This window comes from Sminthopsis crassicaudata, chromosome X (genome assembly GCF_048593235.1).
Source record: "Sminthopsis crassicaudata isolate SCR6 chromosome X, ASM4859323v1, whole genome shotgun sequence".
Classification (NCBI taxonomy): domain Eukaryota; kingdom Metazoa; phylum Chordata; class Mammalia; order Dasyuromorphia; family Dasyuridae; genus Sminthopsis; species Sminthopsis crassicaudata.
In genome coordinates this window covers 2,907,122-2,963,064 of record NC_133623.1, presented here as the reverse complement: position 1 = coordinate 2,963,064, position 55,943 = coordinate 2,907,122, and the positions used below count along the sequence as shown (strand labels likewise).

At 45.1% G+C, this 55,943-nt stretch overlaps 2 protein-coding genes across 2 annotated transcripts in view; both read right to left on the bottom strand.

The window, feature by feature from the left end:
• The window catches only part of DGAT2L6 (diacylglycerol O-acyltransferase 2 like 6), a 17,052-nt gene extending 3,341 nt beyond the window's left edge, over positions 1-13,711 (bottom strand). Inside the window, exons 1-5 of the mRNA XM_074277751.1 lie at positions 13,627-13,711; positions 5,337-5,444; positions 4,825-4,895; positions 2,599-2,803; positions 1,518-1,692 (exon numbers count right to left, since the gene is read on the bottom strand). Of these exons, the coding sequence (XP_074133852.1) occupies positions 1,518-1,692; positions 2,599-2,803; positions 4,825-4,895; positions 5,337-5,444; positions 13,627-13,711 (644 nt within the window). The remainder of the gene's footprint in view (positions 1-1,517; positions 1,693-2,598; positions 2,804-4,824; positions 4,896-5,336; positions 5,445-13,626) is intronic.
• A 29,760-nt stretch (positions 13,712-43,471) lies between these two features.
• IGBP1 (immunoglobulin binding protein 1) lies at positions 43,472-54,967 on the bottom strand. Its single transcript, XM_074277468.1, has 6 exons — positions 54,653-54,967; positions 54,094-54,390; positions 46,588-46,783; positions 45,500-45,579; positions 44,623-44,717; positions 43,472-43,774 (listed from the first exon to the last, which is right to left on the bottom strand). The coding sequence occupies exons 1-6, from the start codon at positions 54,862-54,864 to the stop codon at positions 43,626-43,628; spliced, it is 1,029 nt and encodes a 342-aa protein (XP_074133569.1). The 5' UTR covers positions 54,865-54,967; the 3' UTR covers positions 43,472-43,625.
• Positions 54,968-55,943: the final 976 nt, after the last annotated feature.

The window sequence follows — 55,943 nt, the reverse complement described above, 5'->3', positions numbered from 1 at the left end:
TCCTTTCCCCTCAGGAACAAGTGATTTACCAATCGCTTTGTCATTCCACAAGAGGGCAGGCTCTGTCTCTCCCAACCCCATCTCTGAGGATGGGGCCAACATGTTCTCATTCTTTTTTATCCCTGAAGCAAGGAGCCCCAAATTCTGTACCTACTAGGTACCAAATCAACACTTAACAAAAAACCTTTTGAGAAACAACAATGTATTCATGTAAGTGTGTGTGTGAGCATCTGAATGTGGATGTGGTTGTGATTTAGCAGATGTTGGAACTGAAGCTGCCAGTTCTACCACTTACTAGCTATGTGACCTCCCTGTCCCTCAGTTTCCTCATCTGTAAAAAAGAGTACAACAACGGTCCCGTCTACCTTTAAAGCATCCATATACACTACATAGATAGACATACAAAACAAATATGCACATTAAAATACACATACAGATTGGTATCTTGGCGGTAGGGCACACAGGATTACACAGCCAGTAAGTACTGGGGAAGACGGGCCCGATCCTGGGCCTTCCTGGCTCACGGCTTGGCTCTCCTGCCACGAAACGTGCCGCCGCCCCCCTCCCCCCCCACATACGTTTGTTGTCATCTGTACGTCTAGAAAGTGGGCTTTTGTCTACTTCTGTATATACTCACATCCATGACTTTATGTGATTGGGTCAAGGTTATGACCCATCTGCCCACTGAGGTCCACGCCACTGTCCCATGGGAACAGGAGAGAAGGTGGTTACCTTTGCCTCCTCATCAAGCAATATGGCAGGAGAGCCCGGAGTACTAATCAGCATTTGATATGTGTCTGTGATTCACAAGTTAGAGATATGGGGCAACAGGTCGATTTGGTGAAATTCAGAAATGCCTACTATGTGCAAGGGTTACCCGGTCACTGCTCTCCTCTCACCCCATATGCCTGAGGAAGGGGCCCCCAGATCATTTGGGCCAGAGGAGCAGATCTTGCCCGTAGGACCCAACGTCAGAAAAAAGACTTCAGGGAAAACCTTGGTGTGTGTTGAGCTGGTGATATTTTTCTTGGCAAAGGGGAAAGGCTTGGCAAGGGCCCTGACCTCTCTGGCTTCCAGTTTCTCTTCATTCACTCTGCTTTTCAGGTCCCCTGCCTTTCATTTGTCTGTAAACTTCAACGATACTCCTTCTGTTGGAGAGCCCCAAACCCAAAGGGAGCAGCTGGCCACTGGCTAGAGAAGGGCAGCCCTCGGGGAGCCTTGGGCTTGGCCAGCAGAGTGGTCTCCCCCATCATCCCCTTCCTACAGTGGCTTGCATGGGTCCTGTCCCATGTGGTGTGACCTTGGTTAATTCTATCACCTTCCTCATTAATGAGATGGTCCCAAGAGTCCCTTTCCAATCTCTACCTATGTCTACTCAGCACGTTTGCCTGGAAACCTGCCTACCACAGTTTCCTCATGGCCAACAGCCGACGCCCCTTGACACTGACTACAATCCGAATGATCCATCTAATGAAAGGTGATTTTAGGGGATTGGTGGTCTGGGGCCAAGGACCTACCCTGTCTGGAAAGCCAGTCGCACGAAGCCTTTGCGATTGGTCAGAATGACGTTGCTGCTTCCGGGATTGCTCAGGAGGGCTTCGGCGGCCCCTCCCACCACCACGATCACAGCATTGCCAGAGCCCATCTGTGTTAGCAAATACTTCATGGCCGTTTGACTCACTGGGCATATGCCTATGGAATCAAGAGCACACAGCAGAACTCAGAAGCCTGGTGCCTGGAGAAGGCCACACTCCCTGACTCTCTCCCCCTCCCTCTCCTTCCCTTCCTTCTTCATCTCCTCTTCCTTGCCCTCTTGTCTTCCTCTTCCTCCCCTTCCCTCTCCATTCTCCACCCCTCCTCCCTTTTACTTCTTTTCCCACCTAGCTACCTCCATAAGCTAGACCAGTTCCCATTCAGTAGGTGGGTTACGGGAGGGGGGGTGGGAGGGGGAGGGGGAGGTAGAGGGAAAGGGTCCAGCACAGCCTGGCCCTGCTGGGTGATGCTGTGGGGTAGGCCGCTCTTGAACAGTAAGTGCCAAGTGTTTGTCCAAAGGGGCCATCATTCAGGCCCCTATCATCCTGTCTTTCAAGGGCAATTCAGAACCAGAGGCCAGAGAACCGAGAAGAAAGGCAATGTGAGCAAGGGGAGCCGTGCACTGGCAGCAGCCACTGAGCCTGGCCGTGGGCTGGACGGTAGGTGACACCCAACAGAAAGTTCATACATAGTCTTTTCCTCTTGCCCCACTGCCACCTCCCAATCTTACCTGTGGCCAGAGAGCACAGAGACCTACCTCAAGGTCCTGGGCATTCCTGGGGATCCCTGTACCTGAGCCAAGTGGCCTCCAAGGAGGAAGAGCAGAGAAGCCACTACAGCCAGCTAGCCCAGCCCCAAGGATCTAGACTTTCTACCCTGGGCTGACTGACGCTACCAGTACAGAGGGAGTAGGGCCTTTGGCCTCCCCCTCCGGCACAAGGCCCTTGCTTTCTCTTTCATAGGAAAGTCTGTCATCTTTGCTTCTCAGACAAGGGCTGGGATATGCACCAGACATAGAAGCAGGGCCAGACTGCTGGAGTCACTGTGCTGGGCAGACTCACTCACCCTTTGCCATCACATACTCCCGGACAAGTGGGATCCAGAAGATTCCTTCCAAGGTGGCAAGAGAGGGGGTGATCCCAGGAAAAAGCTGAGAAAAGCCAGTGGACTCAGTGCCGAAGTTGCAAAACATGCCATAGGAGAGGATCCCGTGGGGGTGGGCAGCAATGACATAGTTGTGACTTGGGGAGAGCTCACAAGTCTTCACCAGCTGTTAAGAGGAGAGGGCAGAGAAACTGGAAGTTGAATGGATGTCCATCCATTGGAGAATGGTTGGGTAAATTGTGGTATATGAAGGTTATGGAATATTATGGTTCTGTAAGAAATGACCAACAGGAGGAATACAGAAAGGCCTGGAGAGACTGACATGAACTGATGATGAGGGAAATGAGCAGAACCAGGACATCATTATATACTGCAACAATACTATTTGATGATCAATTCTGATGCACGTGGCCCTTTTCAACAATGAGATGAACCAGATCAGTTCCAAGAGAGCAGTAAGGAACCAGCTCCACCCAGCGAAAGAACTCTGGGAGATGACTATGAACCTCCACGTAGAATTCCCAATCCCTTTGTCCGCCTGCACTTTTGATTTCCTTCACAGGCTAATTGTCCACTGTTTCAAAGTCCGATTCTTTTTGAACACCAAAATAACTGTTTGGACATGGATACGTATTTAACTTATACTTTAACATATTTAACATGTATTGGTCAACCTGCCATCTGGGGGCCAGGGGGAAGGAGGAGGAAAATTGGAACAAAAGGTTTTGGAATTGTCAATGCTGGAAAATTACCTATGCATAAAATTTTTGTATTTAAAAAAAAAGCAAAAACAAAAAACAGGAGAGGGCATGAGGGCTGGGAGAGAAAAAAGGCAAGAAGCCAAGGATGGGGGCTGCCTGGGAATCAGGGAGAGGACAAGGCCTTGTCTTTCCCGTGGGGAGTCTCGGGCCTCAGTCTCAGTGTCACCTGCAACTCCACATTCTCACTCGCTCCATGGAGTTAATCAGTTGCCAAATCTTAGCATTTCCTTTAAGACATCTCTCACATTTGTCCACTTCTCTGCATTCACCCAGCTGTCAGGTCCACAGTCCCCTTTAGTCTTCTAATTGGTCTCCCTAACTGTGCCTCGAGTCCCTGCCCACTCAATCCATCCCACACTCAGTTGCCAAAGTGATTCTCCTACAGTGTACGTCTGAGCACGCCATCTCCCTCCTAAATAACTCCAGCGGATTCAACAGAAAATTCCCACTTGGACATTTAATGCTCTTTCCAACCTGGAACCTGCCAGCACTTTCCGGGCTATTTGCCTGCCCTCTACAGGCCCTATGGCTATATGGCCATGTTTCCTGTGCCTCCATTTCCCCTCTCCATGCTCTTGTCCTGGTATCCCCCCATACTGGCTATGTGGTCCCTCCTCACTTCTATCTATTGGAATCCTTGGCTTTCGTCAAAACGGAGCCCCTACAGAAAGGCCTTGAGGGTAGCTGCCTGTGCTGCCCTCTCTTCAGGTAACCTTCCATCTATGGATCCTGCGCTGACCTATTTATGGAAATGTTAGGACCCCAACCCCCATTAGAATAGAACTTTCTTGAGGACAGGGAATTTCACTTTGTTTCTGTATGCTTAGTACTTATCACCATGCTTGGTATACAGTAAGTGCTTAATAAATGCTTACTGATTGATGGATACCATTGAATATGAGATCCTTTCCCTTATTCTACATTTTCTCTGTAAAATGAGGGAGCTAAACTGGATGAGCTCTGAGATCCCTTCCAGCTCAAAATCTTATATAGTCATATGAGGATGTGACCAGAGAAATGGTACCCATCCCCTAAACATGCCTTCTCTGCTGCTGCCTATCTATCTATCCATGCATCCATCCATCCATCCATCCATCCATCCATCCATCCATCTATCTATCCATCTACCCAGCCATCCCTCTATCTATGCACCCATCCATCTGCCTGTTCATCCCTCCATCAATCTACAAGCTTCTTTGGGATTCTACTCAAAGTACTTGGCTTCTGAACCTGTAAACCGTGGGCTGGCAAACTGAAGTTAAAAACCATGGCCCGGTAGCAGGAATTGAAGGGAACTAACTTAAGGAAGCATCTCTCTCTCTCTCTCTCTCTCTCTCTCTCTCTCTCTCTCTCTCTCTCTCTCTCTCTCTCTCTCTCTCTCTCTCTCTCTCTCTCTCTCTGTCTCTCCTGTGAAATGGGTGCTCACCTTTATAGGAAAGTAGTCCCGGAAATTCTTCCAAAGGGTCCAGTTCCTCACCCAGTTCGAGCGCCTGCCACCTATAGAGAAAGGGAAGGAAGGGAGGGAACTGGCCCTCTGCTCTCTCTGGAGGGAGAAACATATCCCAGCAGAAAAGTGGCCACTTTAGGGGGTTTGAGGCACAGCATACCATCTCCCCTCCCTCCCTTCTCAACATATCCCCCTTTAGGGCTTCAGGAGAGGGAGTGGGAAAGAGTCCTAGACCCTGAAATCACACCTCTCAGCTCCTCTCCGAACCTCAGTTCCCCCTTTGTCAAATAGGACAACCAATTTTTGCTTTGCCTCCCTCACCTGGAGACATGGAGAATATCATTCCCTATCCTTTGGCTCTCCCTGGGAGCTGGAGCTTTCCTGAATGTCCCATATCCCAGCAGGCCTAGAGTCGCATCCCTGTCAGCTGCAGCAGCAGTGCACATTTTAATTCTTGGTGTTTCTTGGATCTTCTTCCCCTTTTCACTTACCTTGACTATGAGTTTTCCAGTCATATATGAGCCAGCCTAAGGTGAGCACAGACAGCATCCAGTACTTAGTGAATAGCAGGATAGGACCAAAACAGATGGGGATTATTCCTGAGGAAGCACCAAGGATTGGTCCATCACCCACAGGCAAGTCGTGAATTGAACCCTCTCTCCAACTACATGGTGCAATATCAGTTTCCTTCTCTGTCAGGAATTAGACTAGATGACTTTAGAGGTCATCTTGCCTAAGATTCTCACTTAAGTCCCCTTCCTTGTGCTTCTGCAAAATGAGGGGTTCGGATTAGATCTGGAGGTGAAGCTGGATAAAATACGACAGGAAGAAAAAGAAGAAAAGATTCCATTCACAATAACTGCAGAGAAGATAAAACACTTGGAGTCCACTTGCCAGCACACAAACAAGAACTATATAACTGCTATTACCCTAACTATATGACTGCTAAGACCCTTCACACAAATAAAGACAGATCTAAATAATGAGAGAAATATCAATTGCTCATGGGTAGGCAGAACCAATATAATAAAAATGACAATAATGCCAAAATTAATTTCCTTATTTAATGCCATCCCAATCAAACTATCAAATACCAAATACCAGCGCCTGGGTGACACTGTAGATAGAGTGCTGCAGTCAGGAAGACATAGTTCAAATTCGGCCTCAGATATTGATTTGCTGTGTGATTGGGCAAGTCACTTAACCTGTTTTCTTCGATTTCTTCATCTGTAAAATGGGGATAATAGTAGCACTTACCTGCCTGTGTTGTTGTGAGGAGTAAATAAGATAATAATTTTAAAGCACTTATATGCCTGGAACAGAGTAAGTGCTATATAAATGCTAGCTCTGGAGTACTTAAAAGAACTAAAAGAATTTGTTCCTCCATGACTCTCTTCAACAATGAGATGATTCAAATCAGTTCCAATAGTCCTCTCACCCAGAGAGAGGACTGTGGGAACTGAGGGTGGACCATAACATAGCATTTTCACTCTTTTGGTTATATTGTTTGCTTGCATTTTGTTTTGCTTCTCATTTTTTTCCCTTTTTGATTTGATTTTTTTCTTATGCACCAAGATATTTGTATAAATATGTATGCATATATTGGATTTATCATATTCTACCACATGTATTAGCTTATTTGCCATTTAGGGGAAGGGGTGAAGGAAGGGGGAGGGAATTGGAACACAAGGTTTTGCAAGGGCTAATGCTGAAGAATTGTCCATGTTTTGAAAAATAAAAAGCTTTAATAAAGAAAAAAACTAATTTCTTCCTCATCCAGAGGAACAAAATGTCAAACCTATCAATGGAAAAATGTGAAGGAAGGTCCTAGAAGTAGCACTTAAGAAGCAATGGGATAGATTAGATAGGCAATATATAAAACCAAATGAGCACTAAGGCCCCAGTGTATGATAAACCCAAAGTGGGGACAAGAAATCACTATTTGACCAAAAAACTTCTAGGAAAATTAGAAAGCATCCTGGAAGAAAGGAGGCACAGATCAGCACCTCACATTGTTTACCAAAATGTGTTCCAATAAGTACGTGATATAGACATCTTCTAAGCAAAGTGGTAAAGTATGGAGGAAACTACCTGTCAGATCTATGAATAGGATAAGAGTTCATGACCAAGAAACAGAGAATTTGCTGAAGGGAAAATGGAGAATTTTGATTACAACAAATGACAAAGATTTTGTCCAACCAAAACCAGCTAAAAGTAGAAGAAAACAGGAAACGGGGGGGGGGGGGGGGACTGGAACCAAGTTTCTCTGATAATGATCCTAAAATGTAAATTCAAATTTACAAGAAAAAAAGTCATTCCCCAGTTAATGAATAGCCAAAGGATACAAATAGCCAGTTTTCAGCGGAAAAAAAAAATCAAGGCTATCCACGTCATATAAAAATGCTTTAAATCACTAATAATTAGAGAAATGCAAATTAAAACAACTTTGAGGGATCACCTCCCACCCATCAGATTGGCTAAGGTGACATAAAATGAAAATGACAAATGCTGGAGGGAATGTGGCAATATAGGCACACTAATGCACCGCTGGTGAAGCTGTGAATCAGTCCCACCATTGGAAAACAATGTGGAACTAGGCTCCAAAAGCTATTAAACTGTATGTATCCTTTGATCTAGCAATAGTGTTGCTAGCTTTATATCCTAAAGATAACTAAGAAAGAGAAAAGTGACCCATGTGTACAAACTTATTTATAGCAGCTTTTTTGTGTATAGGATGGTGGTGGTAAAGAATTGGAAACTGAGGGGCACAGTTACTTGGTGCAGTAGATAGAGCACCAGCCCTGAAGTCAGGAGGACCAGAGTTCAAATCTGGCCTTAGACACCTAATACCTAGTTGTGGGACCCTGGGCAAGTCACTTAACCCCAATTGCCTCAGCAAAAAACAAATAAATAAATAAATAAACAAACAAACAAACAAACAAACAGATAGATAGATAGATAGATAGATAGATAAATAAATAAATAAAATAAAATATAAAATAAAATAAAAAAAATTAATTAAAAAAATGGAAACTGAAGTGATATATCATCAATTGGGAAATGGCTGAACTTATGGTATACGAATGTGATGGAATATTACTGCACTGGAAGAAATGATGAAAGGGAAGGCGTCAGAAAAACTGGAAGACTTCAGGAACTGATGTAAAGTATAGAGAGCAGAACCAGGAGAAGAATTTGGACGATAGCAGTAATATCGTCAAGATAATCAAGACTTAGGAACTCTAGTCAACACAATGACCAACCACAATTCCAAAGGAATCGACTATAATGAAACTTGCCATTCACCTCCGGAAAGAGAACTGGTGGACTCAGAGTGATGTTGAAGTGTATTTTTTCCCCTTTGCTTTTCTTTTGGGAATGGAGTGGGAAACGTATCTAATGCCAAAATTTGTTTCATGCGATTTCAAATCTACAGTGAGTTTTGTACTCTTTGCCATCTGAAGGGGTGGGAGAGGGAGACGATTTGGAACTGAAAATAAAATAAAGTTGAATTTTTAAAAGAGGGGCAGCTAGGGGGCGCAGTGGATAGAGCACCAGCCCTTTAGTCAGGAGGACCCGAGTTCAAATGTGATCTCAGACACTTAACAAGTCCTAGCTGTGTGACCCTGGGCAAGTCACTTAACCCCAGCCTCAAGAAAAAAAAAAAAAAAAAAAGAAAAAAAAAAGAATTTTAAAAAGAGAAGGGAAAACATCCTTGGGATCTGAACTTGGTTTTGAGAAATGTGGAGGGCATGGGAGAGGGATGGATAAATATGGAGTCAGGGAGCTGAGTCTGGGTACGAGGCTAAGTCAGCCTGGAAGATCTGGAACTTTGTGGTGAAATGCAAAGGCTTGGGGAAGGGGCTCCAAAGTAGATGGATATGTCCCAGGGTCACCCCGAGAGTTTAAAAATAAACGGTTGCTGTTGAGTTTCCAGCCCCTAGCTCCAAGTAGCTTCCCTAGTTCAATTAGGGTCAAATGGGTGGAAGTCTCTCAGAGACTCCAGGACACAAGAACTAAGATTTCCTGCTTTGTGAAATGAGGCAAATCATCTGGACATGAGCAGGGGTTTCTTGGGAAGAAAGTGCTTTTGCAGAACATAAAACCCCATGTATCTATGAGTTATTAGGAGTTGGATTAGGGTTGTGGGTAGCTTTCTAGAGGCAGCTTGGGGGACAAAAGGGACAGAGATCCCAACCTCTGGGTTCAAGTCAATAAAGTATCACTGCGATCCTAGGACTAAGTAAATCCCTTAAGTTCTCAGTGCCCCAAATAGTCATTTATCTAAACATCCACAGTAAAGTGGAGGTGCCGAGCGGCGCGGCGTTCAAACAGCAATCTCAAGTGGAATTGCTTTCCTGGAGCAAGGCAAGGCAAGGCTCTCTCTGAAGCCAGACTCTTTGCAAGGGATGGGACCCCAAAGAAGGAAGGCGTGCATCATACCATCTTCCTCTAGGGAGAAGAAAATAAAGGAACTGAATTCCCTCCTTGGGGCCCTGGAAGGGCCCACAGGGGGCATCTGTCTACCTACAACCGCCCCGTGTGCCTTTCTGCCTGAAGATGGCGCTCTTTCCATAAGGAAACGCCTCCACCCCCTGCATGTCAGAGGCAGCTTGATCCTGATAGTAAGCCTCAATCTGCTCCTTTGCTACAGCCACATCTGCTTCCAGCGCCTTCCTCTTATACGTGAAGATGACTCTTGTGTCCCTCCCCACCTGGATAAATCCAGTTTTTTCAACAGGGCCCTCTATGGCCTGCTCTCCTCCCACCCCCCAACTCAAAGAAGCTGATTCTCAGAAAGTTTGGTCTCAGGAAGTGGAGGGCATCTCCATCAGAAGGCCAGGGCAGACCCAGCTTAATCTCTGAAAATAAGGTAGCCTTCCAAAGGCGAGGCCCCATGGCCTAGGCAAAGAGGGAGGCTGGGCTGTTACGTTCTGGCTGCTCAGGGGTCGGGCAGTCCCTTGGGAATGCCACGGATGATACTCGTTGGCCAGTCTTCGTTTTTAAAGAGGACCCATGACATTGTGGGACTAGTGGGTGCAGCACAGTTTCATGAAGACTCAGTCTCCCTCTTCCAAAGTCATCCAAGTTCGACAGCCAGACAAGATCCAGACGCCTGGGGACGGCTGGGGATGCGGGACACCAAGGTTGTGTCCGATGTCTGACCCAGCTCTGAGGGCTCCACGACGCCATTTTGGAGCCACGGGGGTAAGTTGGGGGACACCTGTGACAGCTGGGCAGTTAGCCCATAAAAGAGTGGCCTGAGGCTTTTGAGACATGACAGAGAATGGGGAAGGGTGGGGCTGGCCAAGGCACCATCACAACCTCCTGAGACCATCTTTTGAGAGACTTCTCACGAAGGAGGGAATCGGGAGCAGGAATTCTGGGCTGGAAGTCAGGACAACTCACCATCTATCAAGTGACTACCATGTACCGGGTACTGTGCAAGGGGCTGGGCTGGCTGTGTACTGGTCCTTAGACCAAGAAAAGTTGAAGGCTTGGGAAGACTCCTATGACCAAGGTAGGGCTTTTCCTGATTGCATCACTTTAGAAACCCCAAACCCCTCCAACTCAAACTCTGTTAATGGGCTCTGTGTCCTTTAGGGAGGAAGGCCAAGATTGCAGGAAGAACTCTGGGGGAATGGAGAGTGAAGGAGAAATAAAAATAACCTTCACTTGAGTGGGGACTTCACACAGTCCTACAAAGCCAACCAGGGGGCAGCATGGGAAGGTGCAGAGGGAACTGGATTCAGACTTCAAGAATTGGGTTCAATGTATTAGTCTACCTGCCATCTGGGGGAGGGGATGGAGGGAAGGAGGGGAAAAGTTGAAACAGAAGGTTTTGCAAGGGTCACTGTTGAAAAATTACCCATTTACATGGATGTCCATTAATTGGAGAATGGTTGGGTAAATTGTGGTATATGAAGGTTATGGAATATTATTGCTCTGTAAGAAATGAGCAGCAGGAATACAGAGAGGCCTGGAGAGATTTACATCAACTGATGCTGAGTGAAAGGAGCAGAACCAGAAGATCACTGTACACTTCAACAACAATACTGTATGAGGATGTATGCTGATGGAAGTGGAAATCTTCACCATAGAGAAGATCCAACTCACTTCCAATTGATCAATGATGGACAGAAATAACTACACCCAGAGAAGGAACACTGGGAAGTGAATGTAAATTGTTAGCACTACTGTCTATCTATCCAGGTTACTTATACCTTCGGAAGCTAATAATTAATGTGCAACAAGAAAATGGTATTTACACACATATATTGTATCTAGGTTATATTGTAACACATGTAAAATGTATGGGATTACCTGCCATCGGGGGGAAGGAGTGGAGGGAGGGAGGGGATAATTTGGAAAAATGAATAATAAAAAAAAAAAAAAAAAGAAAGAAAAATTACCCATTTACATCTGGTAAATAAAAAGCTATAAAAAATTAATCAGGTTCAAATCTCTCCTTGTAACTTACTGGCTGTGACCTTGGTCATCCTTTCCCCTTTAAGGCCCATTTCCTTCTCTGTGAAACAAGGACCTGGCATGGATGCCCCACGAGGGCCTTTTTCAGCTCTAACTCTGGGATGCACTGAGATAGAAGCAGAGCAACAGGTACATGAACAGCACAGCACCAAGCACATAGTTGGCACTTAATAAATGCCTGTCAAGCGACTGACCAACAGTAACTGAATCCCTAGTTCAGCTTCTCTCTCTGTGACAATATTCTCCAGAACCTTTGCATGAAGCCCTCCAGTGATGGCAGACTCACTACTTTCTGAGGCAGTTCACTTTCCATGGCCTGATTTCCTTCCTCTGAACAAAGGCTAGCTGTAAACTTGACCTTCTGGTCCTAGTTCTGTCTTCTGGGGCCCAGCCATCCAATTCAATAAATGCTTCAGTTATGTCTCATGTGTAACTCTGAGGATACAGAGACTGATCTGGTCAAGTCCCCACTCTCCAAGAGCTTGTCCTGCTATGGGATGTGGAGAATGTGTGTGTGTGTGTGTGTGTGTGTGTGTGTGTGTGTGTGTGTGTGTGTGTGTGTAGCGTATACTTGTGTGATGTCTGTGTGTGGTGGTGGTGGGGGGAATGTGTATAAAGCCACACGTACAAAGCTGAGTGTTTGGGACACAGATCCAAAAAAGAAGCCCCTTATACCAACTGGGCCTGAAAAGGGTGAGGGAGACATGATGGGGAAGTTCAAAGGCTGGGGATGGGAGCTGAGAGGAGACTCCATTAAATGGAAGCCTTGGGAGGAGCCCTTCCAATGCTCTCTCTGGGCCTTCTCCTTTCCAAGTCCCTTGTCTGGTCCCCAGTTCCTTCCCCTAGTTTGCTATGACTTAACAAGGAGGCCCTTCACATCCGGGGCACTTTCCTCTGGATGCTCCCCAGCTTCTCCACATTCTCACTAAAACGGGGGGCCTGGCACCAATGGTGCCCCCTAATGCACAGGATGCTGCCAGAGCTGCCAATTGTACAGAGGGGTTTGGACCTCATTGAAAGAAGACAAATGAACCCAAGCCCTGTGGATGAAATACTGACCAAGCTTCCAGGGGGACATTCTAGGCTAACGACCACCCACCCTCAGAGAAGGTCAGAGGGGTTGCATACCACTGGTGCCTTCTCAGTGGGGGACCTAGCAAGGCCTGGGGGGAGGGAGGGCGTCTATGGGGCCTTCTGGGAGCAGAGAGAAGAGAGGTCTGATTAGGTAGGAGTGGCCTTCTGGGGCACATCTGACCCTGGCAAATTGCCCTCCAAGTCCCTCGGACAGCTCTGTGCAGACATTCAAGTTGTACCCCAAGACCTTGAGGCCTTCTTCACTTTGGAGAGCTGAGCTCTCTTGGGGGTGCTGTCTCCCAGATGCTCTAATTCAAGTGCTATAGAGGGCTGGGAATCCTCCTCCATTTTTTCTGGGCATCAGTTTCCCCAACTGTAAAACTAAGGGAGGGTAGTTTCCAAGGGTGTTTGTATTTATTTTTGGCCCACTGTTCTTTGAAACTACTGAGCATGTGTCTTGCCTGCCCTTTGTGCTGAGCAGAGAAGCCTGTGGGTGGCACATTACCTTCTTAGGAATACGGGGTTCTCAACTCATCTAGGCCAATCTATCATCCAAGGGGTCATTTGACTTTTGCTTCCAGGTCTGCTTCTGCACAGCTCATGTAAATGAGTGGACTCACTTGACCCTCCCACCTCCTCCTGCCAGAGGCCTGGTCTCCCCATGGGGACCCCCCTGGGCCAGACTGGCACCATTTCCCAGCATGCCTTGTGATGTAATCCTCTCTTGCTAAATGCTTCTCCCCTCCCCCCTCCCCAGTTTGAGTTCAAGTGCCACCTCAGACACGTCTTAGCTGTTTGACTCTGGACAAATGACTTCACCCTGTTTGCCTCAGGTTCCTCATCTACAAGACAAGCTGGAGAAGAGAATGGCAGACCATGCCAGTGTCTTTGCTAAGAAAACCCCAAATGGGGTCAAAGAGAGTCAGACAAGCCTGAAAAACTACAACTTCCAACTCTCAAAGCAGCACTCTCTGCCTCTATCTGCCCCCTTTCTCTCCTCCCAGCCATCCCCTTAGCTCAATAACCATTTTTTGCAAATCTTCCAGACACTTCCAAAGAGTTGGCCATCCCCCAGATGAGCATCCCCAGTTCCTTCCATGTGTCCTCATGTGTGGCCCCTCTTCTCTTAACACATGTGCCATGCGGTGTCTGGGTCTGAGCCCCAGTAGGACTTCTGGCCACTCAGACCCTCCAATCCCTCCCCGTAGGCCCACTTACCTAGCACCACATAGAGGGGAATCCAATGTAGAACCGAAAACATCTGGAGGGCAGCCTGGAAATCCAACGTGAAGCTGAAGGCCATGGTGCCCTTTGTTGTGGCAAGGAGCCGCACAGAAGTCCCAAGTCCCACAAGCTCAGTTAAGGCCGAGAGCTTTGCTGCACATCTTATTCCTAAATCCTTTTAGCTCCCTGTTAATTCCAACCTTCAACCTTTCTTCTAGCCCTTCTCTGAACATAGCCACACCTCAGCCTCCTACACAGAGGCCCAGCTAGCTTCCCCGCCTCTGCCTCGGCAGGACCCTGGCCAGCTCTCTTACCCATTGCAGCCTTCAAGCTTCTCCTTTTCCCTGATTTATGTCTGTGTAATCCCTCCTTCCCTCCCTCCCCTTCTTTCCCTCTGCTCCCTCCTCCCTCTCCTTTCTTGCCCTCCCTTCCTCTCTCTCTCTAACCCATCTCCCCACCCCATCCCAAGAACACAAGCTCTTCCAGGGCAGGATCTGGGTTTTCATCTCTGGAGCTCCCATGTTGAGCACAGTGGGCACAAACATATATGCCGCTTGATCTGCCCTCCTTCTTGCTCCCAGGATTCCAGAAGCTGGAAATCCCACCACTGCTCCTGGGAATCTGAGATTAAAAGCTAGAAGGGAATTCAGAGGCCATAATTCCATCCTTTTATTTGACACAAAAGGAAACCAAGGAAGGCCAGAGAATAGGTGGGACTCGCCCAAACTCCCACAAGGAATACAGAATGAGAGCTGGCCATCCAGTCCAATTCCAAGGGATGCTGCCTGACTCTGGGGCTGACTGGGCCCCAACCTGGGTAACTCTGGGGCCACTGACCAAACCAGGTGAAAAGGGGCTAATCTGGAACCCAAATGACCCGTGGAAAAGAACCCGCTTTTCCCCGCTTGGCTAAGACCCTTATGTCTTCAGCACTTCTGCTGGGACAGGAACCCCCGAATCTTCCCCTTCCCATTGATCCCCCCCCCCACCCCTTTAGACTTTTTTTTTTTTCGACTTTCTTCAAATAGCCTTGACCAAACCATTTCCCTTCTTGGAGCCTCACATTTCTCCTTCATAAAATCAGACTGTGGAGTTTGATTTAGAAACGATTTATTGATATCCAAACCCGGCACCGTGGGCCTTGGCCCTCAGGTTTACATTGTCCCAAGAGCGAAGGGGAGCGTGACCCTCGTACAGAGATAAGGATATGATAGGGATGGATTTTTGAAAAGGAGGAAGATGATTGTAGCTGAAGGAGGGGAAGAAGCGGGGAAGGCTTCGAGGAGGAGAGAGTGGTTGAGTTGAATCTTGAAGAGAAATGCTGAGAGGCAGGTGAGGAGGGAAGGCAATCCAAGTCCTGTAGACAACCACTTCAGTCAGTGAGACTGTCGTGAGGCAGGAGACAGTGTGTCTAGTATGGGGGAAAGCTAATGCACTACTTTGACTGACATGTGGGATGTCAGAAGGCAAGTCAAAGGTAAGTCAGATGTAGCTTGTGGTAGTCCTCGAATGCCAAAGTGAAACTTGTATTTCATGAGAGACACTGCCATAAAATGGCTAGAACCATGATGGGGAGCATCTGGGCTTGATGCCTCAGATGCTATCTAGGGGACCTTAGGCAAATCAAGAGATCTCTCTGACCCTGAGTCTTCTCGATTCCCGAAAGGGATTGGCAGTACCCACCTCACTGGGTTGTGAGAATGAAAGCACTTTGTAAGCTTTAAGAATGTCACACGAACGTGTTCAAAAGGCCATTGGGAGCATCTGAAGGTTTCTGAGCAGAGGAGCCAGACCTTCAGAAGATCATCTTGGTAGCTGTGCAAAGGAAGAGAAAACTGGAGGCCAGGAGACAAATGGTAAGTAGATTACAACAGTCTAGGGGATAGGTGATGAGGGTGACCTAGGGTGGAGGCAAGGCTAATGATGCAAGAGATGCTAGAGAGGTAGAACTCCTGGGATTTTGCAATTGACTGCATTGGGTAGGAGGTGAGGAAGTAAGAGTAGGGAAGATATGTGGCACAGTAGCCTAGCTTTGGGGTATGATTAGAGTTTTAGAGCAGGAGGGGACACGATGTCCAACCCTGTCACTTTAGAGAGGTTGCGAAAACTGAGGGAGGAAAAGGACATTTTCCAAGATCATCAAGGTAGTAGTAAGTGGCAGAGCAGGGATTTGAATCCAGGACCTCTGACTCTGAGGCCTCTAGGGTCCCTTCCAGTTTGAGATATCCTGTCTTATAAACAAACACTCCAAACCACAGACAGTTTTACACACATCGAATTTGAGGCGCAGGCAGGCAGTTGTGGATGGCAGATTGGAGCTCTAAAGGGAAGCTGGGGCCAGCTTTATATTCCTGGGAGTAATCAGTCTAGATGGAGATGATAATGGAACCCTAGGGAGCCAAGGAGGATTACCAAGTCAGAGAGTGTAGAGGGAGGATGTTAGGATTACAAGGTGAGAACTCAGATTGACTTGACAGTTCTCTGGCTCAGACCTTTGGTTCGGGCCTTTAAAGGGAGTTTATACCTGCATTGGGTCTGAGAGAATCGACTCTGGATAGAGTTTTGACGCCAGGCAGGCTGAAAGGAGACCAGTCTGATTTGGGGAAGGACAAGGGTTGGAGGAGATTCAGAGCTCCCAAGAAACCTGCGCACAGAGGAAAAGATTTTACAGATCTCCTCCCAGAGGATTATAATTGAGCAGAAGACCAGACCCTCACAATTCAAGAACTTTACAGGAGGAGAAAAGGCCCAGGACAGAGCCTTGGAGAAATGACCGCCACATTTAGGGAGTGGAAGAAGGATGATGAATAAGCAAATGAGGCTCAGACAGGGAGGAGGATACAGTTTGCCTGAGAGAGATCCTGGGGACTTAGAGGACCAAGCTCATCAGGAGCCAAAAGGGTGGCCCAGCAGTCACCAAAACTCATGCAACTGAGTCTAAAAGGATTTGTCTGTTCAATATTACAGGCATTTACATTCATTATCTCAAGTGGACATCGTGGGGCAGCTAGGGGGCACAGTGGATAGAGCACCAGCCCTAAAGTCAGGAGGACCTGAATTCAAGTCTGGTCTCAGACACTTAACGCGTTCTAGCTATGTGACCCTGGGCAAGTCACTTAACCCCAATTGCCTCAGCAAAAAAAAAAAAAAAAAAAAAAAAGTGGACATCATGACTAAGCAAGTATAGTTCATTGTACTGATGTTCAATCAAACTTTTTAATTAATAATTTCATTTAAAAAAAGATTAGTGTCTAAAATTTGGGTGAGGTTTGTCTTGCTGCCCTCTACCTGGGCATATGGACTCCATATGGAATACTGGGTAAAGTGGTTAGCCAGAGAGCACCCCAGAAGAAGGTAACTGGGCTGGGGAAGGGACTTGGACCCCTGCCAGCTGAAGTGCAGTTGAAAGAAGTGAACACATTTAGCTTGGTGAAGGAAAGATTCAGGTAGTACATCATGGTGCTGGCTTCATGTGTTAACAATGCTGTTGAGGAGAAGAGGGGCCAGAACTCTGAACATCGGAGAGAAGTTGTCAAGAGGTCACTTTTGACATGAACTTCCTCCCCACAGGGAGCTGTCCATGGCCTAGATGGGCAGGCTGTGGCCTGGGTTAGAGAATGTTTTAGAAGGAGTCCTTAGGATCACACAGTGGAGACTAGACGGTCATGGAAGGCCCTTCCAACGAAGAGATTCTGATATTCTGAGAGTTGAAAGGGGCAAAGATCAGCCTGGGCCTGATCAGGAATCCCCCTGGGCAAACTCTGTAACAATCTAGGGCAGTTCAGGGAAGGAGAGATTAGGCAAGCTGAGAGAAGCTGAGTCCCTGCCATTAGTAAGCCCTTAGTCACACTGAGGACTTGGCTCTATAGAATGGAGTCTCATGAATGACTGGATATCCAAGTGACCAGGTAAAAAGGCAGAACGCCAGTGCCAAATGTCCATGGAAAAGCTACAGATTCAATTCAGGAAGCCAGACCAAATTCCTCTCTGTGCAAGGCCTGGGATTGAATTACACTGGGGAAAACGTCAAGCTCCATGCGACATAGACCTTGGCTAGGAGGTAGTGGTCTTTTGGGGAAGGGAAGAAGCAAAAGGCCTCTACCAGAAGGCAGTGTATGCTAAGCGTCCCGAGAAGCGTGAACAAAGGCCTCAGGATATTAAGAAGAGAGAAAGGTCATTTCCAGTTATGAGGATCAGAAGTGATGTGTTACAGAGGACAAGGAGCTAGTATTCCCACTGAGCCTTGAAGGACAGGAAAATAATTGGAAATGCTAGGAAGAAGGCTTTCCAGAAAGCCAAACATCAGTGTGGGCAAAATGCTTGATTTAGTCTGGCTGGAGTCAGGACACCTAAGAGGGGAAGTTGATAAGACAGGGGGCAATGATCCAATCCAATGAGCCATTCCAATCTTAGAGTACATTGCTCCCCTTCAGAGAGGAGACAGACTCTGGGTATGGAAAAGAATGTGGCTCATGGCCATGCTTTTGTTTTGCTTTATTAGGCGTATTTGTTACAGGGATTTTTTTCCCCCCTCCAGGGCAAGAGGAAGTGGGCAAGTGGGAAAAAGAAAAAAAGCAAATCCTTGTTAATTGAAAAGAAAAAGAGGAGCCATATTGCATAGAAAGTCAATCCCAAGAGTAGAACTGATTCTCTATGCAATGGGAAAACCAGAAAAGGCTTTGACATGATTGGGCATTAGCTGAATCTGGCAGCCTTATGAAAAGTGAGTTGAGAATGAGAGGAGGAGAGAGGCAGGAGACGGAGAAATTATTTTGGAAGCTTACTACAAACTTGGCTGGCAGGAGGAGATGGAAGTAGAAGAAAGCTGAATAGCAATTTAGAAGGGACCTCAAACCACCTCCCCCTAGTACAATCCCCTAGATGTAGCTTAAAATCTCAACAAGGGCCATAAAGTTTCTCTAATTGATCTGAGGTTCCACAGCCAGAAAATAACAAAGCTGGTATTTGAACTTAGGTCCTCTGACTCCTAATGCGGTTCCTCTTTTCCTTGAACCAAGTTGACTCCGAGGTGTCAAGACCCTCGAATGGAAATGATGAAAGCGGGCAGTTAGAAATGTAGCATTTGAGGTACGCCTATTTGGGAGCCATTTGCATGGCAGTCATAACTGGAGTTGTAGAATGGATGAGCTTTCAAAGGGAGAGGAAAGAGAACAGAAATCTAGCAGCAAAAGGGGGTGTGTGGTAGAGTAGAATTAGGTGACTGAGGGGAAGCAGGGAAAACAACCTAGTCCAGTGGAGTCAGAGGGCCTCCACTGAGATGTCAACTAGCCTCCTTTTGTGAATCCCTTTTGTGACTTGGTTCGTCACAGAAGGGACTGACTAGATGGTCTCAGAGGTCCCTTCCAGATCTATGTTCAACCATGATTCTGTGATCCTATGAAGAGTTTTGAGAAGAAGCAAGTGGTCTGCAGGATCAAATGCTGCAGAGAGAATGGGGCCCCGAGTAAGATCCCTGCAGATGGTGATTAGGAAGTCATCAGTGACTTTGAAAAGAGCCATTTTCAATAGACTGATGGGAACAGAAGCCACATTACAGAAAAGTTGGTGGAGAAAATGTCAAGGTTGTGATCCTCCTTATCCCTTTCAAAAAGTTTGGCAATTTAGTCAAGATGGCAAAATAGAAGCAAGCAGTACAGACCAGCAGAAAAGACTATTTCAACAGGCAGGGGAGATGAAAAAATGCCCAGAGCCAAGAGATGGAAGGTCTTGTCTGTGCAACAATCAATGGGCCAGTATCAAGGGATTAAAGACTAGGTGATGGGAAACAAGGGGCAAGAAGACCAGAAAGGGGGCAGCTAGGTGGTGCTGTGGATAGAGCACCAGCCCTGAATTCAGGAGGACCCGAGTTCAACTCTGATCTCAGACACTTAACACTTCCTAGCTGTGTGACCCTGGGCAAGTCATTTAACCCCAGCCTCAGGGGGAAAAAAAAATTCCCTTTATTTCTTTTGCAACAGATATCTCAAAGGCATTTGAAAATGTGAGAATGAAGGTTGGCAGAAATGTTGGAGCAGAATAGATAGATTTGAGAACTACTAGCATAGAGATAGTAACTAAATTCCCAGTAGCTGAGATCAAGTGAAGTAGTATGGAGGGAGAAGAGAAGAGGGCCCAGGACAGAGCCCTGAGGGACAACTATAGTTTGCGAGTGTGATATGGAGAAGGATCCAGCAAAGGAGTGGTCAGAGAGGTAGGAGGAGAACCAGGAGAATCTGGTAAACTAAAAATCTAGAGAGAAGAGAGCACAAAGGGGGAGAGAGTAACAACAGTGTCAAGGCCACAGAGAGATCAAGAAGAATGAGCACCAAGAAGAGATCATTGGATCCCGCAACTAAGATCACTGGTGATTTGGGAGAGAGCAGCTTCAGTGGAATGACGAGGTTGGAAACAGAATTGTAAGGGGGTAAGAAGAGAATGAGAAGTAGGGAAAGTAGAGGCACCGATTGTAGACAGTCTTTTCGAGGATTTTAGCTAAAGAGCAGAAAACATACAAGGATAGTTAGCAAGGATGGAATGATCAAGTGAGGGTTTTTTTTTTTTAAGCAGAGAGGAGAAATGGGCATGTTTGTAGGCACAAAGCCAAGAGGACAGGAAAATGTTGGAGATGAGTGACAGAGTAGGGATGCAAAGGGGACAATTTGTTGGAGGACACAAGACGGAATGAGAGTGTTAGTGTAGGTGAAGAGACTAGTCTTGGTAAGGAGTATGGCCTCTTCATCATGTGAGACAGGAGTGAAGGACAGAGGAGCAAAAGGCAGATGCATGACAGGAGATGAGGAAGAGGGAAGAAGAGGGAGCTCATGGCAAATGGCTTTTTCCTGTAAAATATGAGACAAGGTTCTCAGTTGGGGGGTGGTGGTGAAGAGGGAACAACAGGTGGTTTGAGGAGGGATGAGAAGGTTTGGAAGTCTCTGTGGAGAATGGGAGAATGAAGTGATGAGGGAGGTATAGTAGGATTGCCTACAGCAGAGAGGGTCCATTTGAGGCTAGGTAACATCAGTGCAACAAAAATCACATTCGATAAAGGGTCACTGAAGCAAAGATTAAGAATTAATCGGAAACTAATGTAAACAATCGATAATTCCATTATAAAATGAGAATGACAATAATGATACAAAAAATCAAAATGTATGGAATGCAGTCAAAGCAGTATTTTAGGAGAAAATGTATATCTCTAAATGCTCACATTACTTAAATAGAGAAAGAGCAGATCAATGAATTGGGCATGCAATTAAAACAAATTTTTTAAAAAAGAACAAATTAAAAATCTCCAATTAAACACAAATCGAAAATCCAAGAAGAGAATATTGAGGTGCAGGAATATCAAACCCAAAAAATGCCAGAGTCCTGGGCCAGTGTTATAAAGTGTCTCAAAAGAATTTGTAGGCATAGACTCTCTTCAAATCAAGAGGCAAAGATTTAATTATTGTAACATCACTGATGGTAGGCTAAGTTACAAAAGGGAGTTAGCAAAAAAATGGGGGGGAATGAGTAGGTAACTCTATAGGTACCTACTTTATGTCACCGATTTTAGAGGTAGAATTGGGGGTAGTTAGCTTAGGCATTTCACTACGTTATTCATTAGCTCCAGGAAGTCACTGATATACTCATTTTATGGCTTAAGAGTTGGGGAGTGATTAGGTTAAGCATGTCACTCCAAGCACCTCATTATAGCTGGCAATAAAATGTAAACTAAGACAAGATAATTTAAAGGTAGAGACAAAGTATTCTAAGGACAGACAACTTGGAGCCGGTGCCATATCATCCTCAAGAACTGTATTCCTAAGGTGATTATTTCCTGGGCCAGGTAACCTGATAGTAACAATCACATCATTGCCCCTTCAAACAGATAGGACCCAAATATATTTGGGGCAAAGGGATAAAGGTATCCCCTTCTGAAGCTGCTTCTTGCTGGAAGGGGTATAGGAATATTCCTGTTTAGGGAGTCCAGATTGAGGAGGGCAGATGTTTGATTGAAAGATGGTGGCCATGGCATCTAAGGGGTGCTGAGCCCAGAATTGAGTAGGGGATCTGATCCATGTTGAAAAAGTCATTGGAAGTATATGGCCTGAAGCCTAGAAGAGATAAAGCTCAGGAGACTGTTAAATAAGCAAGAGTTTCACCAGGAACTGGAGGGTGTTCTCCACTAAGTGAATAGCCTGGTATAGGCCAAAAAGATCCACTGACTCTTCTCTGGAACGAGAAGTTGGCCCGAGAGTATCTGGAACCACCTGAAGGGGGAGAGAGAGTGTATCCCTTCCCTTTGGCAAGGGCCTGTTATAGGACGGAACATAAGAATCAGGGAACTGGGGGAGTAAGGAAGCCAATGTAACAGATTGGCAGACAGCCTCCTTTGAGGCTGTATCCTTAAGCCGATCGTTCCTATGGCTTTGGTCTGTGCATAGCAACTAAGTTGTTTATGGGAAAACATGTTTGTACCACAGGACATAGAGTTATTTCCACATTTGTAATAAACTTGAATTAAAATTGACTTTTCCACTGATGCAACAAAATATTCCATAAATTACATCTTCGAAGAAAAATGATTGCACTAAAATCTCTTCTCCAAACCACACTGAAGAGGTTTCTGATTTACTTTCAATAAGCAACAGAATAATAACTAGGTCCCATAGATGGTTTGAATTAATATCCAATTATTCTTACATTGTTTTGAAACATTTAAGGACCGTATTTCATACAAATATAAATCTATTAACAGGTAGATGACTAGGTCATTTACCCAATTGTTTAGCATTTAATGACTACATGTTTTCAGATTGAAAATAGCAAGATCTTACATACTTGCTTGTACCCATGCCTTCTACTGACCACTTGGCTCTGAATATAGAAATTTCCTAAAAAGAAAAAAAAGCAGGGACATGATTATAACATCTCTGTTTGACTTCAGGCAAGTGTCACAGTTGACAACCAATCGTGCAGTAACAATTACACCTCATAGCCAGACTCAGGAATAATCAGGTGGGAAACACAGGAACACAATTGGGAAACTGAGCCAGAAGGATCCTACCAAAGTGAAGCCAAGGCCAGATACAGACCTCCACCTTTAACAGTTCAGGATGCTATCCCTTTGGGTAGCTTGTGGCATTTCTCTTAAATGGTGGGTAACTGACAATGATCCATCAGAAAATCATACCTGATTTCAAAACTCAAAACAATATCAGTGGGGCAGCTAGATGGCATAGAGGATAGAGCACCGGCCCTGGAGTCAGGAGGACCCGAATTCAAATCCGGTCTCAGACACTTGCTGGTTGTGTGACCCTGGGCAAGTCACTTAATCCCAATCACCTCACAAAAACAAACAAAGAAAAACAATATCAGTTACGGTCCCGAGAAATTTTATTTCAAATAGCAAGTCTCATCAGTCAGAACTTCAGGTGGGTTCGGCTCTCAAGGATCGCATGCCCCTAAATAATAAGCATTGGCAGTAAGAGATTCAACCCAGAAAATTCACAACTTATTTTGATATCTAAGTAGATGGTTTTAAATTCAACATTATACAAATGATGCTCAAGAACAACCAGACTTGGGATATAGAAATGTAAAAATAAATTGTATTAAAAAAACAAAACAAAACAAAAAAACCAAAACTCCAAATGTTCAGTTATTAACTATGTTCAAAGGAACATCAATTTACACTACTACTCCCAGAATCCCTTTAAACAATAAGAGCATTGTTATGGTGACGCAATACAACCAATTACATTAGAGCCTCAGCACTATAACAAAGTTTACCAGACCTCACACACGTAAGAGATTTCGCTTAACATCTTTATTTTTCTTTTCTTCTTCTCCTAGAGTTTAAACTAATCCTGGTGAAGACCAATCATTAGAAATCTCTTCCATACAACAAAGACATTTGCAAATCTTCATCAAGACAAATTCATTGTTTAGGAACTCCATAACCTCAATTATCTCATTTCTCAGGGTTGGTGACTCTCACTCACATGATGCTTTAAAGAAATCTGCAAGTTTAAAATTAAGGAAAATCAACAGGGAACCCAGAGAAGGGGCTGAGCCTGCTGTTCTTGCACGCCCATGACGGCTGCTATGGCTTGTGCTCTTTGACACTTCCCTCACCTTGTGAGGGGGTGTGGATGATAGAGTAATTCTTCAGTAGACCTTCGTACCCCAAGTTGAAGTGCTTTGAATGAGAAGCAACCACCAATATTAGATTTTACATTATAATAACAAATCCAAGTAATTTAATTAACAATCTTATAATTTTCATAAGTGATAAACATATTGTCTTAGCAGTAACTTATTCTAAACTTACAAGCAAAGGTGAAACTATCCAGTTTCCTAAATTGCATTTACAAAACACTATAAAACAGAGTTAGCAGGGCTGATAAAACAACACAATAGGTTTTCAACAAATTTTCCACTTTCATTTAGTTATACAATTCATAACATTCAGGTTGCTGGGTAACAAGTCAAATCTGGATTCTACAATCTCAGAAAGATTCAACTGGGGGCTTTTTTCTTTTTCCCAAGCTATTGCAGCTCTGGAAGTTCTCAGGAGGGATTGGGGTTCCCTCTCCTGTTCCCTTAATTGTTTTCCTTTTTTTTTTTCTTTTTTTTTAAGGAAGAAAACAAGATGACTCTTAAAATTCAGATAAACTGTAATCTATGACAAAACTGGGTAGGAATCTTATCATTTACAATCAAGTTTTCAGTTTTAACACACATACTAATGTAAAAAATTATTTTAAAATTGACCAGTACTTTGATTTGTAAGATCCCTAAATTATAGCTAAATGTTCTGATCCTACCTTTTGATTGTTTCCCAATTCACACAGGCATTTTCTTTTTTTTTTTCTTTTTCTTTTCTTTTTTTTTTTTTTTTTTGTGAGCCAGGAAAGGGCTTAAGTATCAGTTCTTATTTCAGAGAGAGGTCTTCACTCTGGAATTTTCACCGATAGCCCCCTAAATCTGCCTCTTGATTTTCGTTCTCTTTCCTGTCCACCAGCCCCCGCTACAGTCAGAGGGGGAGAGAGGAGGAGAAAAGAGACTCTCTTTCCCTATCTTCCTATGCCTCGGGAACCCAGGTTGGGATTCCATTAATTACCAACCTTCATTTACTTGAATGCACTTCTAAATTACCTCACACAGAAAATCATTTATCTCAACACTGGTAATATATGCTGGTCACATCTAAAAACCCATATAAAGTTATCAAATATGAAGCAATCACATCAAATCAAAGAGATAATGAAAACAGTTAACATTCATAGAGCACTTGCATAGGGCAAGCACTTTACAGTCATGTGACCTCACAAAAACCCTGGGACCTGGGTTCAGTTATTATCCCCTTACAGAACAAAGTGACTTGTGTTCCTCCTGGAACAATAGCTGGAGTTCCAGCTACTCAGAAACCCCACTATTAGATTACAGAAAACATGATTGACTACTTAATTCTTTTTTAAAATTTTTTTTTCCAAATTAAAATCATATTTGCCCTTCTTTTTGTTCTGTTTCTTTTTTCAAATCCTGACTTCGTACTAGGGCAAATAGAGATAACATAACTAATAAATCACTAGAACATAGAGTGGTGGGCTTACCGACGACAGACTGGCTGGCTCCCCCACCTCACACTGCCACACTAGGTGCTGCCAGGGATACCTGGATTCTCCCAAACAGCAGCTGGGTGGAACCTACCGGAGGGCTGGGGTGGGCGGTACCAGAATCTCCCTTTGGCCCGTCGGTCGTTCCAGTTGTCAGGGATCAGAGAATGAAGACTGTAAGATCCGACCAGACTTCCTGCCCAGCTGCAGGTGCTGGAGTTGGGGAGCTATTAGGGCAGGAAGTGTGAGGCCCTGTTGCGGTTACTGCCTCCCTCGTTTCTACCGGTGAGGCATAATTTAATTTTTTTCTACAATCCTCCATCATTTTCTTTTCCTAATCGAGACTGAGATGAGAAGGGGTAAGAGAGGGATGTGGGCTGTAATGATCTTAATTTTGTCAGTTTCTTTTCAAATCTTTTTCAACTTCTGAAGTATCTAATCCTTAATTTTCCTTAAGAAAAATTGTACAGAATGGTACCTCAAATTTTATTAAGATGTTTCAGAAGGAGGTGAATTCCTGAAATCATCCCATAGTCTAAGGAATTCTTTCCCGTAATCTTAAAGTTTCTAATTGTCAGTTTCCTTAATCACAAAACCTCCGATATTTGCTAAGATGTACGGACCTCCAACTTTAATTATACAGCTTTATTTCTGTAGCCTTAACTTTGCCACTGTTGGGACCACAGAAGGTTTTTTCTTTGTTGGGAGAAGTTAGTAATGTTAATAAATTTTTCCCAGTGTTCTAAGTGTAGCCCTTAGAAATTTTTTCTCCCTTTCACTGGCTTCATTTGAAATCTTTCAAGGTAACAGAATCTAGCTCACAGTACAAACATGACATAGACCTCTGCAAACAGAGACACAGACACAGACAGAACAACAAAACATTCAATTAAAATACTAATTTAAAAAGAAAAACAAGAGAAACCTTTTGACAAGCCATTTTTTCCTGATCCTCCGGGGTAAACTGAGGCCAGGCAGTGTTACAAAAGAAAATGAGCCTTGTCTTTTTGAGATCTTATAGACCAAATTTGTCTGTTTTTTAAGGGATGGGAATGGACTGTCCCATTTTTGCCACAAGCCCTAAAGAGTTTCTATTCCTATAGCAACTCATCTCCCTTGGTTTCCCAGGGAAGGTGAAAAGTGGCAAGTGTGCCAAAACCAAAAGTACCTCTAAGATCAGGTATCCCCAACCAAAGAAAGCATGCTGAACATAAAACTTACTGATGACCTCAATAAGTCTTCCTGGATGCTAGGAGTGTCCTAGCTATAGGATAGGAGGGGAAAGGAAAAGGCAAACAAAGCTAGACTTTTCCCCTTCCACCAAATGTTGGGATGCAGGAGTGTTAACTCCACAATGTCGGAGTGCTGGGCTGGTGTCATGAGATACCTCAAAAGAATCACCTCTAAATCAAGAGGCAAAGATTTTATTATTCTAACACCACTGCTGGTAGAATAAGCTCCAAAAGGGAATTAGCAAAGAAATGGGGGGGATAGGGATAAGTAGGGACTTTTATAGGAAAAGTCAACCAGGTGCTTTATGTCCCTGATCTTAGAGGTAAAATTGGGTAATGGTTAACTTAGGCATCTCATTCCAGGCACCCCAATATAGCTGGTAATAAAATGTAAACTAAGACAAAATTATCTAAAGGCAGATACAGTATTCTTAAGACAGATAACTTGGAGCCTATACTATATCATTCCCAAGGCCTGTATTCCTAAGGTGATTATTTCCTGGACCAGGTAGCCTGGTAGTTACGATCATATTAAGATTAATACATTTGAAAACAAAACAAAAAAACCCACTGAACTAATAAAAACAAAACTAGAAGCTGGTTTTATAAAATAGACAAACCATTGTTAATTTAATTTTTAAAAAAGGAAGAAAAAACCCAAGTTACTAGTAATAAAAAGGAAACAGATGAATTCACCACCAACGAAGATGAAATTAAAGCAATTATCAGGGATATTCTGTTCAAAAGATTTTGTCAAGAAATCTGCCAATCTAAGCGGATGAATATTTATGAAAATATAAGTTGCCCAGATTGACAGAAGAGGAAATATATAAAAAAAGAAAAGAAAATACTTAAATAATGCTATCTTAGATAACGAAATGGAACAAGCCATAAATGAGCTCTTTAAGAAAAAATACCCAGGACCAGATGGATTCACAAGCAAATTTTACTAAACACTTAAAGAATAATTCATCCTAATATGATATAAACTATCTGGAAAAATAGTCAAAGGAGTCTAAGATACAAAAATGTTACAGATTTCTTAACTGGGAAGGGGGAAAATACAGAGAAAGAAAACTACAGAGCAATTTTCCTAATGGATATTGTTGCAAAAAGTTTTAAATAAAATGTTGCAGTTGTTTGTTCATTCCGGGAAAAAACCAAATGATATTACCAGGGTGATGTCTGAACTTGTATGTGAATTGGATTGAAGTGAGATTGAGCAGTAGTCCTCAGACTGACTCTCCTCCAGTCTTTGAAGTCCAGTGGTAAGACAAAAATCAAGACACTGGAGGTAGCCAGGACTATGGTAGATGATCGTGACCTTTCTAAATCAAAATCCTTCTCAAATCATAGTTTGTCTGAGGCTACTACTTCTACTCAATGGCTAAGGGCTGGATAAGCAGTGAGACAAAAGAAGGCCTAATTTGCCATCACAAAAATATCAATCTGGGAGGGGAAGACCCTCCGAAAACAATTGCAATTCATTTACTCTTTTTAGGCCATGAAAACTTAAACAATGAGCCCTGAAGATTTGAGCTCAGTATAAAAAAGCTTATAGCAACTCTCTTTATTGTGTCAAAGGAATTAAAAATCGAGAGAATGCCCAGTGACTGGGGAATGGCTGAACAAGCTTTGGCATACAATTGTGATGGACTATGACCGTGCCATGAGAAATGATGAGCAGGATGTCTTCAGAAAAACCTGGGAAGACCTACATGAACTGATGCACATGAATTGAGCAGAGAAACAGGAGAACTTTGTACAGCAAGATTGTGTGATGATCAGCTGGGAATAATTTAGCTACTCTCAGCAATATAATGATCTAAGACAATTCCAAAAAATTCATGATGGAAAATGCTATCCATCTCCAGAGGAAGAACTGATGGAGCAAGAGTCTGAATTCAGAGTGAAGCATACGTTAAAAAAAACAACAAACGATTTTATTTTTCTTGTTTTTTTTTTTTTGTTTTGTTTTGTTTGTTTTTTGTTTTTGTATCTGTTTTCTTTTGCAAGATGGCTAATATGGAAATATATTTTTGTATGTCAGCACATGTATAATCTATATCTAATTGCTTGTCATCTCAAGATAGGGAAAGGAAAGTAAGAGAAAGAATTTGAAAGGCAAAAGTTTTTTAAAAGCAGGTTAAAATTATTCTTACATGTAATTTGAAAAAAGTAATACCAAAAATTTCAAATACTGTTGGGGAAATTAGAAGGCAGCCTGGAAGCTCCAAAATGGCTTAAACATACAAGGTTATATTATAAACAAATTAGAGAAGCCAGGAAGAAATTTCGTTTTGGATTTATGGATAAAGAAAGCATCATCAAAATCTTGTAAGAAACATTTACAGGAGGAATACAGACAAAATCGATTACATAAAATTAAAAATTTTTGCACAAATCAAACCAATGAGCTAAAATTAGAAGAGAGAAAGGTAACTAGGGAAATTTTTTGGCAGCAAGTTTCTCTGATAAAGAGTTCATTTTCAAAGTCTTTAAGCCATTCTTCAATGATAAAGGATATTCAAGCTAGCAACAGGCACGTGAAAAAGGCTCTAAATTACTAATAATTAGACAAATTCAAATGAAAACAACTCTTAAGTTTCTGCTTCACAGGTATTGGATTTGTGAAGATGAAAAAAGCAGAAAATGACAAATGTTGGAAGGGCTGTGGGAAAATGATCACAATAATGCCTTATTGGTAGAGCTATGGATCAAATGACCTATCATTTTAGAAATCAATTTGGCAATATGTCCAAAAAGTCTCTAAATTGCACATCCCTTGTACTATAAATATTACCCCAAAGAGATCAAATAAGAAATGTATCTATATGGACAAAAATGTTTCTAGAAGCTCTTTTAGTACTGGCACAGAACTACTAGACACTGAACGGATGCCCCTCTTGAGAATGGATAGATAAATCATTATATATAAATGTAATGGAAAAACTATTGTCATTTATGAAATTATAAAAAGGCACGATGGTCTCAGAGAATCTTGGAAGACTTATATAAATTGACACACAGAGCAGTAAGCAGAACCAGGAAAGTGAGCTATTCAAAGACAACCCTGTAAAAACAAACAACTCTGGATGACTGAAGAATTTGACTGATGAAATAACTACTAGGTATTCCAGAGGACTGGTGATGAAATCTGTCACCTACTTTTTGACAGTAAAGTGTTGGATTCAGGGTATTAAATAAGACACAAATTTTTGGACACAGCCAATGAAGGAATCTGTATTGCTTGACTAGGCAGTTGTTATGAGGGATTGGTTTCTGTGTTTTTGTTTTTTTGAGTTTTTTTCAGTGTAGTGGAGGTAGGTGTAAAGGAGAGAAAATAAATGCTTATAAGAAGTAAATAATACATGGAATAAGGGAAAAATAAAGGCATTGGGAAGTATAAATATGGGAATGAAGAGAAGGAAATTGGATCATAGTTTGAGAGAGTAACAGGTATGAGGGCAATTTTTTTTTTTTTTTTTTTTTTTTTTTTTAGGATGGAATATGATAAGAACATTGTAGACATTCAGAAAAGAAGTGGTCAAGAGGGAGAGACAGAAGGTGAAAGAAAGAGAGAAAGCCATTCTCTGAGCCCTGGGAGGGAGGAACTGAGATCAAGGGCACAGATCAAGGATGTTAGCCACTTCTTGCCCAGAGGCAGAAGAGAATGAAGAGAGGGTAGATGGAGGTTAGCTAAGAGAGCTTCTACTGAATGACTTCCTTTTCCTCAGGAAAGCAGGACAGGAAGTCACCTGCTGAGAGCCAGGGGATTTGGGAGTCTGGGGAAGGGGGCATAAAGCTGAGAAATAATGCTGCTGATAGAGAGGCCCAGCTGCATGGCATGAATTTGGAGTCAACTCAGTTGAGGCAGTCTCAAGACTTTCTTCAGAACCACTTAAGAGTCCAGAAGAATAATGCAGTTTGATAAGGTGGCTACAATAGAAAGAGGGATTGTGGATTTCAAGGAGAAAGGCAAATGTGAGAAGCTCACTTCAACAAATGTTTACTACGCGTACCAGGTGCTGGGGTGTTCTAAAAATAGTCCCTGCCTTAACCAAGCACCCTTTCCATGGAGGAATACAACATGTATGCAAGATGAGCAAATACAAGGTAGTTTCAGGAAGGACAGAGAACAACAACTGGAGGAATCTGGGAAGGCCTTACTTAGAAGGGTCGCAGCTGAATCGAATCTCAAAAGAAGTAGGGATTCTAAGAGGTAGGAAAGAGTGTCTCGGACATGGGGTACAGCCTCTGCAAAGGCGAGAGGGAAGGAGATGAAATGTCCATTTTGGGGGAAAGGGAGTTGTTCAGTTTCACTGGAACACGGATTGGGTAAAAAGAAGCAGTACCAAACTCGGCCAGTAAAGATAGATTGGGGAGTATGTAGTTTCTCCTAGAGATAATAGGAAGCCACTTCAGGATGAGAGCGACATAATCAGATTTGTGTTTTAGGAATATTAACTTGGAAGTAATATAAAGGATGGATTAGAAAAAGGAGAGACTGATAGTGGAGAAAAAGAAAGAAATAAGAGCTTTATAGTCCAGAGTTAGGTTCATCTCTTAATACAATGGATTTTGTCAAAGAACGGCAGGGTGATAAAAAGTTGTCGGATCTGAAGCCAAATGACCTGAGTTCAGATTCTGATTCTGATGCTTAATAATTGTGAGAACCTGGGCAAGCCACTTTTCCTCTCTCGGTCTGTCTGTCTAGATAATTTCAAAGGTCCTACCAGATGGCCTCGAAGGTCCCTTCCAATTCTAAATCTGTAGTTGTAGAATTCCTTAATTTCATAGCCTATGGAAAAGAAACATACAATGTGCTTTTGGAAATAGTTCCATAAAGAAAAAAAAAAGCAACAGATTAAAAAGTTCTAATGTTCAAGACATTGTTACCCTTTTGACCATTGCCGAATTACTAAGGAGCCTGTTTGTAGATGGTCAGGCACTTACCATTTTCTTGTCTTTCTGGTCTTCCTAGCTCTGCTCTACAGAAATTGCACAAATCAAGGCTGTTTTCCTACTGAAAAGATGGAACTGAACAGTTTAGAAAGGAAGACCCGCAAAGTCTTCACAAGCTCACGAAAGAATGCTCCCAAGCACTAAGAAGACAATGCAATTACAGAGTAGCAAATCCTAGTTCGGAATAAACATGAGACAAATTCACAAAAGCCATTCTCTTTGCCAAAAGTTAAGTTTATTTGGGAGAAGAGGTTACAGACAAAATAAGAGGTAAAATAAGACACAAGAAGTGGCAAATCGGAAATAGACTTGGGAGCGCAATAAGGTTACTGAGGAAGGGACCAAGGAAAGGAGTTTGGAAGAATCCATTAAAGGAATGCAGAGTGGGAGAACGCTATCAACTGGCAGGTTAAATCCACAGAGCAGACTAACCAGAGTTCGCTACATAGTAAGGAGAAAGACACCAGTGAAGAGAACCCACTAGGAGAAAGAGAGGGTGGGAGAGAGAGAGAGAGAGAGAGAGAGAGAGAGAGAGAGAGAGAGAGAGAGAGAGAGAGAGAGAGAGAGAGAGAGAGAGAACCTCGTAGTGGGCTTAGTTCTACACAAAGATCTTCATCATGCGTACTTGTATTTATAGGGAAAATACAACCTTGGGGGTTTCTCAAAGGAGGGGAAATGCCAGGAAGCTCAGAGGGAAAGATCAAGGGGAAGCCAGATGGAATAGCTGGCAGATCAGGTCCCAGACCTGTCTCAAAGATGCTAATCGATACCTCAAAGGTTGGTTAAAGCTACTCAGAGATCAGGGGATGGACAATGGAGGATGACAAAGACTTCCATCTTCACCATCCATGCTACACAACCAGGAGAGTCTGGGAATTGGCTATGCCTGATAATAGCCACATGGGCTTCTTCCTGACTGGGGGAGAGAGTAAGTCCAAGGTTTTCCCTGACACCCTGAAAGTTATCAGATATCAAAAATGACAAGTCAGGCTTGAAGGGGGTGGGGCAGCATCAGAGACTAGCGCACTGCTGGCAGGGGTATGAGATGGTACGATTATTTTGGAAAGCAATTTGGAATAATGCAAATAAAATAACCATACTATCCATACCCCTTTGATTTGCAGACTCCATTACTAGACTTCTACTCCAAGGAAGCCACTGATAGGAAGAAAGCCCTCATACGCAGCAAGAATTATGGAAGCATTTTCTACGATAGCAAAGAATCAGAATCAAAATGGCTACACAAAGCGTGGTTCGTGAATGGAATGGAATACGACCGTGTTCTAAGAAATGATAAGAAATGATGTGTGTGATGACTACAGAGAAGCCTGGAAAGCTCTCCGTGAATCAATGTGGAGGGAAGTCAGCAGAAGCGAGAAAACAAAGCCCCCGCGACGAAGGCAAGAACACCACCACACCCGAGAAATAAAAAGGGAATGTAGAAAGATGATAAAATCAGGCCAGACTCAAATGGAGAAGATATGAGAAACTCCTTCCAGGACAGCATCCAGATCTGGGGATGGAGGAAGCAGCTGCAGCATCTGAGCCCACCACTCCCCACTTGGAAAATGAAGCTACTGAAGACTAACTCAAGAGCAGAAGCAAGTCCCAGCTAATAAGTACTTCAGGAAGAGCTCAGGGTTCAAGGAACAGGAAGTTGTGGCTGAAGGTGTGGCCTCCCTTCTCAAGGGGGCCGGGGACTCCCAAGCTCAAAGAATGAGCCAGATCAGCATGCTTAAAGAGTGGCCATAGGGCTTCACCATGCAGGCCTCCAGTCTGAGGCCTGCCTAATTAGCTTCAGCAGAGATTATACCTGGTTAGAGAAGAGGCTGTGGTTCCCCGGGGATACAGCATCAGGTTACTCTAGAAGACCAGGATCAGGCAGGCCCTCAAAGTGGTAACTCTGGCTTACTGACCAGATTTTGGTCAAGGCGGGCTGAGGGGGCAAACCAGATGCTTACGGGGTCTGAGGCTGGCTGAAGATTAAGGAGCCGAGATAAGAAAGGCAGGCTCCAATTCAATAATCCCCAGTGCTTTGTGGGGCCAGAAAGAGGAAGATGAAACTAGGGCAAGCTGAGGGCAGAGGACAAAGGCAAGAGAGAAGCACCTGACTGCTGGACATTGACACAAATGACCGAGCTCTCCGTTGTGGGCCATTTGCTCATTTGGCATTCGCCTCCGGGAACTCAGGTGCCAAGGGGCCTAGGAGTGGGGTGGATGACTAATGTCCCAGTGCTCTAGCATAAGGCGTACCTTTATCTTTTGCAACCCATTTCATGAGATGCCAGAGGCAGCCAGTTTGGCCTCTGAGGGTACAGCTTTGCATTCAGTCTGTTGCTGGCTGGTTGTGTGACTTTGACCAAGTCATTCTTCTAGGGGCCCCAGTTTTCCCATCTGTGAAATGACAGGGTTGGGTTTGATGAGCTCTAACACATGGTCTTTTTTGCGACCACAATCCCCACGCAACCTTCAAGGCCCCCATTTGACAGCAGAGGCTCCCAAATGGGAAGTGGCTTGGCTAAAGCCACTGAGCGGGGAAACAGCAAAGCTGGCCACTGAACCAGAAGGTCCAATCAAACCCACAGGAGCAGCCACAATACCTGGCCATGTTTCCCCTCTTCCCTTCACTGCCCTCTCTCTGGATATTAAGAGCATTATCTGGGCAGGTCATTTGATGCTTCTGGGGCCCAGAGTATATATTTCCTCATCGGCCTTCTCTACTGAATCTTACAATTTTCATTAGTGGAGGGAATGCCTATTGGAAGTGCTTCTGGACTATCACCTTGTACTTGGATGTGAAGGGTCTAAGGTGTCTTCCCAGAATCCTTTACTTCTTTGACTCTCTGAGGTCCTCTGACTTCAAATCCCAGTGGCCTCTTCCTAAGATCCCCAAAAGAAAATCTGTAAAGGTAAGAGTGGCCACTCTTCAATATTCTTGGTGCTTCCCACATAAGCCCAAGTCAGGTCAGGAGGCAGGTGGGGATGGTAATGGCAGGTAGCTCTCCCCTGGCTGGAGACACACTGGTCAGAAGAGAGGGGAGAAGAATGGGTTTATTTTGCCCCTCCTGCCTGGTCCGGCACCTCTGAGATGAAGAAGAGAGAACTTGATTCAAGTAAAGAAGAGCAGGAGGGGCACTTTATGGACACAACAAGATTACATCCTGTTACAAGCAGACCGGCAAAGAGGAGACCCTAAAGGGAACCTGGGGTTCTTTTATGCATTTGCATTCTGCTCCTTTCTGTCATTCCCTGCCAATCTTCATCATGGAAACAAGAAAGCTCAGGCCTGGATCACGTCGGAGGGTAAGCCCCCATTGCTCCCACTTTGAAACCCAAGCAGAAGGATCCTGCCCTTTAGCACTTCCTACTTAGGGCCAAGCATCCCTTGCTGGAAAAGTAGAAATGGAAGCCTTCGGATAGAGACGAGTGGAGACGGTGATGGTGGAGGGGGAAAGGCAGGTGGGTGAAGAAGAGCACTGAGCTTCCCAAGTTCCTGTGCCTATTAACCTGGACCAGCCATGCCTGATCTCACCAGCACCTACGTAACGAGAACACAGGCACTGGTCTACATGTATCTCTACATTTCACAGCCAATCTTCTACAAAAACAACAACAAATCACACCTTCCTTTCCCCACTCTTCAACTTCATGCAATTCAACTTCCAAACTCAGCACTCGAGTAAAACTCTTCCCTGCAAAGACAGTGTGGGACGTGGCACATCACTCTTCACTGCTCAATACACTGACCTGTCTTTGGCCCTCACTCCTACTGACTTACCACTCTGTGGCTTTGGAAACTCCCGACCATTTCCCCTCTCCCTTCCTTCCTCTTTAGTGATATTTTCTCCTCCACCACTTGTGACATTGCTCTCTTTTGGTTCTTCCATTTCTTGGGTCCTTTGCCAGATCACCACCATGTCCTGCTCTATCACGAGGGGGTCCTCCAACGAATCCTTCTGGGACTTTCTCTTTTCTTTCCAACCTCTCTCCTGGTTATCTCATCACCTCCACGGAGAGGTTCAATTTTCAATCGTCATCTTGCCAAGATAACCCTCCAGCCCTCATTACTCATGAGTTCTAATAGTACGGCACCAATATCCTATAAGCACCTTAATCTCGACATGTGCAAAAAAGAACTCATCTTCCCTCTTAAGCCCACGTCTCCTTTGAACTTTCTTAGAACCATCATTCCACTCGACCAGTTTCACAATTTTGGGATCATCCATGACTTTTCCCTCACTCTCATTCACTACATGGTCCCACTCACCCCTATAAACTCAGAAGTCACCTTATTGATTCTATTTCCAGTATCTCTTGCATTGCACCCATCTGTCTAGCAGACAGAAGGCAGTCCCTATCAGTAGGGAGCCTCCAGGCAGAATCTGTCAACTCTGTAAGTCATTGGAGCGCTCACTACATTCTATCTTACCTTCCTAGAACATCTGCTTCATTAACAGGCCTGAAGGTCAGCAGAATAGGCCTGTGTTCCTTTGAGGATTGTGTGGAAGCCCAGAGAGGCTCAGGAGTCCTAGCGAAGACTCCAGGCCTGGATTTTTGGCTCTGTGGGGAGCAGGGGGGGGGGGAGGGAGATAAGGTCCTGCTCTTTCCTTACTTCCTGGAGTTCTGGCTCTTGTCTTTACTCACTATCTTTCTAGCACCAACAGTAATATGAAAAGGCAGGGAGAAGATGAGAGCTGCCCCATGAGATTGAGGAGTGGTCTCATGCTCCCTGAAGCCGATTCCCTCAGCAATATAGAGCAACGAATCAACAGATATTCATTACCAAGCAGGCAGCACATGGGGGGGGTGGGGGGAGACAGGCACTGGAAAAGCTTTCAGATTTAGTTAGGGATAGTTCTAGTCCAGTAAAGGGCTAACACGAGTCCAATAATAATGCACACTATTGTGCACTAAATGATTTGTTCAGTTATTCCAATTGTGTCTAACTTGTCATGACCCCGTTTGGGGCTATCCTGACAAAGGTCCTTTCTTTCTTTAATGGTTTGCCATTTCCTTCTCTAGTTCATTTTAGAGATGAGGAAACTGAGGTAACAGGGTACAGTGACTCACCCAGGATCAAACAGCTAGTCAGTATCTGAGGCAACAAGAGGATTCTTCCAGGCCTGGCCTTTTACCCACTGTGCCATCTAGCTGTCCCGGTAAAGTACATTACAAAGGTATAAAATACCATGGGGCGTGGGGTCTGAGGGATAAAGTCCTTCTCCCCTGAGACAGCCAGGGAAGGCATTGTGGAGGAAGAAGTATTTGACTTGGGGCTTGATAGGGAGAGGAAGGTAGGGCTTTACAGAACGTAGAACACTACAAGCAAAAGCAAGAAGGGGTGAGAATGACTGACAGAAATGTTTGTGAAGGGGCTACGATTCTGGGAAAAGAGAGTTTGTGAGACAACAGGAAGCCGCTGGTCATTTTGGCCATTCTGGTCATAACTAGTAAGTTATTCAGATTAGCTAAATGATTCAGGAGGGGCAAATGGAAGGGAGGTGGTGGAGTGAGGGGAGGAAGGTAAAGAAACTCTTGCAATTGAACCAGTGTGTGGCAATGGGAATAGAGAGCAGATGAATAGAAGAGATATTGGGAAATTAGAACTGACAGGTCTTGACAAATGACTAGAATGAGACAGATGAGGATAAAGATGATATTATCAAGGTTATGAACGCAGAAGCCAGGGTGGAATCTGGACAGAGTAAAACGGGGAGGGGGGAGGAGGTTTGGAAGCAGGAGAGAGAACGAGCTTGATGTGCTAAGTTGGAGGTGCTGGTTCAATTTTCAAGGAGACACATCCTGTAGACGGTTGGATGTGAGAGTCTGCAGCTCAAAAGAGAAGTAAAGGCTGGAGATTTCTAAAGCATCCCCAAAAGGTGGCAGCTGAAGCCATGCCAGTGAATGAGGTTACTAGAGGAAAGCGTGTAAGGAAAGAAGAGAAAGCCCAGGGAAAGTCAGGAAGTACGGTAGATAGAAGCGCCTGGCCTGGAGATTGGAAGCCCTGAATCCAAATTCAGCCACAGACATTTACTAGCTATGTATGACCTTAGGGAGTCATGTAATTTGTACCTCAGTTTCAACTCTAAAATGGGCATAATCACAACATCCACTTCCCAGGATCAAAAAAAGAGAAAATTTGGCACACAGTAAGCACTTCCATAAATGTTTCCTGACTTCTACAGATAGGCTTTGGAGGAAACATTAAAAAATCAGGAAGAGGAAGCAGAACCAAGTGAAGGGAAAGGAAGTTGTCAGAGCAGGGTAGGAGGAGGGAACTAGGAGGATAGTTTTCAAGGGGAACAGAAACCAAGAAGAGGGTGTGGTCCGAAATGTTAAAAGTTGCCAGCAGGAAGAGGGCTGGCCACAGGCCTTTGGGTGTGGTAAACAGGTCACGTGGCAGTCTCATCCAGTGCCAGTGCCCAGAGTCTAATAAAAAGGGGTGCGCCCAACAGGCAGCCACTAGGACCAATGTGATCTTGGAGGGGTCACCCAACCAAAGCATTTCCAGTAGAGCCTGTAGGCTCCATTCAACCATTTTTTCACAAGGGCCCACTCTGTTCAGGCACATGTGTTATGTGCTTCAGAGGTCTTCCTCTGAGCATATCACCTTATCTCCAGTAGCTTGCTCACCAGGGAGATAAGAGATCTCTTAAAAGACAGTAGCCAAAATGTCTTAGAGACAAAGGGTGGAGAAATGGGACCATGGGGCCAAATGCGAATCTAGTCCCATTGGACCAAAGGTGCATCCCTGAGGCATGAGGCGGGGCTTCCAGGGGAAAGGCAAAGGTTAAGCCGTGCTTCCAGGAGCAAAGTGACCTAGAGCACGTGGGTGAATCCTGAAAAGGCTTTGGTTTGGGTCCCCCCTCCCCCTCCGCCCCCCACTGAAACAGGAAATACTGGCCTGGTTCCTTGTGCGGAGCCTACTTTTCATAGCCGAGGCTGATTTAGGCCATGCCGGTCATGGCCCCACCCATTTACAGAAAGCATTGAGCCATCAGATGCTGAGATCACAAACACCAGAGTTGGAATCATACAGAAACAGGAAAACCAAGTCCCACATAACTGAACTACCTTGCTCGACAACACAAAACTAGCAAATGAGAAAGCTGGGACCCAAATGTAGGGTCCTTTTCACTATACCCTCCTGTTTCCCTGGGGGGAGGCCTGTCTCCTGGGAGACAAGAAAACCCAGCTTGCCAAGTTCAAATGTGGTTATCTACCTGGGTCACTTCACACTTACTGGCCTGTTTCTTCATCTGTAAAATGAATTGGAGGAGGAAACAGCAAACCACGCCACTATCTTTGCCAGAGAAAATCAAATGGGGTCACCGTCACCGAGTCAGACACAACTCAACAACTGCCTCCCTAAGAAGCACTTTCTTGAAAGGTTGGCTTTCAGAAGGGAGATGGCGTCTTCTGAGCCAGCTCAATTCTGCTTCCCCTTTCCCTTCCCCTTCCTCCCCCCCACCCCCCCACTCCCACCCCCATCCCCGCCTTTTTGTTCAAATCGGCTTTAACTTAGATCACGGATATAGAGCTGGAAGGGACCTCAGATTACCTAGACCAAATGCTTCCATTTGGAAGAGGAAACTGAGTTTCAGAGAGGTTTATTCAGTCACATGCCCAGCATCATGAGCCCACAGCTCAGATTCAAAGTCAGGTCTCTGATTCCTGGCCCGTAATACAGGACAGAGGAAGGAACTGACATTTTGAAGTCGGCTACACAGGCCTAGCTTTGAATAGTTCCCAAGCTGCGGGTGACCCTGGGCCTGTTTTTTCAAACGACTCCTAGGGATCTATTGCTTGGAACAACTACTCCCCACAGAGTGCTTATGAGGAAAGGGTACAATGGCTACAGCAATGGAAGCTCTCATTAAAAAAGGAATAAGACAACTCCAAGAGGTTCCGTGGATTCGAGAACTGCCCTGGGAACCCTATGGAGGAAGGAGAGACAGACACTTTGGTGGGGCCGGTTCGCCCCAACCAGCTCCCCTGAGGACCTTCCAGTAGAAGGTCAGGCAGGGTGGGGTATCCCTGCTTTTCTTTGTTGGGCATTCCTATATGGTTAGCTCTTCCTCTGAGCTGGTGGGGGAACAGGAAGAAGGGGAGGTTGCCATAACCTTTGCACCAACGGGGTGACTCGGTAGTTGGAGGATTGCGAATAGTGGTTGGGGTTTGGGGCTTTATGGATTCCTGGTTTCTTGGTGGATGTATTGTAGTAACTGGCCTTTAATTAAGAGCAGCAAATTCCTCCCCTAGCTGAGCTTTCAGCCAGTCCGATAAAAACCAAGAAGGAAAGTGATCATCGATCTAGAGTCAATCTTGACTACTGACATCGACTTTCATTCTTCCTTTCTTCTTCCACAGCTGGCTTTACTACCTCTGATTCCACCCAGGGGAAGAGCAGCTCACCAGTTACATAACATCTCCCCCAGACCTTCCACTGTGGATCCCTTAACAACCCTTGGGGAAGGAAGCCTAGGGCAGGTGGCTCTAGGGAGTCTGGCTCCACTTTGGATAATTTTTGCTCCCAGGGAGCCTGGGCACATCGGGATTGGCACCAGGTTGCCAAAAGGCATTCTCATCTCAGGGGATTTTCCGAGACAAAGTCCCTTGATAAGCTGTCGGGGCCCCGCTTCCCAAAGATTGGACATCAGTAAAATGAGGGGGTCAAAACAGCTTTGGCTATCACATTCTAAGACCCCAAGACCCTTCCCCTTCTTTGGGGAAGCCCATGTCTAAGGGCCCTTTCAAATTTTTAGTCCTAAGGGCACTAATGCTAAAGTGAACCAGAGCTTCTTAGGAGAGCATTGATTTCCTACACAATTTTTTTTTTTTTTTAAAGTACATTCAGTCTTCTGGATGTCAGCTCAAGAGCTGGGCCCAGGTATTCTGGGCCTAGAATTTGTGTTATAAATCCCTTCTTCCAAAATACACACACATGCTACAAACCACTAAACCATGGTACTCATCTCTCCCACAAAAAGTTTAATAACACCATAGGCTTGGCCTAGGCCAGGCCCTGTGTAAGAACGAAACCATTACTCATTTTTCTTTCCATGATTTTGCTTTTACCGTAGCCAACTGGCCATACCAACTGGCCTGATGAGAAGTATAATATGCTCAAAATGTTAAGCACCAAATTACGTAATGAAACATTTAATCACCATTTTAACAGATAGGTAATGACTCCTCACTGATGCAAGAATCACTCCTGAATCAGCTGTCTGGATACAGTCAAGACCACCTGACTTGTTAGAGTAAAAGTGAAAATTAATGCAAAACCCACAGAATAAAAGTGAGGAAATGATATGGCATGCGATTAAAGTAACTCCGATCAGACTTAAACAAGTTGACTCTAAAAAGTGAGAAATAAATGGAGGCAAGACATTGACGATTATTATTATAACAATTTCGTATAGTTTAACCCATGAAAATCAACTGCCATAATTACGAGTCTCAAAGATCCTGAAAACTGCCTTAGTCAACAAACACTTGATCCGTTTGCTGAATGGAGGAATGGCAGACAAGAACACTACTCATCTAGAACATAAACAAATCTGTAAAAATCTGATGGAAGCAGATGGAGGAAGGTTATGGAGGACACTACCTCATAAAACCGTGGGAAGCAGTGGAAGGTTGAAGAAGTGTTGATGAAAGACCCAACTATAATAGGCATCCATCCTCAGAGCACTGAAGGATGAAAGTAGAAGGATAAAGAGATCACAAGATGGAAAATATCTGCAATTACTTGATTAATAAACTTTTCCCACCATCAAGGCAGCAAAGCTATCACATGTGGACTTTTAAGCGCACATGAGGAAGTAGAAATGGCAACTGAAGATGAGAAAATCAGTTAGGAGGTAACATCATTTAAAGGGCACTAAGACTTATTCTCAAGGTAGCTGAAAGGGAAGATGCTAACATATGGGAAAGATAGCTCAGATTTTATTATTAAAGAGAAGAAAGAGAAAAGGGACCTAGAGAGTATCTGCAACTACTTTCCCCACCTATATAAAATTTTCTAAGAATAATCTACACACACATTGAGTGCACACTTAATAAAGTTATTAGAAATCAGCAAGCAGCCTTTCACAATTGAAATTCCACAAAGTACTTTGACTATCACGTAACTGACTGAGAGTATGAGATTCCACTGTGCTTACTGTTTAGCGAATAAAATAAGCATTTGATTCAGTAGAGCAAACCACCACCTTAAAAGCTCTCCTCCGATTTGGGTCCTCTGCACATGTCAATGGTATACGCTGTCCCCTAAAACATGAAACACAACCTTGTTCCAAGACCCACTACTTAGAAATCTATCAAGCAAGGCAGAAACTAGAATATGTGTGCTCGCCAGATCTTTCTGCTCCCGTCCTGGAGAAGATCCGATGCAGGGTCCAGATGGTGGAGGGATTCTCTAGAGATGCTGATGCGTGCCAGAAGCTTCTGTGGCATGGAATGACACTCCGCCGACCGCTTCAAGACTCCAGAACGCTGCAGGATGGATAGAGCCTCGTAAACAATATCCGCCAATTTCTTTTAAGCGTTGGGTCTAACACTCCATAGCAGGAAAAAAACCAAACAAACAAACAAAAAAAACCACCAAAAAAAAAAAAAAAAAAAAAAAAACCAAATGGAGGAAGACTGTATCGCCCAGCAAAGGAGATGTATTTGAATGGACAGTATACGGAACCCATCCATCAGTAGATATCCCAGGGATGATGAATTAGGCCCCAAACTGCACATGAGGAAGAGAACAAGTGAAATTGCTTCTGTGCAACTGCAGAGTTCTTTGAACAAGCCCAAGCTTCTCTTTCAAGGAATTAAATCAGTCCTAATTATTGAATATGTCTGGGGATACACTGCTGAGAAGTGGAACGTGATAATCTCCACAGAAGCCATGTTGAAGACCATCCAGGAGATAATGGAAAGGCTCTTGGGGAGCCTGAGCAGGGTCCGGGCAAGGAATTACGGAGCGGGGTATCATCAAGAAATGTACGATTTCAAAAGAGAAGTCTTGTCATGTGCTGAGAGCAAGAGACAACTAGCAGGCAGCTCTCCAACGCTATCCTCTTGCTGTCCAAAGAACCCAAGGAAGGACATTTGACTACTGTATGGACTCTCCCAGTTCTGAGAACCTTGAATGCTGCTTCTAAAGTCCTTAGGGAAGACATGTTGGAAGAAATGGCCATACTGCTGAGATGACAGATTCCGGAGTTAGAAGTGCTGTGCATCACAAGCAATAAAACGCCGGAGATGAGGGCCTGAGCCAGCTCCCCCTTCTCTCCAAGACCCGGCAAACATCTCTGCAAATCTGTAGCCTGTGGCCTCTGAGAAGAAGACGGACGATCTCTGCAAGATGTCAGCTATGAATTAGCAAACAAAGCTCTCAGAGGAGCTGCAAGGGAAGAATTGTTGACTTTAATAAACTTAAAGGTGAAGGAAAGAGGTGGGAAGCAGTGGCACCAGAAGAAGTCCCAGGATCTCACGTCCCTGTCATAGCCTCCATGTGGGACCAAAGCGAGTGCTGGTGAGACCCCTAAGGCACTGTTGTTATTTGCAAACTGCTTCAAGTAGTGCCTGAGGAACAGTCTGTGAAGGCTGGCCTTGGGTGTCCACCAGAGTTCAGTTATGGCCCTGTTGCTGATTCCTGAAAATGATGCCAAGAGGCAGGGAAAATCTTGGCCCCTGATTCTGTCCTTTTGTAAATGCCACGGTGCCCAAAAGTACTTGGAGGGCAGAAGGGGGTTGTCACCAGTGGTTACGAGTAAAGAATTCACTGAGATCTTCCATGGACAAGCGGCTTCTACGTAGCCCAGCCTAGGAAAGGGCTTGGTTCCATGGAGGCTTAAAACGCATGGGACTTTTATCTTTTTAAACAATCCATACAACAATCAATAATACAGAGCCATTTCTCATTGCTTTTTCCTTTCCACTTACTTGGGAATGTCTGGGAAACTGGGAATCTCTGCTCAAGTGTGACGTCTGCAACAGCTGTCAGCTCATCATCTAGGCTACAAGTGCACACTTAAGTCTTTTGACACTTTATTGAATGCACAGCAAGATGAACTGTCTCTGATGTCATTGTACACGGGAGAGGGAGGAGGGCAGGGGAGTGGGAACTTGTACAACTTTCCTTTGGAGGCGAAGATTCGAGCCCCTCTGGTCCTATTTCTTCTTGGTGAAATTAACCCATATTCTGCCGGTTGCCATAACCCCGTGGATGTGTGTCTTTCCAGTCATCCCAATTACGCTTTTTGAGTAATGACTCTTCATCATCCTCTTCTGACTTTGTTTCCTGATCCTCATCTTGATCTGCCTCCTGATTGAGGGTCACTAAAAGAGGCAAAGGCAGGAAGAAGGAGTGACCATAAAGCAAAGCTGAGCAGAACTCCCCTGAACTTCTCAGGCCCTCGTTCCAGTCTGAAGGTAACGGGGGTAAGCCCAAGCCCTCTAGGGGAACACTACTGAGGGTAAAAACAGCCCCAGAGGACACCCAAATTGGTTCATAAGGACAAAAAGTTTAACAGAGCTAGTCTCAGTCCAGTTTCCTTCCAGTCAGCAGATCCAAAGTACAGGAAAAGAGGGGGAAAAAAAAAAAAAAAAAAAGCTGTCATGAAAAGTACTGGTGATGGAAGGTAAGAGAAAAGGTGGGCATCAGAGGCCCTGCAGGGGGCACAGATACAGTTCACGCTCTTTTACTGAGCTCAGGGTGTTCACCTTTTCCTCAAACTAGCTCATGAAATGGCTGGATCAATTGGTGCTGGATCCATGGGGCTCAACAAACAGAGAACGTATGGATCGCACTGATCAAGTTAGCTCCAACAGAGCAAGGCCCCAGGCCTAGCCATAGCACCTGGCACAGGGTGAATGCCCAAGACCAGTCAAATGTTCACCAGTTTAGAATTTACTCTACCCCTTTGGAAAGGAAACTGCCCACAGTTCGTAATCCAAATAAAAGGACTCTGAGAACCGAGTTCTGCTTCTAAAGCCCTAGCATAAACTACAGTAGCCTCTCCCATTGGCTACCGATTTCAACAACATGGAGCGCGAGCCTGGCACTTCTTTCTGTGTTTGATTCCTATTATCCCGCCCACTTCCTAGATCCCTTTGCTTTAGTGCTTGAGCAGAGTACCTGGAACACAGGTTAAGTGCCTAAGAAGTGCTGGCCAATTGGTTTGTACCTTTTGAATTCTTGAATGTGTCCCATTTTTGGCGTTGCTCATACCAGTCATTCACTGTCATGGTCGCCAAGCTGGGATAGCCAGAGCCAAATACCCTTGGGAAAGTAAATCAGCAAAAGAGAGTTAAACAAAAACAGCCCCTTCCGTTCAGTGACAGGCTCACTGAATGAGTCTCAGCAGCTGTGTCCATTCACAGTCACCCACCGAGAGCTCAGAAAAACTACGGCACCCCTGGGATAAGCAAACTGGGCTTCAGCAGACTAAGAACAAGGTCAGGTTTCCATCAGAAGACAAAACATCTTCCAGGGAGGGAAGTCAATCTATCTAAGAAACCAACAGAAGGGATGCAGCTGACAACTACCCAGATGAGGCTTTACTATGGATCAGTCTCCCCCCACCCCCACCCAGGTACAGAGGAAGCTCCACAACTGTTCTCTCCTATGTCTCTTAGCCAGGGGACACAAAATGAAATCCTCAGGGAATGAGTGGTCTTTCTATCTGTAGTTGAGGGAGAAAGGATGCCACCAACTCAGAGTTGAAAGCCCCGAGGCCAATCTCAAACCAAACTACGAACCTCATCTGCCCCAACAAGCAGCCATCCAGTCTGGGTGTGAAGCTGACAGCACCACCTCACTAAACGCCCCCTTCCTTCCCTGCCCTCAGGCGGACACAAGGATCCGTAGGAAGGTTTTCCTTCTTCAACCTCTTTCTTTTAGGTCTCATCTAAGTGTTGGGTTTAGGAGGAAAGAGGAAGAAGTCTCCACAGGGGAGAAGGTCACCTTTCCATGATGCTCATCAGGTTTGTAACACGCCTCTGCCATATCAGCCTGACGCCAGAAGGCCCACAAGAGCAAGCTCCCTTCCAGGTGCTACTTACTTGGCCTGGGCAGTGTCCCGAGTGAGGATAAAAGGTTTGGTTGGAGCTCTGTTCTGAGGAGGCACCCGAGAAGTTGATGGCTGAAAAGGCAAAGGATAACAATTAGTTATCCCACCACCACCACCGCAGAAGCTCTGAGTGTTCTTAGAACCTCAGAAAGCCCTAGATTACAATCAAGTCATTGAGTATCACTTCCTGTTCTGTCTCCCAGAAACAGCAGGAGCAGACTAGGAATGGGGTCACAGAAAGCTCTCGCAGGAACCATCTGCCCCCAAACCAACAGTCTTGCTTTTAAAAACTACCACTTGGACAAGGTCATTGCAAAGCTTTTATCCATTTCTAACCTACTTCCTTTTCCTAGCACTTAAGACCCTCTTCTTAGCCTGCCTTCAGTGGAGAAATGCAGCTGCAAGCGTCTGCTTCCTGACAGAGGGTTGTTAATGTCTGGGCCTTCCTCACCCCCTCTAAGCCTAGCCTGTAGTGCAATGCTCCCTAGCAGGAAAAGCTTCAAAAGAAACTGCCAGGAATTCTCACACTGTCCTCCACGGAAAGTCAGAGGCGCGCGATCATCTCCAGCACCTCCTTCCCAAACAATACAGGCAAAGATGATGTGGCTAATTTTGGCCAACTCCATCATTTCCAGAGCCAGTTCCAAAGCTACGTGGGAGATTAGGGGTCTGGGGCGGGAGCAAAAAACAGATGGCTCCTTGACCTTAAAACCTCAAACCCCATTGTGTTTCAGGTGACCTTGGGAAAGGCCCTTCAGAGAGCCTGTTAATTCCTTCGGCTTTGAATGAAGTAGCTCTAGAATGAATTCTCAGAGAAGCCAGGAAGTTGCTCAGAGCAGAGAACTCCCAGGGTAATTAATGGAAACCAGACAAGGAAAAAAGAAGGGCCATTCCCTATAAGCGGGGAGAGGATCCTCAAGGCTGCCTCCTGGGACCCACCCAGCTCAACAATGACAATGCATGTTTGATTATGAAAATTGAGACTGCAATGTCATTTGAGGAATTGTCTGTGGAGGTTCCAGGTCATCATGTAGCACCCACTCTTAGAAACCCACAGCAGAAATGCAATCCCGCTCCTACCTGTTTTCCCAAGTCTCGGGCTTTCAGGATCACTATTTCTTGGTCGATGCTCTCAATCTCCTCCAAACTGATGTTGACCCACTTCTGTAAGTGAAGCAGGTAATATTCTCGAACTTGTTCCTCATCTGCTCGGCCATTTTCTACAGCAGATTCCAGAGATGCCAACTTGTTCTCCAGCTCCTTCTTCTGCTTGTATCTGTCCCACAGAATTCAATCCCACAAACACTGATGAAGTGCCTACTAGGTGCCTGGCCCTGTTCTAGGGGCTGGGGGGTACAAAGAAAGGCAAAAAAATGAGTCTGTCTGCCACTAGCTGGGAGATGGATTTTGACATCAGAGGGGTCCGTGTCGAAGACTTGGTGACTGAAGCATTCCAGCTCACCATTTCCTTTGGAAGAGAAAGCAAACCTAAGAAGCCTTCTTTGGGAACCTCAAGAAGGAGGCTGTCCCTTCTCCCCCACATTTTCTTAAGTACAATTATCCCAGCAGGATCAAGCAGCATATAAATAGTCAGCATAATTTCTCCCACTCTCAGGAAATAAGCCAGTCTAGAAAGCGCTGATGCACTATCCTGTCTCGGTAGTGGTGTCAGGTTTTATAACCCATAACCCACAATTCCTTTGAGCCACCGGAAAGGAAGAGATTACGAGAAATGGCTAGGAACTGAAGCTAGAGAAGAGACAGAATCTGTTCTCAGAAGTTCTCATCTTTAGACTACCAGCTCAACATGTGGTCAATAGAATCTAATTTTTCTCCAGGACACAGAATGCCCCTTTGGGCTTCCATTTAGGAGTTAAACAACATCATTTCCCACAGAATCTTAATAATTGGTTGAGACTTCAGAGACCACAGTGGTTCACCTTCCCATCCATGTTAGACTACCCCTGATAATCTCTCTCACAGGTAGTCATCATCTTAAACACTTTCAGTGAGCGGGGACTGGTCAGTCAGCCAATAAATGTCTAAGTGCTCAGGCTCCAGGCACTGTGCTGCACTGTGCTGGACAACGTGAATTGTTACAAAGTTCTTCTTATGTGACATCTGTGTGTAGTATATATATATATATATATATATATATATATATATATATACATATATACACACACATATATATATATATATATATATATATATATATATATATATACATATATACACATATATATATATATATATATATATATATATACATATTACTCTAAAGTTGGCAAAGCACTTCACATCATTTCATTTTATCCTCATCACAACCCTCAGAGGTAGGTGGTATTATTGTTACCATTTTACAGCTGAATTAACTGAAGCAGACAGAAATTAAATGACTTGTCCAGTATTGTACAGCTAGTAAGTCTCCGGTGCTCTATTCCCTGTGGTGCCACTTGGATGCAACCTGAAATATGCCTTTCCATTGATTCCACTTTTGTCATTCTGAAGAGTTCAGGACAAATAATCCGATCAATCAGCAAGCGTGGATTAACACCCACTCTGTGCCCAGCATTTTGTTAGATGCTAGAGACGCATACACAAAACTGAGACAGGTTATAACCTTGAGGAACTGGCATTCTGTGGAGGGAATACAATACATTCCCAGATAAGTGAATACACCTGGGGGTATGTTTGGGGGGGGGGGGAGAGAGAGAGAGAAAGAGAGAGAGAGAAAGAGAATGTGTGTGTGTGTGTGTGTGTGTGTGTGTGTGTGTGTGAGAGAGAGAGAGAGAGAGAGAGAGAGAGAGAGAGAGAGAGAGAGAGAGAGAATGAGAGAAAGAGAATGTGTGAGAGAGAGAGAGAGAGAGAATGAGAGAAAGAATGAGAAAAAGAGAATGTGTGTGAGAGAGAGAATGAGAGAAAGAGAATGTGAGAGAGAGAATGAGAGAAAGAGAATGTGAGAGAGAGAGAGAGAGAGAGAGAATGAGAGAGAGAATGAGAGAAAGAGAATATGAGAGAGAGAGAAAGAGAATATGAGAGAGAGAGAGAGAGAGAGAGAGAGAGAGAGAGAGAGAGAGAGAGAGAGAGAGAGAATGTGATAGAACTAACCAGGCTGGGACGGTCTGCAAAGACCTCTTTAAGAAGGTGGCCCTTAAGCCAAATGGGTGCCCTTATGAATTCCTCAAATCAGCAACCAAACTTCTTCATCATCTTTTTCCAGGCCAAATAATTCTGGATCTTTGAACCATTTCTCACAACATGGCTTCCAGACCCTTCATCATGCTAATCACCCTCCACTGGATGCCTCTTAAAATGGAGTAACCAGACATATGTGGCCTACATAACTAGGTTCAATGACACAACCTAGGGATTCATTGACATTCTTTAAGGCAACATAAGATTGTGTTGCTTTGTTTCTCCCAACATATTCTTAAAATTAACATCTGCTGATAGAAACAGCTAAACTGAGATCTGCCCGCAAGGCAGAGAGAGCAACAGTACCAATGATAATTGTAGGAAAGTGTCATGTTACAATCAACAACCAATTCCCTGGCAATGGGATTTCAAGGGCGACACATCTGGGCCTGACCCAGATAAGTTCTCAAAACAGAAACTGGGGCTTTATACAGGGCTTGCTTATCACTCCTGCCACCCAACCCTTCTTAAGCCCAGCAGCTCCTTCCTTGGAAAGAGACCCCAGCATTCTTGCTACCTAATGGGACATCCCAGTGTAGCAGTCTTGCACGTGCCAGAGAGATGGCTCACCAGGTTTCTGGAACAGGGGGGAAATAACATGGGCTGCTCCAGGTAATTCTCCATCCCCACTCTACATCGAAAGAGCCAAAGCCTTTGGCCAAACCCTCTTTCTCAGCCCCAAAGCACCACAAAGCCCCAAAAGGTGGAGTTGCCCCCTGAAATTCAGCTAGAAATGCCATCTAGCCCTGATATTTCTCGGCAGTAGATGTTACCTTCCAAATGCCCTTCACCATTCCAAAAGGACTAAGGAAAGGCCCCAAACTCTTGGCAGCAGTCCCAGGCAGTTAGGCTTTGGTGCAGTGATAAAAGAGCTAGGCCGTGAGTCAGGAAGTCCAAGCTCAAATCCAGCCTCAGAGACTCAGTAACTGTGGGATCCTGAGCAATTCACTTCATCTCTGTCTGTTTCCTCCTTCCAGGAAAATGGGGATAATAGCAGCACCTCCCTCTCAGAGTTGTGGTGAGGAGCCAATGAGATCATATTTGTAAAGCACTCAGTGTAGAGCCTGGCATACAGGAAACACTCTATAAAAGCTTATTTCTTTCCATTCCCCTGTAGACTCTCCTAATGCAGACAGGATTCCATTGCTAGTTCTAGAGAGGATATTAGCAACATGGAAGAAATGGAGACAGAGTAGCAGCTCCAGTAACGCTATCTTGTAACACTCTAGTAGGTTTGAAAAACTCAGGGAAGGAAACTCTCAGACTCTTTGGACAATGTTGCAACTAAGTGATCCTTCTTCCACAGGCAATTAGGCTCCTCCTTTCAGTGCCTTTGATCTGCACTCTGCAACTGCCAGCCCAGTACCATCGGAAAGTGCCATGCCTGACTGATTTCAGTGACCCCAGCCCATGGCTCACTGCCCAGTCTGACCATCTACTCACCAGTGGCCTGCCGTAGCTCGAGCAGGCCGATCCTTTCCTCCCCCATCTCAGAGAGATGAGACCAGTGGCCAGAGCAGCACAAGCTTGGACAAAAGCTGCAAATGGCCTGTCAGCCAAGGGCCAGGTAAGTTCTGTAGAGATTTCAGCCTGGCTGCTGGGATGCCAATATCTACTATAAGATATTGCTGGCAATATCTTACAGTTGGTGCGAGCCCCCCTAATGACAAAATCAAAGACCCTTACAGAAGACAGAAGCAGGCACAGGCAAATAAGGACAGTCAAGAGGTCTGACAAGAATGGCAGGAATATTCCAACCCCAAATGATCTGAGGCTAGTGATAACTACTAAAGGAAATAAGAAGGGCTTTAAAAAGCTACTTTGGGGATGAAATATTACAGCGAGAATTGCTGCCTGGCATGATTACAAAATGACTATAATGGACACTCAAGAAAGAGAAGATCCCACTTCTCTTTGCTCTGGCAAGGACACTGAGAGTTAAGCACCATAATGGACTATAATCACTCCCTTATTAATGCGTGAGAGCTGGGAAAAGTCACCCAAGCTCTCCAGGCCTTAGCTCTTTAGCTCAAAAATGAACTGACTGAACTAAATACTCTCCAAGATCTCTTCCACTTGTAAACCTATAATTTTTAGACTTTGAGGGACAGATCAAAATTAGTTAACGGGGAGCTAAAATGCAAGACAAGTGAAGAGATGTACAAGATCAACTGTCTTTTTCGAAGACTTCCAGTCACCAGGCCTAGAAAACTACTGTCCAGGGTACTGAAAGAACCAGCAAATGGTCTTGGAAAACTCATGGAGGAACAGAAGAGATGCCATGAGACTGGAAAAAGGCAAATGGCACCCTGATTCAGAAAAAGAGGAAGAATATTTTGTAAACTATAGGCTGGTAAGCTTAAGTTTGATTCCAAACAATGTTCTAGTATGTATCATGTTAGAGCTTGTTTGTGAAAATTTAGAAAGGGAGGGGTGACCCCTAAGAACCTACAGGGCTTCATCAGACAGCTTGTTCCAGACTAACCCACACTTCCTTTTATTTTCATTTCTTTATTTCTTTTAAAACAGGGTAGGCAGATGAGTAAATTGGGGAATATTAGAGACAAAATAACTTGGATTTCAGCAAAGTCCTACACAAGTAGGAGAGACATGGGCTGGTACATAATATGGTCATGTGGATTCAAGTGGCAGAATGACTTGATCCAAACAGTGTTTAGAGGATCGATGCCATTCTAGAGGGAGGTCTCTGGTAGACTCCATGTCACAATCACGCTTCTTGTTTTTCTGTGGTGTTTTAACATTTTAATTTATTATATGAAGGCACAGATAAAAACATAAAATTTAGAATTGACAAAAAAACTGGGCAAGACAAATATCACACTGAATGGCAGATTCAAGTTAACCAAAGTTTATTACACATCTATGTGCCAGGCACTATGCTAACTGGAAAAAAAAAAACAAAAAACAAACTGGTCCCTGCCCTCAAGGAACTTACAATCTAATCAGGGAAACAACATGCAAGTGTTTAAGTACAAATAAGGTATAGACAGGATAAATCAGACTTAATAGAGGTAAAGCACTAGCACTAAGGGGTTACCAGGAAAGGATTCATGCAGAAAATGGGATTTTAGTGGAGATGAGGGGGAAACTTCAGTCGTGGGGGGCAGAGTGAAAATGCAGGGAGTCAGGAAATGGAGAATCTTGTTCCTGGTGTTACTGGATTGCAGGGTTGGAGTGGGGGTAAGCTGTTAAAAAGCCAGGAAAAGGTAGGAAGCAGTCAGGCTGTAAAGGGATTTAAAAGCTAAATAGTCTGAAAGTAACAGGGAACTACTGAAACTTAATAACTAAATGACATGGTGAGATCTGTGCTTTAGGATGATCATTAACAACTGAATGGAGAATGGACTGAAGTGGGGAAGAGACTTGAAACAAGGGAGAATCAAACCAGTAGGTTATAGCAATAATCTAGGGGGAAAGTGATAACAGTTTGCATCAAGATGGTAACAGTTTCAGGAGAGAAAGTAGTACTCACAAGAGATGTTGCAAAGGTGGAAACTTGATGGGACCTGGCAACAGATTTGATATTCGTGGGGTGGGGATGTGGAAAAGAGGAAAGAGCTGAGGAAGACCCTGGGATTTTGAGCCTGGGGGACTGAAAGGATGGCTTTGGAAGGAAAGATAACAAGTTCAGTTTTGGATGTGTTGAGTTGAAAAAATCTGCTGGCTACTGCTATACTGAGACGTCCATGAGGCTACAGGTCTAGATAAAGAGAACACAGATGATAACTGAATCCAAAGAAGCTGAGATCACCAAGAGACAGTATAGATGGAAAAAAGAGCAAGCCAGAAACATGGGTCCAATTAGGGGCCTTGGATTAGAGAGAATTTGCCAAGGAAGACCATGAAGCAGAAAGCTTCCTAAGGAATAAGTGGCTGGGAGGTCCACGTAGGCACCATCTTTGTCAGACTGTCTAAGCTACAGAAAAGGGCCTCACACCTAGGAAGAGGGCAAAGTTTTGATAAAAATCTTATCATTGTCACCATTCCGAAAAGGAGGGTTGTTGGAATGAGTTCTAGGCCGACCATTTACTATGTGCTTCACACGCCTGAGGCTAGGCAACACACTAGGCAAGGAGAGTGGCCAAAAGTCCCTGATATCAGCACTATGGCAAATCTCAGGAAGGTTGCAAAACTGCAAGTGGGAAAGAAAGCGGGCGTGTATGCTCCTTTAGGTGCAGCCATGCCGCCCGCTTAAAAGAGCGGTGTCGTTTGTCTTTCGGGGGTGGCCGTTGTTGTGAACAAGGCCAATCCCGTCTCGCACGGGCTTCAGTGGAGGTGCCCTGGCAGATATTTTAAGCAGAGGCTAGATATGATCCTATCTCAAGAATGATCTGGAGCAGAGGAACTATTTGATTGAAATTTGGATTTTTCAACCCAAATCCCAAAATTTTCAACCCAAATTAGATCTGGGATCTAATCTCATCAAGACAGGGTTTTGCCGGAAGCCTCCACCCTTTAAGACACACAGTTAGAGTACCTAACAGGGACATGTTTCCATAACAGACAAGCCCACTCCTTCTAAAGTCCCACTGGATGCCCCAGGGGTTCTAGCTCCACTAAGCTGGCACTTAGAATGCATCCTGAATAGTGCTGGTTCCTTCCAGCAGAGAAGAGAAACAACAGGAGATCAGTGTAGGTTACTTCCCAGCCTTCAAGCTTCTGCCTGGGAGAGAGACAGGGAATAAAAGCCCAGTCCTGAAGAAGTTAAGAAGACTGATCGTTTAGATTGATGGAGAATTCCTAGATCTTAAGAATGGGCCATTCAGTCTGACTCTTATCTGAAGAATCCTGTCTGGAAGATACATGACTATCCCCAAGAATTCTGAAAGACTCGTCTTCCCTTCCCCCCCCCCACTAAATTTCATAACATCTTCATGTACTAGTGGGAAGCTTCCATTTTTCACATGGAAAAATCAAGTCAGAAAAGAGTGATTTGCTCAAGACCTCACAGCATGAGTAATAATTTTGGAGAATTTGGAGACGTTCTGGGTTCAAATTCCCAGGAGACTTGCTGGTGCATACGCTTGGGTGAGATTCCTCTCATCTCTAGTCATCAGTTCTCTTACCTACAACCCGAGGGGGCCGGATCAGCTGGCTGCTAACCTAGAACTATGGCAAACAATGTACAAAGGGGTAGGAAGAGAGTAGGGCTCAGAACAAAGGTGCCAGTGTTCTTTTCTCTATACAATGGTTTCCGTGACGGGGCTGAAGGGAGTCATCTCAACAAAGGCAGTGGCTTCTGGCAAATCTTAGACATGTCTTTCCTGAGGCTCAGTAAGGAGGAACCCCCTTAACAACAAGCTCCTTTTTTGGGTCTCCCCCAAAACATGCATCACTCCATGGAACTCTGTCAAGCCACTGACTCACCTCTCTATTTTGGCTTGTCTGTGGGACGCCATGGCAACGAGGCTTTGCTGGCTTCCCGTGGGCCCATCGAACGATTTTTTTCCAGGGGGGTTATCCTGGGTTGAGGGAAGCTCAAACTTTGTGACCTGGTAGTTCTGACATTGCTTTAAAAAGTCCATGAAGTGGGCACGGGCAGTTTGTACTTGTTCCAACCTGTGATTGAAGCTGATCTGCTTCAAAGTGAGAGCTCCCTGGAGAGCCGGTACCAAGAGATACTTGAGGTCGGTGGAAGAAATTTCTTCCAAGTCTTCATTGGGGCTGTAAGAAAGGCAGAGAGAGGCTGAGTCCGAGCCCTTTCCCCGGCTCCGACAGTGCCCCTGAGTTTCCCATGCACCAAAGTATTCGCCGCGGAGCTCCGAGTCCAGGTGCCGACTGTCACGGAGCGGAGGCGAGGAAGCTACGGACCTCTGGACCGTTCCCTAGAGCCCTCCCGTGGCCGTAGCCTACTCTGCCCCTCCTCTGCTTTTCGTCCGGTCCCTATCCCCTCCAAGTCCGGTCGCGGGCTGCTCCCCCCACTCACCTGAACAGGTCAAGCTGCGCCATCATGCGGGAAGCTTTCTCCAAGCTTTCCAAACCTTGCTTCACCTTCTCCTGGATAAACCTGGAGTTTGTCGACTCGTTGGTGTCCTCGACTTCACCTAATAGCCGGCGGCCGGTCTCTAGTAGTTGCGGCAGTCGGGGCCCTACTACCTCCTCTTCGTCTTCAGTCGCCGCCGCTACCGCCTCCGCCATTTTGGGGAAGGACGGAACCGGCGGTCATCTACTTCCGGAGTCAGAGGGCACCCACTTCCCGGCCGTACCGGAAGAGCCTCCATGTTGTTTTTCTCTTCACAGGCCGAGGAGGGGGGGGGGGCGGGGGAGGCGGGGCGAGGGACCCCAAGGGGCTAGCTGCCTTTTCTCTCCGTTCTCCGCCCCCCGTCTCCCGTCACTACTGCTGCAGCCGCCGTGGCTGGATCTGCATCTCACTTTGCCCCGCCCCGCGGCCGCAGGTCCGGCCCATACCGAGCACAGGCACAACCCACCGCGGAGTGACTGGCAGGCTGCGAGGCGAGCACGACTGCGACTGGGCGGGAGACGAGTGCACGCGCGCGCGCGCGCGCGCGCGCAAGGCCGCCGCTTCGGAGGAACGGCGCGAGCCAGTCGCGCGCAGCACCTCCGGGCGGTCGGAGGCGGGGTTAGGCAGAGGCGCGCGGAGGTGAGCCGAGAGCCGGGCTGCGGCCCGAGCCCCTCAGCCCGGGCTCTGCCCTCCGAGTGCCGCCCCCGAGGAGTCCAGGGGCGCTGCGTCATCCCCCTCCCACCCCGCGTTGCCTCACTTTTCTGATCCGAGCTCCCCTGCATCTCTAAGTCTGCGGTTCTGCTGGGACTGCTAGGCGTGACAGCTGACATTTACATGCATTTCAAAGCACTGGGCATGCTCCTTTTCTTTGAAAGCTCCCAAGTTCTCCAAGAGTGGGCTGCCCCGTGGGCTGGTGGCCGGAGTTGTGCCTGGCCACACGGCGAAGTAAGCAAGCATCCGCCACGAGATTCTACCCCACGCGTTCGGGATTTTAAAGGAGCCCGGACCTTGGTTAGCCGGCCTCTCATTAAAACTTGATATGCCTCTGAACCCGGGACGAAAAGGGGTCCCAAGTGGGAACAGTTTAAGAAGCCGCGCTCCGGAGGACCCCGTGATTCCGGGTATCTGGCAGATACATAACTAGGCCAAACTAGTGCTCTGTCCTTCCTTGTCCAAGAGACCCGGGACCTCAGAAAGCTGACTTGCACGTGAATTGGATTTCAGTAAGAGAGGGCTGGGCAGGGTCACCGGCCTC

What these genes read in the sequence shown, in the direction of transcription:
- IGBP1 (XM_074277468.1), bottom strand. Translation starts at nt 54,864, where the DNA reads ATGGCGGAGGCGGTAGCGGCGGCGACTGAAGACGAAGAGGAGGTAGTA. An exon ending in AGACAAGCCAAAATAGAGAG is followed by an intron (nt 46,784 to 54,093) that starts GTGAGTCAGTGG and finishes TCTGTGGGACAG; the next exon opens with ATACAAGCAGAAGAAGGAGC. An exon ending in CGGGACACTGCCCAGGCCAA is followed by an intron (nt 44,718 to 45,499) that starts GTAAGTAGCACC and finishes TACTTTCCCAAG; the next exon opens with GGTATTTGGCTCTGGCTATC.